This window comes from Amborella trichopoda, chromosome 12, assembly GCF_054954075.1.
Source record: "Amborella trichopoda isolate Santa Cruz 75 chromosome 12, AtrichopodaSantaCruz75HAP2 v2.0, whole genome shotgun sequence".
NCBI lineage: Eukaryota > Viridiplantae > Streptophyta > Magnoliopsida > Amborellales > Amborellaceae > Amborella > Amborella trichopoda.
In genome coordinates, this window is record NC_142347.1 from 42639171 (window position 1) to 42711259 (window position 72089).

At 33.7% G+C, this 72089-nt stretch overlaps 3 protein-coding genes across 4 annotated transcripts; all 3 read right to left on the bottom strand.

Moving 5' to 3' along the window:
* Window positions 1-518: 518 nt before the first annotated feature.
* Window positions 519-1646, bottom strand: LOC18435250 (early nodulin-like protein 15). Its single transcript, XM_006845301.4, has 2 exons — window positions 1436-1646; window positions 519-1138 (listed from the first exon to the last, which is right to left on the bottom strand). Exons 1-2 carry the CDS (start codon window positions 1617-1619, stop codon window positions 756-758), a joined length of 567 nt encoding a protein of 188 aa, XP_006845364.2. The 5' UTR covers window positions 1620-1646; the 3' UTR covers window positions 519-755.
* Window positions 1647-7231: 5585 nt separating this feature from the next.
* Window positions 7232-18267, bottom strand: LOC18435252 (Tetratricopeptide repeat (TPR)-like superfamily protein). 2 transcript variants are annotated; one of them, XM_088853495.1, is made up of 2 exons: window positions 17616-18267; window positions 7232-10033 (listed from the first exon to the last, which is right to left on the bottom strand). In XM_088853495.1, exons 1-2 carry the CDS (start codon window positions 18200-18202, stop codon window positions 9835-9837), a joined length of 786 nt encoding a protein of 261 aa, XP_088709621.1. In that variant the 5' UTR covers window positions 18203-18267; the 3' UTR covers window positions 7232-9834. The 2 variants fall into 2 exon arrangements, with proteins under 2 accessions (XP_088709621.1, XP_006845366.3); XM_006845303.4 differs by lacking the exon at window positions 7232-10033 and adding an exon at window positions 15929-17195.
* A 14471-nt stretch (window positions 18268-32738) lies between these two features.
* On the bottom strand, window positions 32739-41410 carry LOC18435253 (polygalacturonase). The gene is made up of 4 exons (XM_088853496.1): window positions 40426-41410; window positions 35713-36002; window positions 34871-35099; window positions 32739-33022 (listed from the first exon to the last, which is right to left on the bottom strand). Exons 1-4 carry the CDS (start codon window positions 40864-40866, stop codon window positions 32804-32806), a joined length of 1179 nt encoding a protein of 392 aa, XP_088709622.1. The 5' UTR covers window positions 40867-41410; the 3' UTR covers window positions 32739-32803.
* Window positions 41411-72089: the final 30679 nt, after the last annotated feature.

Below are 72089 nucleotides of genomic sequence, written 5' to 3' on the forward strand. Positions count from 1 at the left end.
TAGTGCCGAAACACAGTGACTACATAGTCTTGCAATGCCAAAAAGCTGTTGGAGTGTAAGCACTTTTTTATTTTTTATTTGGTTGATGGGGGTATTTACATAAAAAATATCTTTTTGAGAAAAAAGTGAGAGAGAAAAATTAAGTTGAAGATAAATTGTATAAAAAGTGTAGTTTTGAGGTTTTTTTTAAATTCTCTTCTATTTCTCTCTCTCCAATTAAGTATGGTTTCTATTTTCCTATTGTTTTGTAAGAATGGTTTCTATTTTTCTATTTTCTTTAAGAATGGTTTCTATCTTTCTATTTTCTTAAAGAATGGTTTCTACTTTTCCATTTCGTTCAAGAATGTGGACTCCCCTCTCTCCAATTCAGTATATTTTCTATTTTTCATCTATAAGATTGTGGACTCTCTCTCTCCAATATTTTTTACTCTGAATAAGTATAGAGGCATTGGCTTGATAGTAGTGTATGTATCTTTTTTCCTTCATTCGAAGCCAAAAAAGCATATAAAGAGCTCAAATGACACCATAATAAATCCGTCCAATGGTATATATTTATCCCAAAACAAGAACACTGATCAAAATGAATGATAGGGTCAAGAAATACCCATCCAATTTTACACCACTAATCCCTCCCCAATTTCCATATCAACCCAAATGAATGTGTGTATACCTCAAAAAACCCAAAGACTTTGAAAAAAAAAAAAATAGTAACTGTATAAAGAAGAAAAACATAAGATATCTATCCGAGCCCCTGTCTAGAACAAAACCATCATTAAACCAGCCAAAACCAGAGCAAAGCTAGCATTGAAAACCACCATTAGAGCTTGAGGAGGAGCTGAGCTAGATGGGGGAACAGCAGGGCTAGAAGGAGAGAGAGCAGGGCCATCTCCAGAAGGAGAGAGAGCAGGACCATCTCCAGCAATGGGTGCCCTCGGAGATAAAACCACCACAATCACTTTCTCTCCCTTTTCACAGGCATCTTTCTCTCCGCTAATGAAGTAGTGGGGGCCTGATTTCTCCAGCTTAACCACCGAGTTTCCGTCGTTGTAAGAGGCGATGGGAGATGAGGTTATGCAGGTATTGTAGTCGTTCTCTGTGACTTGGAGAACTGAGTCGTTGTCCTTGTTGTATTTAAACACTGCGAAGACCAAAATAGAGATTAGAGAAATTGTAAAACAGACGTGTAGAAAGATTAGACAGAGAGATAAAATACAAACACAGTATTGACTTTCTAAAGATAAAAAAAAAATTACATAAAACAATTGGAAGAAAGAAATAAATCACTTTCAAGGGCTTCCAAAGCTAGGGTTTTTCTCAATCAAACCACAAAAGCCTATGAGCAAAGAGGTTCTCTACCAAGCAAAAAATGGAAAAATCAAGAACAAATGAACTAAAACGAAAGAAAAAAAAGCCAGAGTTAGGGTTTTTCTCTCACCAAGATGATCACCAATTTGGAAGCGAGAGCTCTCGGCCCACTGTTTCAAAATACCAGAAGAAGAATTAGAAGGAACCGTCCATGCCCCATCTTTTCCACCTCCAACTGTATACTCTCTACCCTCTGAAACTCTCAAAGCAACAAGAAATAAAGCCAAAACAGAGAGCCAGGTTCTCGACGCCATTATGGAGCAAATCTGAGCTTCAAAAACGGCGAATAAATAAAGCAAAACAACGAAGAAATACGAGAGAAATAGCTCTTCGTTCGATGAACGGTGAAGAAGAACGCGCGATCCATTTTATAGAGAGAGGGAGGTCCAGAGTAGCCGTTAGGTTTGGCTCCGGAGTTAGGTTCGGGTATCAAGCATGCTTCGGTGCCTCGCGCCACGTGGCCGTAGCAGGCTTTTTTGCCATTTTTTGATTTGGAATCCAAAGCGCTTTCTCGAAAAATAGCCGTTGCTATTAGGGTAAATATGGTAAGTGGCATGGAGGCGAAAAGATTTCGCCGAAATTTCGCCAATTGGCTAGGCTTTAAATAGGTTGGTCGACTGTTACATGCCGGTGGCTTTAATATTTCGGTCCGAAAGTTTTGGACACCCTCCGAAATTTCGTTAACTATGACGCGTATTAATAAATTTTTGGGCTTAAACCTTAGTGCATGACAGGCAAGTTTTTTAAGAGGAGATAATAGCGTCATTAAATACTACATTTGCATTAAGTAATTTGCTAATTTTGTAAACATAGTAAATTTCCTGAAACTTCCCCAAATTGCTGAGTTTCAAAAAAGAGTATTAAGTTAATGGGTCTAACAATAGTGCCAGACGGTACGAAAGACGATAATATCGTCATTATTTTGGAAATTATTTAAATAATATTTATTTTCTAAAGATGACAGGTGGAATGGTCACAGTACTTCCAAAATCAATGAATGTGGTTCAATAAATAATTTTACCAGAAAATCAATCACTACCTAAAAATCTTATGGTTTGGGTAAACTCTCATATATTTTTAGGAAGTTTCTCAAACTATGTCATTTTTTATAGAATTTAAATACGATGAAATGGTGAGATGTTAAATAGTTCAACTTTTGGGTGCTTTTTGATAAAGTTTGCAAAATTTTAAATTTGTAAAAACTTATCATAAATACTCAAATTACCTGTTTCGGGTTCTATGGCCCTTACCGATGTAGGTGTTTTGATAATTTGAACCGCTTTTAAGGAACTTGATCCAAATGATCTATATACCTTTTAGTTGATACAAGTTCTAGCATGAGAATAAGCACAACCAATTTGGCATTTTTCCCCCACTCAAGTCATCCATGCCAAAAGATGTAAATATGGTTGCACGTTCTAGGTTCAAAGAATTTCCAATAGGAAAATGATATTTTATTCAGGATTGTATACAATGAGATCATTACTTAAAACCTTTGGATGTGAAATTTGATAACTTGGGTGTGTTACAAAGTTCAAATTTTTTTTTGTTAAAGTTTAAGTTCGGTCATTGGAATAAATGTAACCACCCAATTTCACATCTGATGCTCATGATTAATTGTGACCGCCTTGTACGAAAGGTAAATGATCACATTCGTTCCTATTCCAAATTTGAAACTAGATGGATATTTAGGATATTGGGGTCAAGTAAATTAAATAGCCATATTACCAAAGACCTTGAATAAAAATCGAAAGGACAATTTAAGTATGGGTACAATTGGCATACGAATGCATCCGCAGCTGTAGAGGTAAGGTGTGCCTTCAAATTTTATCATGGTATATAATTTTGATGTAAAATGTTATTAGGATTATCTCAAAATCTATTTTTATATTTAATTATAAAATTTTAAATTTCAAAAATGGTTAAAATCAAGTAGATCTATAAACATATGAAAATCTTCAAAATGGACGGTGTAGATAATATGTTGTAAAATGTACTATTTTTGAGACTTAAAATCTTTTTATTTTTCATGGGCATACATCTCATGTCGAGATGATCAATCAAAGGTGTTTTCAACATTAAAACAACCTCTTCCAATGGATTCTTGAGGTGCATCCATAGTTCTACATTAGAAGGTTGCATCCTTATATATACTTTTTTCTTTAAGTATTTACTAACAAACAACTTAAAATTTACTAATGTGAAATAATTATTAAGACTAATCACTTTATCGAAAATTCATTTCAACCGCATTGAATTTTTTTTGGTGGTTTATCTATAGTTTCCCTAAGAAATGTTCTGCTCTAAAAATTAAAAGAAAAGGCATAAAAGTAAAATCAATTGGTCCCTTGCTTTCCATCACGATCCATGACCATGGATTACCTATGGTCATGAATTCTCTCTATGTACATTATCTAGTACTTTCTTTATTTTGCCTCAGCACATAGTTGAAAAAACAGTCCATAAATGTATCGGGAGAATGGCTTGGGGCCTTGGTGGTAGTATTGCTGAGTCCCATAGTGAAACCTATAACTTCATTCTCACTAAAAGGTAAGAACCCAAATCCTCACTGAACCAATTTTTTTGATGGCTTCCCCATTACAAAAATTTACTCACCCAAAAAAAAGGAAATTGAAAATATGTCCCGAAAACATATCATGGTCAAAACTCTTAAATAAAGTGGAATCATGAAACTTTTCCCATAAATAGAACGGGGCAAAACAAATAAATGCTGGAAACCAACTCATCCACTTGGGCAAAAGGGATAAAGGAAAGTAATATTATCTTTTTAAAATAGGATATGTTAGTTAAAATGATGCATTTCTTATTGATCAAATTGAATTTAGTCAAGGGTGAGGTTTGTACGAGGTGTTATACCTTTGAAATAAGGTGTACTCAAACCGTGCCGAAAATACAAAAAATACAGTTCTAATGCCTCAAATCCTTGCAATGATATGAAAATCTATTGTTTTCCTAATTTATTAAATTTAAAATTTTAGAAGTTGTGACAATCGAACAAATTTATAAATACTTAAAAATCTTAAAAATGGACGATAGATGAACTATTTTTGAGACTAGAAATCCCTGTTTTTTCTTTTCATGTGTATGAATCTCAAGGTCGAGATAACTAATTTGAGGAACAACCTTCCCTAATGGGCTTTTTAAGTGCACCTTATTTGCACAGTATAAGGTTGATACCTTATATAAACTTTTTCTTTTATTCAATGTAGAATTATCCAACACATAAATTAATTACAATGAGAAAATCTAAGGTTTTAAAAAACAGAGATAGCGTATCCTGATTTTTGTTTTGGTTAAGCAAATGAACAATCTGGATCGGCAATCCAGTCAACTGAACCACTCATTAAAATCTAAAAAATAATAAATTAAAAACAATAAAAAAAAGTAGGTTCAATTCTGACCAGTTTTCTAATAGAACCGGCCATAACTGACCTTATCATGGAGGGAACCAACCGGTTCCCGATATTTCGCAAGAACCAGATCAACCCCTTGACTTCCTCTTATTTTATTTTATTTTTTTTCTTGTTTTTCAAGCATATATAATGTGTTTTTTAAGTCCCCTTGATTCCCCACCCCACAAACCACTATTTTATTTTATTTATTTTTTACTTTTTAATATTTTTGGATAATTGATTTGGATGATCCAAACCCAGTCCAGATCATTAATCCAACAATCGAAAATGGATCTATAGGTGAACAAACCGCCCCATTTTGAAACACTGACTATGACCAAGACCTTGTGAGTTACTAATCAAACGACTCTTCTCATGGGAACAAAGAGAAGCAAATCTATTCTCTACTTGATAAGTATCAATACGCAATGGGGAAATTGGTCCCATTGGAAGCTAATGCATGTTTATTTGTTCATCATTCCAACGATTCATCTGAAAGATCCATTAAGGATATTCTTCATTCCGGATTCGTCTATGAACCTTCCAATTTATGAATAATATACGATAAACGACAATATCATGAAGACAATAAACCCACTCGTACATTTCCGCATCAAAGTGAAATTATAGTGCTTAACTCCTTTTTCCTTCATGCCTTTTGGTATTCCAAAAGTGCCTTTCCATAATCCTAAAAAAGAAGACGCAACTTGGGTTACATATAGTGCGACTTGTCCGACATATTGGATAATATGGAATTCCCCCATCTACTACAGGTTTAGCTAACTCATCTACCTCAGTTAATATCTTTGTTCGATTATGAAAGGTATCAATGAGTAAATAGGTCCGACACCCTTCGCATCACTGCCCAACCAATTTTTAGGGGGTGATGACCACCAGGACTGTATAATTCACATGGCCTTGAAGATTATACCACACTGCCCCATATTTTCCCGAAACAATATACATTTTATGGAGAGTTATCAAGGTACGCGTTTAGGAATATCGTATATGGAGAGCATACAATTTGGCGTATATGTATTATGTATATGAGAAGCATACGATAGGGCTTTCTCTACCATGGAAAAAAAAACAGCTCATCCTATAGCACCCTGTGTATGATAAGGCTTTATAGGGAACGGGGCCAGTTCCATCAAAGAATCGGCCGGTTTAAGCACAAACTGCATGGTTACCAATGCGATTCTGATCGAGCTAGGTGATTTTTTTAACATTGATATACACTACAGAAAACCACATGAGTATTTACTGATTGTTTGGATCAAGAATTAAAAATTTGTACACAAAACATATCCTTCTAACCCTTTCCCTAGAATAAAGTAAGGAATGAAATTTGCTCCAAAAAGTGTGGTTGCTGGCACAAATAATAAGGATTGTCTACAAAGAGACCAATTATCTTTTACGAAATGATCATATAAGACTCTTTTTTACCCATGTGTGTAAAACCCCAAAAAATCACCATTAAATTTGATACAAATCTACAGAAAAATCAAGTCTCACACCCGTATGATAACTTTTGTAAAGATCTGTACCAACTTTAATGGTGATCCTTTGAAGTCCTACACATGGATGGAAGAGGGTTCTATAGAATCATTACTCTTATCGAAAAATTGGACAGCTTGAGGTGAGCTACGAAGTCAGAGATTTTTTTTTTTTTTTTTGAAACTTTGTGTCTATTCAACGACACTCTCACCACCATCTATATTGAAATTTAAAACACAATAATGATTGTGCCTACGAAAGTTGTAGGCAACCCTAAATAACCAAGGTTAATTATTCATTCGGGTTGAGTTTTTTTTAATTAGCATTATGTTATTATTGTCTTAGGCCTTGGGACTTGGAACTCTGGAGTACCCCTTGTCTCTCCAGTCCCTCATTCCACAATCCAAGAGATCATCTGTCGTCCTCGTCTTAGAAGGCGTGTGATGGTGCCCATAGTACTTCAGAATTCCCTTTAGATTTCCGATAATGTTTTTTAATGGACTTCCATCCATCGAAGTTGTGGTGGTCACGGTCTCTTACAGCGTGCCAGGCATCTTGGAACTTGGTTCAATGGTTCCATGCACTTGTTGGATTGATTCAAACTAGGTGAGACAAATGTTTAGACTGCAAATATAAAAATATTTTTACAGTAGTAATGGGAAAAAATGTGTAGACGGTAAATATTACTGTAACTTTTAAGGCCTGATTGATAACTGGAAGCAAGTTCATGAACCGTAAATTGGAAGTTCCTGAAGATTTGTAAATTAAAAGTTACTTAAGAAGTTTCTGATTTCTGTGTTTGATAACCTTTAAGAAATTTCTGATTTTTTGATAACGTCCTGGGAAGTTAAGAAGTTATTAGTTTGGTCCCAACCAATTATATTCATGAACCCATAAGCATTATTCATTAAAAATAGAAAGTTAAGAAGTTACTGGTTTGGTCGCAACCAATTATATTCATGAACCCATAAGCATTATTTATTAAAACTAGAAAGGTAATAAAAAGAGCATGATAACTACAACAAGTAGAATTGGAGCTAAGTAAAACTAAACAAACCAAAAAAAAAATTTAACAAAAAGGTAAGTAAGATTATTCTCAATTCCTGTAAAATTCAGCATTTTATTCATAAACCCATATCATAGATGTGTATCATAGAAAATATATATCTGATTTCATGAACCCACATCACAGCTATATATCAAAGCAATTTCAAAAAAAAATATAGCAAAGCAATTTCAATAAATATTTGGAACAAATGAAACCATTGAGTAAAAGAACAAATTCATGAATGAAAACAAGCAAGGTAGTCAGCAATAGCAACTAAACTTCACAGATTTTCAGAAAATCATGAATTGTGAATACTGAGAATCAAAAGAGAACGATGGGAGAGAATCGATAATTGTTAATAAAGTACCACAATGAATTTTAGTAATCATTGGAAGCTCAAAGTACAATCCAGTAACCAAGTTCTACAACAACGAGAATGCATAAATGTTTAGCATTTCACCACAATTCAAAGATCAGAATAAGAATGCATTGACCACAATTCAACATGCTGAATTGTCTAGCATTTAGCACACAAAAGGTTTCCAAGGATGCAAACAAAGACAATGTTGGAAATGTACATGCTCAACTAGAAATATAACCACCCTGTATTATTGAACCACAAATAAAGCATAACAAAAGAGAGCATAATATTCTCAATAACTCACCAATAATTTTCTGAAGGACATTGAAAAGGTTAATGGATAAATTGAATTGTCATCCAAACGACATCCAAGCAATTTCTCAAATAAGGATGTGACATGGATTAGTTAAACAAAAATACAGAAAAAACGACAAACAACATTTTAATTAGCCATGAAAGTAAAGTTAATCACTTCCGTATCAGTGTTCAATAAGAGCACTGAAACCAAATCCTCATTTATTATGAACCTGAAACCACCTTCCAATTTCCAAATTTGACTATGACTATTCTCAAAAACTAAAGTTTCTTGATAGAAGTCCTACAAAACTGAAACCAATAACACTCATTTGATGCGAATAGTCTCTGAAAAATAGCATATGGGTGTCAAATTTCTTCTCTCTTGGTGCCATGGCATGGACAATAGTCCCTATGCTTGGTATCACAGAACTCAAAGAAGTTGGGGATGGTGGTCTGATAGTCTGATAGGTTTGGGAGTGAAGGATCAGAGTGGTGGTGTTCAAAGTCCATAAAGGGTCCAGATTGGTGAAGAGTAAGGAGATCCAGCCTTACCCCATTACCAAAACAATCTGCAGTTGAATTGAAGAATGAAAATAGGAGAAGAGTATATGGTTTTTTGTGGAGATTTGAACCAAGCAAGTAGGAGAAGAGGTAGAGGAGAGAGATACAGGACAATATTAATTACCCAAGCTAATCAAAACTACTTTTTTGACGGATTACCCTAGCTAATCTGAAAATCTGAACCAAGTCAGTCTTTTTTTTTTCTAATCCTCTTTTTCAAATAAACTATTTTTGGAGTGGCTTCTCTAAATAATATTTGATTTGAAGTTCCAAAAGATGTCCAAAATTGAGTTTGAGGGTTGAGCATTCTTGGAGCTCTAATTCAATTTTTTCAGTTTTTGATGGGATTGTTTCCATAATAAAAACAATATAACAAATTTTAAGGTTTGCATGAACTAGGGTGATGCTAATGTAGCAATCTCACAGTGAATCAAGCTAATCAAAATTACAGCAGTCTAGAATGAAGTATACTGATTCCAACAAGAACCCAAACTATCAAATGATTGTGCATCCATATTCTTATCATGCAGACAACCAACAAGCTCTCTAATATCTTATCATGCAGACAACCAACAAGCACTCTAATACGGATAGATTGTCAGGGAACTTGATGTCAAGCACTCAAAACAAGTGAAGAAAGAAATGACATATAGAAGCATGACTAGTACAGGTATTATATCACCAAACATGAAGAAATTCTAGTTAACAAATGCAAAAGTTCCATTTCTGGTGATTGCAGGTGGGTGGTAAATCATTCCAGCTCATCTCTCTCTCTTTCTCTCTCTCTCTCTCTCATACACACACACATACACACACACACACACAGTATCCACACATACATCACACACAATAATCAGTAAGCAGTCTAGGTATCTTGTTTTAGTCAGCCCATGCATAAAAGGGTGCCTATTTCAATGTGGCATCACATGTTAGATGATTTAAATAAGCTCAGATAGATAAGTAGATATATATTTATATATAATCAAAACTGCCACGGAATTTGTTAGCTTTCCCAGACAATGAATCTCGCCTTATTTTCTACTGATTTTCATTGGGGAAACAGAGATTCAATTCCAGAGTCCTCTGTACTAGTTACTGTCATTATGTTTCCTTTTTAGATGAGTTTGGGACATCCATCCATATCCAGTTTCTAAAACTCCAGCCTCTTGAAAACAGTAGGGCTATTACATTGAAGTTCCTTAAATTGAGCCAGCTTTCAACTCCCTTCCCCCAATATGCTCATCTAACCAAATTGGCAAGGAAGAATTTCCAAACTTCTCAAATTGAACATTTTACCAATAAGAGGGAAGAATTTTGGCACCCAAAGCTAACAGTTCCATAGCAATTCTAGGTGAACTTTGCATTGAACTCATCTTCCCCTCGCTCTCGTTCCTGCTAAAGATCCCAAAAACAGTAGGAGTCCTAATAATAAGATCCAATTTGAATATGCCCAAAACTACATGGGTTAGGCTACAAATGATCCATTTACACCTGACAGTCAAAAAAGGCATTGCAAAATAGTCATGGAACAGATGATCATGGTGTCATCCAAAATACTTGAAAATCAAGCTCATGATTCATAGAATTACTTGAACCACATAAAGGGAGCCTATTATGTATTGAACTAAAGATACAGATTCAAAACTTCAAAAGAATCCAGGACACAGAAACAAAAAATTCAAATCAAATATTTTAGAATTGGGCAAGGTTTGTACAAGGTTGCAACTTTATTTGTAGAAATAAGGTTGTGATACTCTACAACGTCTATTTTACTCGGATGGTGCAGATTTGACACATCTTTTGAAACAGTGTACTAGTGTCCAATTTATACTGTCCAAATAAAGTAGACGGTATAGATTATTGTAAATTTATTTCTATAAATGCGGGTGCAACCTTATATAAACGTTTTCCTTTAGAATTATTATTTGATGTTGTTGTCTTTTGAAAATTCACAGCTATTTTTTATTAAAAGAATCCCCAATTCCATATGAAACTATGAATTTTACATATGATAAAATTATATAAGTTTCTATTTCCTTAAACATAATAAAAAAACAATATGGTCATTACTAAAGGCTAGGGTTTACGTGTCCCCAGATACACTTATTCTAGTGTGTCCACCCTTCCAGAATCTATCTTGGAGATGGACAAAGGATTCAAAACTTTCAGGTCTATTATCTCAACCACCACAATTATGAATATTAAAAACATAAAATAATACAATAAAATAAAAAATTATGGCTTAAAAATCGCCCATCAGTAATTTAAATATAGATGATCAAGCTCTTGGTCAGAGTGAAAAGAAAGAAAGGAGAGCAGAGACATACTTAAGAGTGATTACATGAATGATCAAACAAAACAGGATGAAAGATTTGTGAGAGAGAATATGTATACTATGTTGATTTGGCGGAAGAGCATGCCAAGGATGGCGACGGTGTAGAGGAGGACAACGAAGACATCGAAATAAGAGCGATGATGCTCGAGTTCCGCTGGGTGTAGTGAATACTAAATTAGGGTTCCACACATTAGTATCACCCCTGGTTTTCCTTATGTCAAATCTGCACTCCATCTTTCTCTAAAAGAGCTTGGGTCGTGGGAAGGAAAAAGCCCCAACAAGAAGCGATGGTCATAATGAATAATACAAAACACCTTTTTGAAGAGATAGTCTTGCATGGAAATACAACAACAAATTCATTGAAATAAATTTAGGAAGCCACTACCAAAAGATAAATACATCTTAATGAAGAATATTTTTCTTACGACAGAAATTTATTAGTGATAAAGGATGCATCCAAACAGGCCCTAACATTATATTTGGATACATACTATAAGCATGTAAAATTTAACAACCAGGCTTAGTTGTAAATCATCTTCTAGACATGACAAAAAAAAAGAAGAAAAAAACAATAACACAATTACATTTCTCATCTCTTTCCATACCTTAGGTGTATTTTCTTAAAACTTATTAAATTGTATTTATTTTGTTTTCATGCAACGGATCACATAGTAATTGGTTCCCAGCACTAACATGATCTCATAAATGGACAGAAGAACATCACTTAACCTTGGTAACATGATCTCATAATAATATGACCAGGGCAGGCAGTTTTCTAATGAATGTCATTGTTTTTCCTCAAAGGTGTCTACCTCTAAACATGGGATTCACATGTCATCTGGATGGCAATACAGAAAATTCATGTTGGCAATACTACATCCTTCTCATATAAGCAAGATTTTTTTTTATATTTATCTCCATTTACTTCTCATAGCAGTAAATTCGGTATTTGAAGCCCCTACAACAGCTGAGTTCAAAAGTTCTAGTACAACTCTCCCCATAAATCATTCATACATTGCTACTGTAACTACATAAGATACTTTTTTTCCATAACAATTTTGTAGTAGTTCTAATATAACTCTGCCCATAAATCATTCATACATTGCTACTCTAACTACATACGATACTTTTTTCCATAAAAATTTTGTAGTAATCAGAAAAAATACAACTAGAATGAATAATCTAAATTTGAACCTTTCATAGATGCCAAGTTTAGACATAACAGATAAGATATAATCTGTATAGAGGAACTTTGAATAATATACCCAAGTCATATAAGGCATCTACACTCTATACCCTAGCAAAAAAAGTCATGAAACTCAAAATATAACCCAAGCACCTGGACTTATCAAAAAGAAAATAAAAAGACAGGGGAACTACAAATCATGATGAATGGAATCAGCTCATTATACAGAATTATCCTATAGGGCTTTAAACCCGTTATTTAAGTGTGATTACCCCATCCACAAAATTCAGACCCATCACATATATTTACGAACAGTTTGAATTGCATACATTGGTTTTCTAACTAAAAAGTTGGATCACAGAACTAGCCCCCTTCCTCATAATGTTTTCCTATAAGCTATTAAAGAACATTTCACAATAAACACGATACTCAAATTCATATAAAGTTATAAACACTTGTCTATAAAAATTATTCCATGAACATGTTGCCTAATAGAGCAACTGCCTTAATGATTAAAGAAAGAGAAATAGTCAATTTTAGGGGAGATCCCTGCCCTTCTGCCCAACAAGTTAAAATTGAAACTTTAAGTGCACATATAGGAAGACAAGTACTAGTCCAAGTTTGATGTCCATTCCAATGCCCCTCTAACATGTCAACTCTGTCTCGAAATCACAGTAATCACAAAGTGTGTTCCTTTACCAGTTTTAAGTGAACCTGAAGGAAAAAATTATGTCCTCCCAACTCCTGATAAAAGATGACTGTACCGCCGGTCAGGAAATTAATGTGACTTGTGAGGTACAACAATTATTAGGAAATAATCGAGTTAGAATGGTAGCTATGAGTGCTACAGATGGTCTGATGAGAGGAATGGAAGTGATGGACAAGGGAGCTCCTCTAAGTATTCCGGTTGGCAAAGCTACTCTTGGACGAATTTTCAACGTTGTTGGAGAATCAGTTGATAATTTAGGTCCTGTAGATACTCGCACATCTCCTATTCATAGATCTGTGCCTGCCTTTATACAGTTAGATACCAAATTATCAATCTTTGAAACAGGTATTAAAGTGGTGGATCTTTTAGCTCCTTGTCGTCGTGGAGGAAAAATCAGGCTATTCGGGGGAGCCAGAGTGGGTAAAACAATACTCATCATGGAATTGATCAATAACATTGCCAAAGCTCACAGAGGTGTATCTGTATTTGGCGGAGCAAGAGAATGTACCCATGAAGGAAATGATATTTACATGGAAATGAAAGAATCCAGAGTGATTAATGAACAAAATATTGCAGAATCAAAAGTCGCTCTAGTCTATGGTCGGATGAATGAACTGCCGGGAGCCCGGATGAGAGTTGGTTTAACTGCCCTAATAATGGCAGAATATTTTCGTGATGTTAATGAGCAAGACATACTTCTATTTATTGACAATATCTCTCGCTTCGTTCAAGCAGGAGATAGTGATTGTTTGATAATGAGCAAGGAATATTCGTTTTTCGGCTAAACATGATATATTGAACTCAGAATTCATTAGATACTTTTTATGAATGTCAACTAAGTATCGTAAGTAAATTGATCCCGGTTGTCCAATCATTTGATAACCAGAGTCTTCTTTGAGAAAGGATCACTATGAGTCAGACTCCATAGAATTTGATCAATCCTTTTTTTTGTCGTTAAGGTGGAGAACTATAAAAGAAAAACCTTTGCTTTCATGTACAAAGGCCTGAACAAATTAAACTTCTTCTTACTGTCTCCATTCTCTCAATCTATGTATTTGCAACTCATTCATCCCCAGACCTAGAAAGATCATGTGCATGGGTTCTCGACTATTTTTAGCTTTGACATTATTGAGCTGCCAAAGAATTTAAAGGTGTGGAGATTCTTTTCTTTTCTTTTAAGAAATTAATATGGGGAACAGCTCTACCTGGTCATTCTATTCTTTTACCTTTCCAATAAGCCTTCATTAAGTAACTTCTCTTAAGTCAAAACTATCAAAGCTCAGCACACAAGGTCTCATTGGCATTTTCTCATTAGTTGCAAAAAAGTACTTAACAAATGACAGATCAAAGACACCACAAAGAGACATGCCAACCAAAAGACCCAAGTCACTTAAGGATGACTAATATATCAATAGAATGCAACAAGATCATCCAGACCAAATTACTGCTAATTGGTACAGTGCATAACAAAAAAAAAAGTGCCGCTAGAATTACACCCAGTCTATCTAAGCCAATGTTTTAAGGCTTGGAATCACTACGGTCCCAAGCCAAAGTTAGTTGCCTGATTTGGCCAAATCACCATGAGAATATCACGGTAGGATATACGACCCTGTAAGATTCAAGCAGGTCCTCAGGTTTTTGAACCACACTCGGCAAGGTACAAGGTCTGAGGGACTTGAGCAAGTCTGAGCCTGAGTCACCAAGTTTTAAAACACTAAATCTAAGCTGAAGTTAAACTTAGCAATACTACTTGATTCACATTAGTGCACATATGGTTTCATACAAAAACGATGCCCCCCTACTTGGGGAAATGCCATATGTACAAATATAGTATACGAAACTATTAACTACCAATCATCATCATCAAAGCCTTAGCATTTGCGATTGGCTACATGAGTCATGTGCCATCATTTTGCTTTCTCAAGGGCTATACCCTCAATAAGATCGTAAGTTCCCATATCTTTTCTCACTACTTCCATCCATGCGCTTTGGGCCTTCCCCTTGCCCTTTTAGAGCCTTCCACTTGAACCAAATCGCACCTCCTAACCGGTGTTGCATTGGATTTGCATGCAGATGGCCCAACCCACCTATGTCTAATTTCCCTCATCTTGTCACCTATTGGAGCTACCCCTAAGTTCCCTCGAATGTATTCATTTCGAATCCTATCCTTTCTAGTCTTGCCACTCATCCATCTCAACATTCCCATCTCTATTATATTCATCCTATTGGTATCGTTGTTTCTTGACTGCCCAACATATTGTCCCATAAAGCAAAGATGGTTTCACAGTTGTCCTATAGAACTTCCCCTTCAGCTTCATTGGTATATGGTAAACACATAAAGCTCCGGTTGCATATCTCCACTCCACCCCCCCAGCTCTAATTCTATGTGTGACATCTTCTTCTATCATTGATCCAAGATATACAAAATACTCTCTTTTAGGTATTTCTTATCCATCAATCTTAACTTCTTCCTCATTTATACTCCTATTAGTACTAAACTTGCAATCTATATATTTTGTTTTAGTCTGGCTAATTTTAAAACCTTTAGATTCTAAAGCATCCCTCTAAAGTTCTAATTTTGCATTAACACCACGTCAAGTCTCATTGATCAAATCTATGTCATCCGCGAACAACATACACCACGCCACCAAAATTGTTAATTCTCAATGTGGACTCCTTTACATGAACTACCTAAAATATTTTCAAGCACTTAATACCAATAATCTTAGAAAGGAGAAATTGAAACAGCAATATAAAACTTGACATGAGATAATGTAAAAAAAAAACCATTTTTGTAAACAAGGACTCAAGCTCGGATCTGCAAGGTCTCCAACCTGAGTAAGCCACTGAATAGGCCAAGGTGGAAATCCAATCCAACCAATTCTCTAGGTATATAACAAAGGGGCACTTGAGGCTCAGGAGACTCAAGTGATCTGGGCATTTACCTCCAGAATCACCAGGCACCTGATCCAGGCCAAATCAGGTGAGAAAGCCCCTAGATGGCCTGGTGATTTTGCTTAATCACTGAATAAAAAAAACTCACTTCAGAGGAAAAATAAATCACTACATCTGAAGAACACATGCAAATAACAGACTCAAATAAATCAAGAAATACTAGATTGTGAAGAAATTCAAGAGGAAAGGAGGGCTCTGGCCTTTGGAAACTTGAAGCATTTCACATCATTTCATATGAATTTGCAATGCATATATTTATCTTCCCAACTAAAAAATATTAAAAAAAATAGGCAATAAAAATCAATTTAACAGATCACACTCCCTGTTGCCATGAATAGATGTTTTCTGCTGCTCCCTGCTATTCCCAATCTTTTTATGGCCTGCTCGATTTATCTCTTTTCTGGTAAACAAATCAGAGTTTACCTTTGCGTTCTTTTTCTTGGTTCTATCACCTGATACATGAGAATTTTTGCATAACAAATGGCCATGAGTTTTTTTATAACCTCCTTTCCTATCTCTCTGGTTCTTCGCTGTAGATTCTTTCAACATCTTCACAATTTTGGGATCACCCAACAACCCCTTAGATTTCATTTCGTTGAGAAAAAACCTGGCATTGTTATGCCATGAATGAGATAACAACCCATGAATTAAAACATTATAATGTGAAGCATCAGGAATCACCCCATACTTTCCCATCTCTTTCCACATTTTTAAAACAATTCCAGGTTCACCCAATCCAAACAATTTCCTAAAAATCAAAAGAAAAGTGTCCGGATTTGGACCACACTCCACTTCTTTCATGCTCCCAATCAATTTCAAGATCCCATCCATATTCTCGACCTCCATGAATGCATGATAAGTTCCAATAGTTGGAATCAGTCCCGTCTCCCTCATGCCGTTTAATGCATGGTAAGCCTCTTCAAGCCTGTGTGCTTCACACAAGGGATATATAAGAGAGTTGTAAGAGGCCACACTTGGCTCCAACTTTGCTTCTCTGATTTTATCGAAAATATTGATAGCTTCTTTCACACAATTTTCTCTCACTAAGACATATATGAGAGAGTTGTAAACAACAAGGCCAGGAACCCAACCCCTCTTCTTCATTTCATCATAAAGTCTCAAAGAATCAAAGAGATTGCCAGCCTTTGAGAAGCATGAGATCATGTGGGTATAAGAAGTAGCATCAGGGGTGACGCATGATTTCGACATCTCTCTCCACACTCTCTTTGCTTCCATTAGATCTCCAATGATATTGCACCACCCATTTAAAACTATATTGAAGCCCTCTGTTTCCAATGGGAAAAATGACTTGTTGAGGTGAATTAACTCTTCTGCTTCCTCCACATTCCTATGCTTGCAAAGAGCACTAAGGAGAGTATGAAACATGGTTGAGTCTGCGCTGATTTTGAAGTTCTCCATTGCATGGAAGGTTTTTATCGCCTTCTGGACATCATTTGCAGCAGCATACCTTTACCGAATTCAAAACTACTCAGAGAAGAATACAAAAAAGAAGCAGCAAAACCAAAGGAAAAGCTCATATGAATTATGGATCCTAAAAGCGCAAGGAAGGAAGCCTCTTACAGTCTTTTTTTTTTTTTCTCCTTTGATAAGTAACAAGATGTTGTTAATAAAATCATAGAAACTTACATTACAAGCTCAAGTTCTTATAAATATTAAGTAAAATTTTAGGTGGGGACTGAAGCAACAAAGCAAAAATTCATAAAGGCTATGGTTAACAAATTCAAGAAAGGAACTTTTTGCTACCTTAAAATCACTCAAAACATAAATTTTGGTGGAAATCTCATGTAGAACAAACTAACTAAAAATAAAACATTTTCCCTTGACCCAATTGTTTGAGAGAGAGAGAGAGAGAGAGAGAGAGAGGTACCTCTTGATCATAATGAGCAAGGTCTCAGCCTTAACCATAGAGGATTGATGCATGTTTTTTATCAGAGCCCAAGCTATATCAAACCTCTTATGTTTACCCAGTATCCATATCATCAAATTGTAAACTCCACCACTATGTCTATACTCTGGTTTCAAACCCACCCATCTAAACACCAAGAACGCCAATTTCCATTCATTCTTAACCTCTAGAAGCAAACTATAAACCAGACTATCATTGGGTGTAACCCCAGATTCATCAAGAGCATACATGGCTGCATCTTCAGAAGGGAAGTTCTTAACTTCGACCAAAATCCTCAATACACACTCAACTGTATCATGCAAAAGCTCAATTGGGGCATCTCTATCTTCTTCAAAATCACTGGTTTCATAGACAAAAGGGTCAGGGATGGCCTGATAATGGGCTTTTGAGATTGGGTGTAGCCATGGATAGAGAAATGTGCTGGAATAGGAAGACTGTGAATAGGGTTTCGGTGGTAACGTTGGGGAAAAGCTGTGAGAGAAAGGGAATAGATTTTTGAGAATCGGAAAAAGTTGGGCTGTTCTCTTTCTTGCTAAATTTAGTGCCATCCCCCATTCCAACCAGCCTAGAAAGAGAAAAAGAAAGAGAGAGTCAGTTAGTTTCCATTAGAGCTGCATACCAGCAAAAGAGACCAAAGTTTTGAGTCTTTTGACTTTTGAGTTGGGAAAGAAATATGCATCTAAAAGGGAAAGACAAAATTTACTCCTTTATTCACAATTACCTTTATCCAACAGATTTTAAATCCGATGGATGTGAGTGTATTATTGACTGGATTTCAAGTTCAAACTAAAAAAAATTATCAAATTTTATGTAACATCCAATTTGATATTTAATAGCTAATACCAATTATGACATCCTCGTGACAAAAAAAAGAAAAGAAAGAAACACTCCCCAACTAAAAATGTGGTCCCTTGCTATATAATCTCCCCAATTTAAACTTCTTAGAATCGTTCCCCCCAACACTTTTTTTATCCCATCCTAAACTCCAACCAAAATTTTTTTTTGCATTTACCTCATTCAAGTAGTCAACTAGAATTAAAACACATATCTGCCTTTTTTTTCTTGTTGGGTTTATGTGCCCTTTGAAGGCCTTATGTGTGTATTGAAGTGCTTTTGTTATAGTGAAACATAAAAGGCCTTATGTGTGTATTGAAGTGCTTTTATTATAGTGAAACATAAATTCAGTAGGAATATGGTCCCTCGAAGATCATACTAAGTGAATGATGTTTTTTTATACCGGATTGTACTTATCGATCTAGGCCAGTCGGTTGGAAAACCCAAGGTACATGGGCGTAAAGAATTAACCGATGAGGGTTTTGGGTTAGCCCTTGATGCGGTCAGAGCTTATGCCTAAATGAATGAGCCGAGGGACTGTGTGACCCTTGTATGTGATGGTAGGTCTACTGAGACATGGGCCAAAACCTCATCCATGTTCCATCACACAGCATGCATATCGATAGATCGTTCGGGAAAGCCAAATATCCACTTTTGGGTGAAGCGTATGCATGTGCGAGAGATACCCTTATGCGTTATGAGTTGTGGTCGCATCAGGTCGTGGTAACCTTGACTCATCTCTAGGAGAGGACCTGTAATCCACAGACAGGGATTGCGACCCCTTGATTCATCGACCTGACTTTGGTGACCCGTTAATGAGCCCCTGCTTGGACTGTGGGTCATGAAAAACACTAGGTCAGTTCGATAAAGCTAGTGTGGTCTGTAGTCTAAAGTTGAAAGTAGAGTACCCCATTATTACAGATTGAATTCCTAAAACCATATGAATCATTTTTCTATCATATTAATTTAATTGTGTTCATTTTATTATTGAAATGATTTTAGTTTTATTATTTGAATTTTTATGAATCTCTCAATATTTTATTTATGATTTTTGGACTTATAAAAATACAGTTATTGATTTTACAAAGTTGTAAAAATCCAAATATATATTAATTAATTTTATTTAATTTTAAAACTTTTTATAAAATTTCATGGGGGCCTAAAGTGCACATGGGCCCACCAGGTGGCATGTAGGTGGGGGCCCACATGTGCCACAAAGGGTAGCACGCCCCACCCTTTGGATTCCTTTGGTAGCTTTGTGTTCAAGTTATTTAAATATGGAAAGTGTATTTTATGGCATATGGTCAATTTGTAATATAGTAAATATTGACCATATCTTATCTATTTAAGATAGTAAATATTAACTTGATATTTCTTGATATATTCTTATGGAATATATGAGATGGAGAATGCAATTTTATGGAATGCATGATATCTTTAATGGATTTAATTTATATTAATATATTGATGGGAAAATAGTTTAAGGAAAGGGGGATAATGGTTCATGCACCTTCCCTAATGTTGATGGCTCATCTATAGAATGGATGGCTCAGATCTCTCACCCCACAAGTCACTTTGATCAACGATCCATATTCAATCTCAAGAAAGAAGCAGACTATGGGAAATCCTAAAGAAACCCTAGACCTAAAATTCACTATAAATAGGGGTGCTCTCTTCTTATCTCCACACACTTCTCTATCCCATAACCTCTCTCTCCTCCCTAGGGCCACGCCCCTCTCTCTCCTCTCAAGTTTTTATCTCTCTCTTAACTTAAAGATTTAAGGGTTGGAAAAATTAGGGTTTAAGCCTAATTATTTTGGAGTTAGGGTTTTATAGAGATTTAAAGGTGGTTACCTAGTTTGGCCGAACTTAGCTTTCCCAATTCGAGATTGAAGCTAGACCGCTGATCCCGTGCCATTGGATGTGGTGACTCGGTGTGAGGTCTAATAAGCTCGATTGAGGTAATCTCCGACATCTTCTCTTTTACTTTCTTACTCCTTTATTTTATATTGTCAAGCATAGTATTAAGTTGAATAAATGGCATCAAGTGGTTGAGTTTTATTTTATTGCTGTGCTGTTTTATTTTGAAATATTTATTGATTGTAATAAGACCATCTGTAAGTGATCTTTTTGCCAAAATAAAAAAGGGTGATTATTATCATTAAAATAAAATAAAAAATTGTATTCCCTGGCAAAATATCATATAGGTCTTTCTTTCATTGGTATCAGAGCTAGTTTTACTTGATTGCCATTAGGAGTTTTTTCTTATTTTTGCTTGAGAATAGAAATATATGGCTACTCGTATCTTCATCTCAGATATCCTGAAAATCGAAAGGTTTGATGGGACCAACTGTGTTTCATGGAAAAGAAAAATCAAATTTGTGTTTTATGAGGAAAACTTACATGAGGTACTCTTTGAAGACCAACCTCGTCGTCCAATTGATGAATCTCAAGTCATTAAAGATGAGTACGCCAATTGGAAGAGGAGGAATCTGAAATGCAAACACATTCTTTTATTTGTCATGACTGACTCATATGCTTCTGAGTATGAGTCAATCTATACTGCAAGTGAGATTTATGATAAACTTGAGAGAGAGTATGTTGAACCCTCTCTTATGAAGCAAAACATAACTATGACGAGGTATAATGAATTAAAGATGGTAGAAGGTATCAAGTTTGCAGATCATGTGCACGTGTTTCGTTTGTTAGTCAGAGAGCTAGAAGACACATACATAAAACCTAATGAACCTCTGCAAGTGATTTATCTTGTGAATTCACTTCCTAGTGCATGGGAGACATTCATACCTTTCATCTCAGCTAGATGGAAAGCACCAAAACTGCAGGAGCTCATCACTACAATCAAAGCAGAAAAGGAGAAAAAAAAATTCAAAGCAACTACTGACAACAACTTCAAGGGAAGCCGTGCATATAGTAAAATATTCACCTTCCTTTAAATTTAAAAAGGGAAAGGGAAGAAATATTTTTGGAAAGAAACTAGATTTCAAAATGAAAGATTTTGGAAATAAGGGAGCAAAGAGAGAGACTCAAACTTGCTTTATTTGTAAGAAAGTGGGTCACATAGCCAATAGTTATTGATTCAACAAATCTGAAGGGACCAACAAGGAATTGGCATATGTGGTTTTTAAGTTTATGCTGGCTGACCACAAGGGAGCCTCTTGGTGTCTTGACTCAAGTGGTACGGCCTATGTCACGAACACCAAGGATTGTTTTCGTTCTTTCACTCCCATGAGGTCAAGACAACAACATATTTACATGGGACGAAATCAAAAGACTGACGTACTTGGAGCTGAAGATTTCGAGCGGAAACTGAAGAGTGGGAGCACATTGATCCTAAAGCAAATACTTTATGCTCCTGATACGAGGAAGTGCTTGGTTTCGGTTCTTAATATGTCTATTGCTAGATTCATAACTACTTTCATTGAGGATAAAGTGGTGGTCAAGAAGGGAAAAGATGTGATCATGACTAGACGAATTGTAGACGGGCTATTTACTATTGAAATAAAAGATAACGTTGCTTATGTCTCATCTTCTAATGAATTAGATGCTACCCTATGACATATGAAGTTACGACATATTAATATCAAACGAATGGAACGATTAAAAAGGAACGGGATTCTTCAAAATTATGAGAGAGATTTATCGAAAGTGTGCGAGTATAGTGTGCAATAAAAATTAATAAGAAAAAATACCACCAGGGCAAAAAGAACTACTAGCATATTGAAAATCATTCATAGTGACATATGTGGACCTATGAATGTGACCACAAAAACTGGAAAAATATATTTTATCTCTTTTATAGATGATCACTCGCAATATGATCATGTGTACCTTATTCATGCAAATCAAAAGCCCTAGAAATATTCAACGAATTTAAGGCCCAAGTAAAGAATCAAACCAATATGAAAATTAAAGTTCTTAGAACCGATAGAGGGGGGGAATACTCATCTGACATTTTCAAAGAACTGTGTATTGAAAATGAGATCATCCATCAGTACACCATGCCTTATACTCCTGAACAAAATGATGTTGTTAAGAGAAGGAATAGGACCTTAGTGGAAATGATAAGGAGTATGATAGAGCATGCAAATCTCTCATTGGAGTTTTGGAGAGAAGCCGTATTAACGGCAGGTTATATCCTTAACCGAATTCCTACAAAAGCTGCCCCACTTACTCCTCACGAAATTTTCACGGATCGTACTTCATCCCTTGAACACCTGAGAGTTTGGGGTTGCTCAGCCCATATCCTTATCCTACATCAAAATAAAACCAAATTATAACAAAAAACTGTTAAATCTATTTTCATTGGTTACCTAGATCATAACAAGGGGTATCGATTCTACAACCTTGAAATATGTGCGGTTATTGAAAGCCGCGATGCTCACTTCTTCGAGGAAGCGTTCCTTGAAGCAAGGGTGAGTAGAAAACAAGCCAACTTTTATGAGAATGTCCAAAACAAGGATGTAGTTCGAAACCCCGAACCTGAAACTTCCAAACCAACCCAACTTGATCATGAACTACCTATAGAAAATGAACCTTTACCTAAACCGAGATGAAATAATTGAGTCAGTAGACCTCCTCTTTATCTAAAACAATTCGTCTACCATGGAGAACATTTTCATAAGGTTGGGGAAGATCCAGATTCAAAACCTAGAACTCATCGTGAAGCCTTGACCTATCCTGAAAGTGAATACTAGGTAGAAGCCATAAAAGATGAGTATGCTTCCATTCACCAAAATCATGTATGGGAATTAGTACATCTACCTCATAAACGTAAAGCCATTGGTTGTAAGTGGATTTTTAAGAAAAAATTGAACTCTGAAGGAAACATAGAAAAATACAAAGCCAGATTGGTTGCAAAGGGTTTCACCCATAAAGAAGGGATAGATTATGAGGAAACTTTTTCCCCTTTTGCTAAATTTCCATCCATCTGAATCCTTATAGCTATAGCAACCCTTTTTGACTTTGAGGTTCATCAAATGGATGTCAAAACAGCCTTTCTAAATGAGGATTTAAAAGAAGAAATTTACATGACCCAACCTGAGGGATTTGAGGAGAAAGAGAAAGTGAACCTAGTATGCAAATTAAATAAATCCCTCTATGGCCTAAAACAAGCATCGCGACAGTGGTATATAAAATTCCAGGAGACCCTTGCTCTTGTAGGGTTCTCCATAAATAATGAGGATTATTATATATATCAAAAGCTCAGTGGGAGTAATGTGGTCTTTATATCGTTATATGTGGATGATATGTTAATTGTTAGTAGCTCAATTGCCCTAGTAGTAGAGACAAAAAATTTCCTTGCACAACACTTCGATATGAATGATCTAGGAGAAACTTCATATGTATTGAGCATCAAGATAATAAGAAACAGGAGAGAGAAGACTATCCAACTTTCCCAGGCAACCTACTTTAAAAGGATATTGGAAAAATTTGATATGAGTATGTCTAAGCCCATATCTACCCCAATTGACGAAAAGACGAAGCTTAGTAATAAAATATATCCTACCGAAGACATGCATATAAGAGCCATGGAAAGAGTGTCATACAAAGGCACAATTGGGTCCCTTATATATGTCATGACGGGAACAAGGCCTGACTTGTTCTTCATCATGAGTTTGGTGAGTCGTTTCCAAAGTAATTTAGGAGACGGGCATTGAAAAGCTGTAAAAAGAATTCTCAGATATTTAAAGGGGACTGTGAACTATGCGCTCACATATAAGGGGGGGACTGAAATGACTATAAAAGGATAATCAGATGCAAGCTATCTCACGGATCCAGATGATACGAAGTCTACATCTGGGTATGTGTTTATGCTTGGAGGGGGTGCGGCTTCTTGGAAGTAAAAAAAACAAGATATTGTGGCCTTGTCTATCATGGAATTCGAGTATGTGGCATGCTATCTAGCAGCCAAGGAGGCCGTATGGATTAAGAAGTTTATTAATCAATTTAATTTTCATTATGTACCTTGTGAGGCAATGTGAATTTTCTGCGACAACACTGCGGCTATTTGTGTTTCTAAAGAGCCTCGGTTTCATAAGAACTCTAAGCATATTAAGCCTTATTTTTATCACCTGAGAAATGAGATGAGATTGAATGAGATAGAGATCAGCTACATATCTACAGATTTGATGATTGCAGACCCTCTGACTAAGGGAGTTGTCCCTAATGTTTTTGTAAGACATGTGAGAGAAATGGGGATGAGAAAAAGTGAGGAAGAGAGAATGTAAGGCCTTTAAAGGTCAAGTGGGAGATGTTGGGTTTATATGGCCTTTAAAAGCCTTATGAGTGTGTATTGAAATACTTTTATTGTAGTGAAACATAAACTTAGTGGGAGTGTGGTCTCTCGAGGACCATACTAAGCAAATGATGTTTTCTTATACCGAACTGTACTTATCGATCTAGGCCAGTCGGTTGGAAAACCCAAGGTACTTGAGCATAAAGAATTAACTGAGGGTTTTGGGTTAGCCATTGATGAGGTCGGAGCTTATGCCTAGATGAGTGAGCCGAGGGACTGTGTGACCCTTGTGTGTGATGGTATGCCTACTAAGACGGGGGCCAAAACCTCATCCATGTTCCATCACACGGCATGCATATCGATAGATCATTCGAAAAAACTAGAAATCCACCTTTGAGTGAAGCGTGTGCATGTGCGAGAGATACTCCTATGCGCTATAGAGCTATGGTCGCATTAGGTCGTGGTGACCTTGACTGGTCTCTAGGGGAGGACCTGTAATCTACAGACTGAGATTGCAACCCCTTGATTCATCGACCTGACTGTGGTGAACCGCTAATGAGCCCCTGCTTGGCCTGTGGGTCATGGGAAACATTGGGTCAGTTCGATAAAGCTAGTGTGGTCTGAAGTCGACAGTTGAAGATGGAGTACCTCATTATTACGGATTGAATTCCTAAAACTATATAGGTCTTTTTTCCATCATATTAATTTAATTGTGTTCATTTTATTATTAAAATGATTTTAGTTTTATTATTTGAATTTTTATGAATCTCTCAATATTTTATTTATGATTTTTGGACTTATAAAAATACAGTTATTAATTTTACAAAGTTGTAAAAATTCAAATATATATTAATTCGTTTTATTTAATTTTAAAACTTTTTATAAAATTTCATGGGGGCTCAAAGTGCCCATGGCCCCACAATGTGGTATGTGGGTGGGGGCCCACATGTGCCACAAAGGGTAGCATGCCCCACCCTTTGGATTCCTTTGGTAGCTTTGTGTTCCAGTTATTTAAATATGGAAAGTGTATCTTATGTCATATGGTCAATTTGTAATATAGTAAATATTGACCATATCTTATCTATTTAAGATAGTAAATATTAACTTGATATTTCTTGATATATTCTTATGGAATATATGAGATGGGGAATGCAATTTTATGGAATGCATGATATCTTTAATGGATTTAGTTTATTTTAATATATTGATGGGAAAATAGTTTAAGGAAAGGGGGATAATGGTTCAATTACCTTTCTTAATGTTGATGGCCTATCTATGGAATGGATGGCTCAGATCTCTCACCCCACAAGTCAACTTGATCAACGGTCCATATTCAATCTCAAGAAAGAGGCAAACTATATGAAACCCTAAAAAAACCCTAGACTTAAAATTCATTATAAATAAGGGTGCTCTCCCTCCATCTCCACACACCTCTCCCATACACACACTCTCTCTTCTCCTTAGGGATCATGCCCCTCTCTCTCCTCTCAATGTTTTATCACTCTCTTGACTTCAAGATTTAAGGGTTGGAAAAATTAGGGTTTGAGCCTCATTATTTTGGAGTCAGGGTTTTGTAGAGATTTAAGGGTGGTTATCTAGTTTGGTCGAAATTAACTTTCTCAGTTCGAAATTGAAGTTAAACAGCTGATCCCACGCTATTGGATGTGGTGACTCGGTGTGAGGTGTAATAAGGCCGGTTGAGGTAATCTCCGGCATCTTCTCTTTTACTTTCTTGCTCTTTTATTTTATATTCTCAAGCATAATATTAGGTTGAATAAATGGCATCAAGTGGTTGAGTTTTATTTTATTGTTGTCCTGTTTTATTTTGAAAATTTTATTGATTGTAATAAGACCGTATGTATGTGATCTTTTTGCCAAATAAAAAGGGGTGATTATTATCATTAAAAAAAAAAATTTGTATTCCCTGACAAAATATCACATAGGGCTTTCTTTCATCTCTCTCTTGCCCTTTCCAAAAAAAAATGTCCCTCTCTCTTTAAAAAATAAAATAACGTGCTTCTCACACTCTCTCTTACTCTTTCTCTCTCTCTTTCTCTCTACCTCTCTCTTCAACCATTCTCTCACTTTCTCTCTCTACCTGTCCTCTCTATTTATCTCTCATTCTCTCTCTACCCGCCAAAAGATTCCAATAGAGAGGGAGAGATTCCAGCATGGAGGAGAGATTTCGAGCAGAGAGGGAGAAATTCCGACATAGAGGGAGAGATAGGGAGAGCTTTCGGCAGAGAGGGAGAGATTTTGACAGAGAGATTTCTGGCAGAGAGGTAGAGATTATGGCATTGAGGTGAGATAGGGAGAGATTCCTGCACAGAGGGAGAAATTTTCGACAAAGTGGGAGAGATTTCGACATAGAAGAGAGATAGGGAGAGATTTCGGTAGAGAGAGATTTTCGACAGAGGGAGAGATTCTGGCATAGAGGGAGAGAGGGAGAGAGGGAGGAACTTTAGGCCATAGAGAGAGAAATTTTGGGAGAGAGAGAGAAAGTCCAGGTGGAGAGAGGTAGAGAGAGTGTGAGAGATAGAGAGAAAGAGTAAGAGAGAAAGAGTAAGAGAGAAAGTGAGGCACATGTTTTTTTTTAAAAGGGGAAGGGAGAGAAAAGAACACTATTGTCCCATATCTAATTGACCATTTGACTAGGGGTATATACAAAAGGGCAAGCTTTCTATGCTTCCCCTCCAGCATAAAACCTATATACTTCCCCTTATCCAACCGTCCATTCTGAATGGAGGGCTAAGATTGCTCCAATCACAATGTCATGTCTGTGCACTGTTTTATTTTTAATTTTTTTTTTATAAACTATTTTGACACTAAAATTTTGGAAGTCCAATCCTCTATGAAACTCTCACTAGCAAAAAAATATTTAAAAAATACTTTCAATAAAATAAAATGATGAAAATACCCCTGAAATTTTTAAGGGGTATTTTGGTCATTATATTTTATAGAAAAATTATTTTTAATCTTTTTTATAGGTGCGCCCCAATGAGAATATGGCACATACCAAATTTTATATTCATACAATTTGTATAAAAAAAAACTAAAAATAAAATACTTTGAGACATCGGATCTAAGATCAAACAATGAGTGGCTCTCTTGATCAAAATTGAACGGTTGGATGGTAGGGGAAGCATAGATCTTCTATGCTATAGGAGAAGTATATAAATCTTTCCCAACATAAAAGTAATTGGGTTGGGGTTTAGGATGTCAGACAAAAAAATGTTGGGGGCAATGATGTCTACGGAGTTGAAATTGTATCCCCATGAGGAATAAATCACCCAATTCATGGATGGATGTAAAAAGTGTTTCCTTCATTTTAGTTTACATAGATTATATATGAAAAAAAATTATATTAGTGTGAAGCCCTAAACGATCAAATTAGAGCGTGCCTCAAAAATTTCACAAGAAGAAATTGTTTTGATGCTAAAAAATCTTCAACTTAATCATCTCAATCTCAAGATTCATGGACATGAGAAAAAATGGATTTCGAGTTTCGGAAATAGTGCATCTTGTAATGAACTTTTTGACGATCAATTTTCAAGATTACCAAGTGTTCATAGATCTACTCGATCTACATTATTTTTTACACTTTAACTTTTAGGGTGCAATTTGTATAGAGCCGAGGGTCTAAACAATCAAATTAGAGCCGACCTTCAAATAGTGTCGAGAAATGTGGTTTCAATACTGGAAATCTTTGGCTAGCCTTAAAATATACTTTCATCTTTAATTATAAAATTTAAAGCTTCAAAAATAGTGTAGATCGAGCAAATATATGAAAACTTGACTAACTTAAAAATTGACTGTTCAAAAATGCGTTACAAGATGCATTATTTTCAAAACTTGAAATCCATTTTTTTCTCAAGTCTATGCATGTTGTTGTCAAGATGATCAATTTGAGGATATTGGGCATCAAGACAACCTCTTCTAGTAAAATTTTTGAGGTAGGCTCTAATTTGATTGTTTAAAGCCTAGGCTCTATACAAACTTTTTCCTAAATTTTATAATTAGATATAAAAATAAATTTCCAAGCTATCACAAAGATTTTCATTATTGAAACAACATCGTTTGACACTATTTAAAGGCGTGCCTTGCTTCGATTGTTTAAGGCCTCAGCCTTATACAAACCACACCCATTATATATTCTTAAAATTTTGGGGCCAAAATCCATTTCAAAAATAGATTGTTAAGAGGGGGTACATTTCTACATACGAGCCCAGGACCTAGAGAAACCGTGTCCAAGCTTTAATCCCATATGTTTTGGGACAAAAGCTTTCAAATAACGCTTTCGCGTCTAAATTACAAATACCAACCATAAATTCCAAAGAAGAAATGAGCCAAAAGATTTTATAATTTTTTAGAGTATACTGTCCATTTACTCCTTTGGATAAAATTCAATCTAAGAGTACGTTTAGGATTCCAAATTTTTCAATACAGCCTCTTCGATTAACTTCAATAAAAAAAAATTCCAAATTCATTCCCTAAGGGCTGAAAATAATTAATTAATTAATTAATTAATGTCTCAAGATTGAATAGGGATTATCCAATTTTTAGATGGTAGGATCTAAAGGTTAACGACTCAAAATCCAATTTTAAAATTTGGAATAATCATCTAGTAATTATAAGGTGTTCCCGAAATTTTAGAACAAAATAAAAATAAAAATACCCCCAAGTACATCATCTATCCGAGGGAGAAGGTCTACGGTCCAACAGGAGCATAGTATATATATACTCGAGAAATAATAAGTGAAAAAAATGTATAGCCCCTTATCACAATTTAGTCCCATAAAAAAACCCCAATATCTACAAAAGCATGTTTGGCACACGTGAAAATACTTCTTACGTGAAAAAAAACTCCCTCATATAATTAAGTGTGGACATACTTTCACCACCAATTTGTCCGAGTACATTTTTTTTCACACGACTCAATATTTGACATTCCCACACCTAATCACATGAAATTTTTACGCATACCAAAACATACCAACTCTAAAATGCAAACGTCCAACCCTCGTTATTTTTAAACCTCTCCTAATTGCACGTGTACCCTATATATGTAGACACTGTATCATCCCCATTCTCAATTCACCATAAGCCAAAAGCACAAAATTCAAAACCATATCTCCATGAATTCTCTCCCCCATGGCGACCTTGCCGAAAACCCCAATAGAAATAAATGTCCACGTCCTTCAGTGTTTTCAACCAAAAATAGTAACTCAATGAAAAATCATCTTTCTTCAGTGTTTTTCAACAAAAGCTCCATGATCTTGCTGGTATTTTTGGCTTTTTTTGTAATACAACTTTTTAGAAGAACATGTTTTTTCTAGGATATTTTGATAAAACATTTTATCAAAATATCATTTACCCAAATTCAAGTGAATTAGAGTAAATGATAGAAACTCATCGGTAGATATTCAACAAATTTGTGGACAAGCTTTCCTCAAATTCAAGAGAATTCTTGGTAGAAACATTTGTTCACTTTTGGTTCCACAATATTTGGGAATTTGAATAGGCAAAGTTCTATTGATAGCTCTCTTTTGAGAAATACAATTATGCAAAACCTATATAAGTTTTGATAAAAGCTTGCTGAGAGTTTTAGCTAGCAAACCACTTTTATTGTACTTTCAATCAATTGCTACTACAAATGCCATTAAAAATAGAACCACCCCTAGAATAAATTACGGAGTAGTTTTTGAAAATATAAAGAGGGAAAGGGGGGAAGCGGTCGGGTTTGTATTGGTGGGCAGGTAATTAAGAATCAAATTATCATAATCATATCTTTTTTCAATTAAATAGAACCGGTTACATGAATCGTGGTCTGCTATTCTGCTCTAATAAAGGACACACCCTCGGTGAGGTCATAAGTGTTGGGTTTATGTGGCTTTTAAAGGCTTATGAGTGCTTGTAAAATGAAATGATATAATGGAACATGAACTCAGTGGGAGTGTGGTCCCTCGTGGACTATACTAAGCAAACGATGGTTTGTTGATACCAATCTGTACTTAATGATCTAGGCCAATTAGTTGGGAAAAACCCATGTTATCTGGGCATGAAGAACAAACCGACAAAGGTTTATGTGTTAGCCCTTGATAAGATCGGAGAACATGCTCGGATGAATGAGCCGATGGACTGTGTGACCTCGTGTGTGATGGTGGCCTATAGAGACAAGGGCCAAAACCTCATCCATGTACCATCACACAGCATGCATATCGATTGGTCGTTCGGAAAAGCCAGAAATTCACCTTTTAGGGTGAAGCGTATGCATGTGCAAGAGATACCCTTATGCACCATAGAGTTGTGGTCGCATAAGGTCTTAGTGACCTTGACTTGTCTCTAGGGGAGGACCTGTAATCCACAGAGTGAGATTGCTGGCTAATTTGCCAGACTTTGGTGACCCGCTAATGAGCCCCTGCTTGGACTGTGGGTTATGGGAAATACTAGGTCAGTTCGATAAGGCAAGTGTGGTCTGTAATCCACAGTTGAAGGTGGAGTGCCCCATGATTGCAGATTAAATTCCTTAGCCATATGGATCCATTTCCCATCAAGTTAATTTAATTATGTGTTTTATGATAGAAATTATTTTAGAATTATTATTTGAATTTTTATGAGTCATTTGATATTTTATTTATAATTTTTTTTGGACTTATAAAAATGAGGATATTAATTTTACAAAATTATAAAATTCAAATAATATTTGGTAATTTTTTTGATAATTTAAAATTATATAAAATATCATGGAGGGGTCCATAGTGCATATGGGCCCACCATGTGTCAAGTGGGTGGGGCCCACATGTACCACACATGGGTGGCACGCCCCACCCATTGGATTTTTTCTTGGAGTTTAAGTTATTTCATTTTTGGTAATATTATGTTATTGCATGTGGTCAAATAAGATATGGAATATTTTGACCATATATTAACCAAATATTGAAAGTGTATATTGACTTGATATATCTTTGAAATATTTTGTGAAAGATTATGGAATGCATAATATTTTAATTAGATTTAATTTATCTAATTTCTATTGATGGGAAAATAGTTACAAAAATGGGGATAATGGTCCATGCACCTTTCATAATATTGATGGTCCATCTATGGAATGGATGGCTCAGATCTCTCACCCCACAAGTCACCATTGATCGACGGTCTATGATCAATCTCACAAGAAGAGGCAAACCAAAGAAAACCCTAAAAAACCCTAATCTTGTTCAAGCCTATAAAAAAAAGATTGTCTCTACCCAAAATCTTTATACCTTATCTTTATATCTCTTTGTCTCAAGAAAGTTTCTCTCTCTCATGTTTGATCTCTCTCTCTCCCACATTGTAAAAGGACCTAACGGTTTAGGTTATGGAGTTCTTCTATCTCTTATCTTTCAAATATGGGTTTATGGCTAAGGGTTTTAGGGTTTAGCAAAAAGAAAATCCATCTCTCTCAAACTAAATTGCTAAGAGAATTCACCTAGGGTTTGAGTTTGTGATCAAAGCGGTTCATGTTCCATTGGTGTGGCTTAGCCGAAATTTGCTTTACCGGTTCGATATTGAAGCTAGACCGCTGATCTCGCGCCATTGGATGGTGGTGATTCGGTGTGGGGTGTAATAAGCCCGATTGAGGTAATCTCCGGCACGTTTCTTTTTGTTTCTTGCAATCTTATCTTTTATTCTCAAGCATAGTGCATATTTGTTTCTATGGCATCAAGTTGTTAAGATCTTGGTTTTATTATTATGTTGATTTTATTTTGAAATTTATCTTATTATAATAAAGACCACCTATAAGTGATCTTTTGCCAAAAGAAAGGGGTGAATAAAATATATATATATTCCCCGGTAAAAGATCACATAGGTATTTCTTTCAATAAATCTCCATATCTTTTTTTTAACTACTTCCGATCATGTCTTTTTGGACCTACCCTTCTCTGTTTTGAGAATTAAATAATCAATTAAAAAGAATAGATAGTATTGCTTGAACGAGAGAGAGAGATTGGATGAAAGGGAGAACTGAATTTTCCAATAAAATGGATAGATACCTTTACATCAACAGATAATTATATTTTTATAAGCAACTTTGTGGGTAAACCACACCACTTGAGCTCCCCTCTGCATGGGAGCATGAGGCTTGGGCCAACTGGTTCATGTAAGTAAGCTCAACATTCTCCATCCTTATGTCTTGGCATGGAGCATTAGGGCTACAATTAAATGTCACGGCTACTTTTGAAGCTGATGTTCCTCTAATGTTCCTATATTTCACCCCACTTATCTTTACACCAGAACCCTGTACCAACCAATCAAATCAGGTAACAACTTCTATAATCAACAAGTTTGTAACTGCAAATATAAACTAATCTCCATAACATATAGCTCGAGGGAATTTTTTGGCTGAAAGTTTGCATAATATCTTTGATTTAATAAATAAATTATCGTAAAAAATTTATTTGATTTGTAGGAATTTAAAAATACTCATTTTCCAATTACTTAGATGAGATCCACATGTGCACAAGATTTTGGGATCAACAAACTCCCACTTTTCAAAGTAGCTTATGCTACAAACCATCGCCACAATTAGTAATTTAAAAAATAGATCGGTGTTTGGATCGAGCACCTCAAAAACTGATCTGGTTTGGTGAATCAGCGATCTAAATCTGTGAATCAGCTGTCCGGATCGTCATTTTACTGTGCATAAAAAACTGTGAACCCGTGAAAAAATACTGAAAAAAATAATGACGCTGCAAAAATCTGGTCCGGATCAGTGTATCAGCGGTCCGAATCATCATTTTACTGTGTCGAACCGCCGGTTCCCTTCTAGACTTGGCTATTTTCCTATACATGTAGAACTAGAACGGGGTGATTGATTCCTAAATCTGACCCGACAATTCTATGCCGACCTGGCATTTTTTAAATCACTGGCTGCCATCATCATCATTGACATTAAGTCACAAGGACTCAGCATTTCATTTACAAGCTAAATACACAATAAATTGTGTGAATCCCCTCATAATTGGTTTCTTCAAATCCTAATAACCGTTCATAATGCTTGTTTGATGGTTAAGATGAGAAAAATAACCAAAAAAACAGAAGGATCTATGTGAGGCTTTCACTTGACGTATAATATATAGTTCCTCATGATTTTTTGGATTGACTCATCTCCTTTCTAGTAGAGCATGTGTATTTGTCAATGTTAAATTCCAAGGGTAGTTTCACCCATTGATTACAATTAATATGAGTAGATTCAGCCACTCGAAAAAGTTTATATAAGGCTGCAACCTTATAGTCTTGAAGTAAGGTGCACTGCAAAAATTCGGGAGAGAAAAGAGCTCCGCATTTCACAAACCTTTCAATTGATCATCACGACTCGGAGATATATGGATCTAAAGAGAAAAATAAGCTTAAGTTCTATAAAAATAGTGTGTAACAAGTTAATTGGGTCATATATTTTCAAGATTTTCAAGTGTTTATATATATATACTCAATTTGTATAGTTTTTGGAATTTATATTTCATAATTAGGGTTGAGATTTCAAGGCATCCTAAAGTTTCCAACACCACAACTACATCTTCTGGCAAAATTTAGATGTGCGACTCTTACTTAAATAGTATAAGGTGGTTACCCTATACAACCCTCACTCGTTTTTTAATTATCTAGTCATGCAGTTTGATAAATTGACTATAAATTGGTTTGACCACCAACAATATTGGACAAAATATTAGAAGGAAATATATACAATGAGACCATTTATTTTTTATATAAGGAGGTCACAATCATTTCTGACCGTTAGATTTGAAATCGGGTGATTGAAAATCTGTTATTGTTTAGGCACAAAATCTAAAATAAAATTTTTCGAATGTTATGACATATTTTAATCTATTGGATTTCACATCCAATGGACAAAAGTAATTATGACCGCCTTGGAACAAACATAAATGGTCTCATAATCCCTTATTAAAAAACTGAGTGACCAAATGTGTTGCCATATATTATTTGTTGTCATATATTATTTCTACTAGCAAAGATATTTGGGCCTATCTTACTTTTAAATTCAATCTTTATTTGAAGCTGAAAAATATAGACAGAAATTTTTTTAATCCAAGCTAAAAAACCCACCAAAGAAAAATAAATTGATTACCTGATTAGGGCAATTCAAGTTATGAGGGCAGTAATCCTGGTCTATGATGATGGGATTGTTCACATTGATCATCAATGCCTCCTCAAATAAAACTCCCCTCACATATCCATTGCTCTCCCTAGCCCAAGTCTTTATCCTTACTCCATTTTGTGTGCCACTCAATACCACATCCTTAACTGTCACATTCTCCACCCCAGGCTCTTCCAAATCCTTTCCAAGGCTTCCAATGCTGCCCATGTACATACAAAACATCCCATGGTTAACACATGTAACCTCCTCAACTAGCAACCAACTTAAAAAAAAAAAAAAAAAAACACTATATATGTATTAGAAAATATAACGTCCTAAAATTAAATAGATATCTTCCAGTTTCAAATAGATAAATCTAAGCATTTAGAAACTCAAAATCCAATTCTTGTTTAAGAGAAAATACCTATAAAGAAATTTCAATTCGAGGAAATTGCGTTAAATATGGCTTTTATTTAGCTAAGGGAATAAGCAGATAGTTTGCTCCTGTGAGAGTATGATATATCCACTCAAATTAGAATATAACAATTAGAAGAGAAGTCAAGGTAACAAAGAGGGAATGCACCAAGATCATGGTAACACTAAATATAATCATTTACCACCATGGCCATAATGTCATTGCCCGTCCCTCCAATAGGTTGGATGGTGATGGTGGAAGAGTCGGTCCACCTGATAAACTATTCATTATATGACCGACACTACTCATCACCGTACAAACCCATTGATTGGAAGGTAATGAGCTAATGAGGCTTATGACCATGTTGCTACCATGATCATCTGGATCATACCATGCATTGTAGCAGAAAACTAGATACCTGATACCATGTCCGGGACCACAAGCCATATGCTCAATCCACAAATTCTGGGTCCCCGGCCCGATTGAAATACAGTCATCTCCCGTCCTTATGCTAGTGTTGATGATCACGATATTAACTGACTGTTGTACATGGATCCCATCGGTGTTCGGACTGTCGCCCGATGCTCGAACCGTTACACCATTTACAGTTATGTCCTCACACCCATTAAAGGCTATGTGCCCAAGCTGGCTGTTCATGGATATGAGGTTGTTTACAGTAACCCTCTTTGCATTGTGAAAGAGAAGCGACTGCACCAGAGAGCTTCGCCTCGTGAGTAATGACTACCAGGATGTAATTATAAAAAATGTATTTTTATAATTTTATAACAAAAAATAATGAAAATATCAACTATAGTTTCATTGATTGCAGCTATGTTAATTATATTATATTACTTAAAGCTCAATTAAATATTATCAATCTATAGTAATACTCTAATGATAATTATATAAGTTCATTTATAATTATTTTATTATATAATATAACTCATCACTAACAATAAGATAATAATTATTACTATTCATATTTTTAATGCTGTTAACAATAATAACAATATAATTATAACATACACATTGCAATGATGATTATAAAATTTTTATGTATTACTTGAAAATACCATATAAAGAATTTACTGAGCCCATTAAACAAATGTTTAACATTCATTCACACAGCATAAAGAAAGACATATTCAATATTTCTTATTCCTATTCCTATATTATTTTTCCAAGTATTTTATCAATATCACATTATAGGTGCGGTTTCTATAAGGTTGCAACTTTAAACAATCCAATTAAGGCGCACTTTCAAATTTTATCCTAACATATAATTTTATTGTAAAAAATTCTTAGGATTATCTTAAAATCTATTTTCATATCTAATTAGAAAATTTTGAACTCCAAAGTGGTTAAAATCAAGAAGAACTATAAACATATGAAAATCTTGAAAATAGACGGTCTAGATTATATGTTGCAAGATGAACTATTTTTGGGACTTAAAAACTGTTTTTTAAAATATTTGTACATCTCGATGTCGACATGATCAATTAGAGGGTTGTTCTATATTAAAACAACCTTTTTGCTAGATTTTTTAAGAGTATTTGTCATTCTACATTTGAAGGTTGCAACCTTATATAAAATTTTCCCTCATATATACAACATTTTGAGACATGCAAAACAGGGGTATTTTACTAGTTCATCTTAAGTCTTAATTGAGATAATGAAGAGAAAGAAAACAATTTTTTCTACTAAATGACAAATAACCAAAGTGAGTGCTTTGATGAATAAGAACTACAATCCCATACTCGTTAATTGACTATTTACTTGAACATTAATATATCTAAAAAAATAAGGATATCAGAAAAGCGTTATGAACTAATGTACCAAACATTATGGGAATTTTCATTTTGACCCCTTCAATTTCATAACTTTTAGACGTCCCACCCCCTCCTCACTTCCCTCCCTTTACTTTTTTTATCTGTACCCCAATGGCTGCCTCAAACAAAACTTGCAAGTGAGTCCCAAATTTTCTATCTCACTTGTCCCTAGAAAAAGGGAGAGATGAGAGAGAGGTAAAATTAATTGTTTGGGGCAGTCAATGAGGTTAAAGGAAAGAAGGAAGACAGGAAATTAATTTTTTGGGGACAATTAGTGAGGTAGAAATAAATAGGAAGAAAAATGATGGAGGGGTTATTATAAAGAGATCGTATACTACCCTATCATTTATCTTTGATACAAGGAAGTCACAATTGCTATAATTCATTATATGTCAAATTGGATGGCTTAAAATGTGCCACAAACTTCAAGAAATGTTTTTTTGAAATTTGAGTCTAGTCAATAACACATTCACAGCTACTCAATTTAAAATCTGACGGATAAAAATGATTGTTAAGAGTGGCAACAAGTAGGGTTGGACCCGAACCAAGTTTAGAGTCATTGGACCTAGACCTGGATCTGAAAATTACTATAGGATCCGGACCCAAACCCGGACCCGAGAGACTGAAAGAGCGTGCCCATTGCAAGTGCATGTTGGGCACGTGGTCCTTGGCAAATGGGGAAATGAGTGTGTGCTAATTAAATGGATTTTTTACTGGGTAAATAGAGGCTTTGGATTCCTTTAAATAATTGTGTCCCTTTAGTCTTTGTGAGCCACATGGGCTCTAACGATGAGTTTCGTTCTTTTATTTTTATTTTTACGCTTTTCTTACCATCATTGGGTATCATTCGGCATTGGTTTAAAGTTTAAACAATAAATGGAGAGAGAGGAAAAAGGAAAGAGGAGATAGCAAGTTGCAACCGAAATGGGTGCAAGGTGAAATATTTATTGCTTTTGAAGATTAAAAAGATAAGTGAAAAGTTTATATAGTGGGGACGCTCTCAACAATCAAATTTGAGCCTACCTCAAAAAGTTTACTAGAAGAGGTTGTTTTGATATCCAAATATCTTCAAATTGATCATCTCGACATCAAGAAGCATGGATATGAGAAAAAAATGGATTTCAAGTTTTTAAAATAGTGTATTTTGTAACACATTTTTGGACTATCAATTTTCAAGATTTTTAAGTTTTCATAGATATATCGATCTACACTATTTTTTAAACTTTAAACTTTATAAATAAATATAAAAATATATTTTAAGGCTATCACAAAGATTTCCAATATTGAAACTGCATTTCTCGATACTATTTGAAGGTAGGCTCTAATTTGAATGTTTAGAGCCTAAGCTCTATACAAATTGCACCCAAAAGAGAAAGCTTGTTCGGGTGAAATTTTAAATAATACTATAATATATTTATATTATTTGGGTCGGGTTTGACCAGACCTAATAGTACTCTGTCCAGATTTTGCACCCAAACCCGATCTTTTAGTCCAATATTTAGACCCATACCCCGACCTGAGGTTGGGTCTACTCCCATCACCGTCCAAAGTTCATCGCACAGTCACGATTGTCCGATAGTGTTTCATTTTTTTACAAATCGAAATAACCTGATATTTGGAGCGTGTATTCATAAAAAATAGGAGAATATTTAAAAATTATAAAAACTATATTTTATATGAAAAAAAATTGACCAAAAAACCCCTAAAAATTTTCGAGGGCATTTTGATCAATTTATTTTTCACATATAATTTTTTTATATTTTATTAGATGCGCCTCAATAAGATGTACATACTCTCCAAATTTTAGGTCATTTCGATTTGTAGAAAAAAAATGAAAAATAAAATACTACTGAACAATCGTGACCGTGCGATGAATTTTAAACGATGATAAAAATAAACAAAATCACTATCCACTCGTTGGAAAGACTTTTCCATTTCTATTATAACATTAAATAATTTTTGTCAGATCCGTACAGAATTTTCACTTACCATAACGAGTGGATGACTTCCCAAAATAATGAACGGACTGCAAGCATACAACAAAAGAATTTTCCAATTATTTTGTCAAGTAGAATATGATGGAACGGCCTCAATTGCAATACATGTCATAAACTATCTTGCATTATATTTTCCTACTAAATCCACAGCAGAGTGAAATGGGAAACTTTCACACGAGCGTGTTCGTTTGAGAAATAGAAAGAGAGAGATGCAAACGTTCAAGAAATCCACAGCAGAGTGAAATGGGAAATTTCACACGAGCGTGCTCGTTTGAGAAATAGAAACAGAGAGATGCAAATCGTTCAAGAAATCCACAGCAGAGTGAAATGGGAAACTTTCACACGAGCGTGTTCGTTTGAGAAATAGAAACAGAGAGATGCAAATCGTTCAAGAAATCCACAGCAGAGTGAAATGGGAAACTTTCACACGATCGTGTTCGTTTGAGAAATAGAAAGAGAGAGATGCAAACGTTCAAGAAATCCACAGCAGAGTGAAATGGGAAACTTTCACACGAGAGTGTTCGTTTGAGAAATAGAAACAGAGATGCAAATCGTTCAAGAAATCCACAGCAGAGTGAAATGGGAAACTTTCACACGAGCGTGTTCGTTTGAGAAATAGAAACAGAGAGATGCAAATCGTTCAAGAAATCCACAGCAGAGTGAAATGGGAAACTTTCACACGATCGTGTTCGTTTGAGAAATAGAAAGGGAGAGATGCAAAGTCAAGAAAACTACAGCAGAGTGAAATGGGAAACTTTCACACGAGCGTGTTCGTTTGAGAAATAGAAAGAGTGAGATGCAAACGTTCAAGAAAATGAACGGGCGAGATCATCACACCCACAGAGTAGAGAGAGAAAGCTAGAGAGAGAAGAGAGGAAAAAAGCTAAAGTCGGGGTGGCAATGGTCCCGACCAGACCCGACACGGGTCTGGGTATGAGTTCAAAATCTTTTTTTCTTTTCCGATATTCATACATCTCGACATCGAGATGATCAATGAGAGATTTTTCAACATTAAAACAACTTCTTCCGATGGATTTTTGAGGTGCATACGTGATTCTACATTTAAAGGTTACGACTTTATACAAACTTTTTCTATATTTATATATATATATATATGACTTCGGACGGGTCCAATTGGGTCTGGATCTAGGTCTAATCCCACGTTTTATTTTCATATCTGGGTCTGAGACATATGACTTCGGGTCTGGATCCGGATCCCATAATACCTTTTTTTAGATCCGGACCCACCCCGACCCGTCGCCACCACTAAGCTAGAGAGAGGGAGCATGCACAAATTTCACTTACAGTGGCACCACTTGGGCAATTCCCGCTGCTGGCCTTGCACGCCCACAGCACCGCCCCCCTCGCTTCCAACAAACCTCCATCAATTGTCACTCCATTGACTCCCTCAAATTTCACCCAGAAACCGGCATCAGCATACACCGTGTAACGCCCGGACGCTACCAGTCTCCCGTCTATCTTAAATCTGATATCCGAATTTTTGCAGGGCCCCTGAAACGTAGTCGGGAAAAGGAGATAATTTCCAGGCGGCACATAAACAGTCGCCGGAACGAAAGACCCACAAGCCGAAGCCCAAGCGTCAAGGAACGCTTGGCTATCGTCGGATATCCCATCAGCCTGAGCTCCAAACCGGGTCACAACGTAACTCCCATGAGCCATCCCAGAGAAGAGGAAAGAGAAAGAGAAAGAAAGAATGAGGAAGAGGTGGTCTCTCGCCTTCTCCATGTAGATCTTTAAGGACTACGCTTCTTCTCTTCTCTTGTGAGGTGTGGTCGAAGGAGACGTGGAGTATATACATATATATATAGCAGTGGCGTGGAGTTGGGTAGGGTAGGGCGGCGGCACATTGAAGCAGGATGCTCCGAAGCGTCTAACGTGAGTTAGTGAGGAGTGGTTCGTTGTACGGCCGTTATCTTCGGATGAGAGAGCGCGGTGAAGGAAGAAGCATTATTTCTCAAGCCTTTTGACTGCTGGGCTCTGGCTCCGGCTCCGGCTCCAGCTCCAGTTCTGGCTCTGGCTCTCGCTCCGGCTCTCTCTTTGGCGCTCCGGCTTCTTCTAGAGAGAGAGAGGAAGGAGATGTTTCTAGAGAGAGAGGGAGGCTGTGTTCACCTTACAAGAGAGAGGGAGTGAAGTAGGTTTGAAACTCTCTGCTTTGTGGAGGAAGGGAGGGATAAGTCAAATGGGTATGAAACTTTGCACAAGTGCTTTGTAGCCAAACGATATGTAAGATCTCATTTAACTAAAATAAGAGAGAGAGACTATCACTAGTGCTATATTGCCACTCATTAATATGGGACCTTCTTTAATCTAATCATTGGGTCATTATGGAAAATATAAAACTATATAGTAAGGACCCGGTTTTTATGCGGCTATACGTAGAAATGTGGATCTCTTAATAAAAAAATTTATTTTTGAGATGGATTTTAAAGCTTACTTTTTAAAGGTTTATAATTTCTAACATAGAGATTATGAATATGAATAAATAAATCAATTTTAAATAACTAAAAATAATAACTCTAGTTAGAAAATATTTGGCCCGTTAGTTTCTATTGTTTTTAGATGGAACACCTACTTGCATCCAGATGGATGCTTTATACTTCTGGACTGTATATATAGAAATGCAGTCCAACCCTCATGAAACAATTTTTCGTATAGTAGTAGGAGAACAAAAGGAACAAAAAGAAATGAAAAAAAAAGAAAAAGCCGAGCCACGGGCCGTTTAACTGGGAAAGTCGAGCCAAAGGGAAAGATAAGTCAAGCCAAAGGGAAAGCTGTCCGGCTGGAAGCCAAGAAGCTACAACAATGCTAAGAGACGCTTTGTATTCCTTCTTCCTCTCAATTAATATCATTTAATTTTGATATTGAATCCAAACCAATGGTTTAAAAATCGGATCGGTGACCCGGATCGGGCTTTTCAAAAACCGATCCGGATCGGCGAATCGGCGATCCGGATCGGCGAATCGGCGATCCGGATCTGAATCGGGTGAATCGGTCAAAATAAAGCTTCAAAAAAATCCGAAAAAATTATTAAAATTCATTATAAATATTGGTTTTTAGGAATTCAATAAAAAATGAGGGTACTCCATTAAGAATTTTCATGTTTTTGAATGAATATGCGAATATTGATATGTTCTTTCCCTGCATGAACCGCCATTCAGCATTTAATTTACAGTATTTCGTGCTCATCCCTACACTGTTGTTGTTGGGACTCGATATGTGAATAATATGGCTGGGATAGGGTGGCCTCAGAATCATCATCTCTCTCGTTTTCTCTTTGAATAATATGGATTAAAAAAAAAAAAAAACAAATTTTCAAAAAAATCTATCATGGATTAAAAAAAAAATCACAAATTTTCAAAAAATTCTATCATGGATTACAAAAAAAAATTCGATCATGGATTAAACAAAAAAAATCACAAATTTTCAAAAAATTCAATCATGGATTACATAAAATTCGATCATGGATTACATAAAATTCGATCATGGATTACATAAAATTCGATCATGGATTACAAAAAAAAACAAACAAAAAAAACAAAAAATTCAATCGTGGATTACAAAAAAAGAAAAAAATAGTTCGATCATGGATTACAAAAAATTCAATCATGGATTACAAAAAACTCTATCATGGGTTACAAAAAAAGCAAAAAACAAAAAATTCAATCATGGATTAAAAAAAAACAAACAAACATTTCAATCATGGATTACAAAAAAAAAACAAACATTTCGATCATATATTACAAAACATTCGATCATGGATTACAAAAAATTCTATCAGGGGTTACAAAAAAAAAAAAAAAAACAAAAAAATCGATCATGGATTACAAGAAAAGAAAACAAACATTTCGATCATGGATTACAAAAAATTCTATTATGGGTTACAAAAAACCAAAAAATTCGATCATGGATTACAAAAAAAATCTATCATGGATTACCAAAAAAAAAAAAAAAAAAAAAAAAAAAAAAAAAAAAAAAAAAAAAAAAAAAAAAAAAAAAAAAAAAAAAAAAATTCCGTACGGAATCGCCGATTCACTGTTCGGACTCGCCGATTCCGTACAGTGAATCGGCGATTCACTGTACAGAATCGTCCGGTTCTCTCTAGAACCGGACGATTTCCAATTTTTGGGCGATCCGGTTCCTTTTTCACTATTTCCGAGTCGAACCGGGCGAGTCCGGTTCGACTCGGCGTTTTTTAAAACGCTGATCCAAACTATGAATAGTTGATACTAGTGTTTTCAAAATTGATTGAGACATTGGTGGGGGTGGATCATCCACTCACCAATCCTAGATGAACCTGTTTGGCAATCCGATATTAAAAATAAATAAATAAATTTTACTTTTGATAATAAAAAATTACAATCATCTCAAACTAACTGTTAACTGCACTCGTAGTTTTGAAAACTTTCCTTTCACTTGGTGCGGGGAAATGAGACACTATAAAAGGAAACGGTCTAACACAATGAAACAATTATTTAAAAAACGAGTGGGCGACACAGAATTAGTCGATCCAACTTAAGAATCAGTCATCCCATGTCGGTTCTGTCAATATATATGAAATCGTTCGGGTTTAAAAGAGAATCGGCAATTTGCTACACTAAAATGATGTTTTTCTATAGTAAAAATGCCGATTCACTGACCCAGACCGTTTTTTGGCCAATTCAGCATTTTTACATGTATTTTTTCACCGGTTCACTATTTTTTCCGCATTGTAAAACAGTGATTCATACCAGTAATTCATCGATCTAGATCGGTTTTTGTGATGCCCGATCTTGGTCACCAATCCGTTTTTTAAATCACTGCAATTAAATTATAAATAATCCAATTTTAAAAAGAGTATCTTCTTCTTCTTCTTTCTTTCGCTTTTTTTTTTTTTTTTTTTTTTTTTTTTTTTTTTTTTTTTTTTTTTTTTTTGGGGATGGGGGAGGGGGGAGGGGGGGGGTTGGTTTGGAATGTTTACGCAGTCGCTTTCTTTGTTAGTGGTCTAATAATTAAGTCCGAAAGGTTGAAATCGCACCACCAACCTTAAGAAAAGGAGTTGCATTAGCAACGGTTTGTCACAAGGAAACATGAAAGGAGTAGAAATGATGTCAATTTGTACCTTCCTAAAATCAAAAATTTCCACCAACTACGTACCTCATTTTCTGGGTTAGTTGGTGATTTCGTTATTCAAGTTTTTTATAACATTTCTTTCACGATCAGTGATATTTCATTGGCCAACGTGCTCCTGTAGGAGTACATTATATTTATAGACTTGCACCCTCTCAAGTTGGAAAGGGCGTATTTTTAGGACTCGAAAGGTTTTTTGAGATATAGCTTTTTCATGTAGCTACCGAGCTTAATAATAATAATAATAACAATAACAATAATATAGCCTTCCTTACGCACTTCCAAAAAATATCATTTAAATTAAAAAGGATTGTATACAATGAGACTCTTTACTTTTAGTATATAGCGGTCACAATTACTTACAACTATCCGTTATGAAATCTGATAGCTTGAGTGTGTCACAAAGTTCAAGAAAATTTCTTTTAAACTTTGAGTTTGGTCAATGAAATAAATACAGCCACCCAATTTCACATCCAATAGTAAAAATTGATTGTGACCACCTTGTACAAAAGGTAGATGGTCTCATCATATGCTTTCCCAAATTAAAATAGATCACCGGATATTTTTGGACAGTTAGATCTAAGTCTGTGCAATAGATAAATCATTGCATACTTCATATTATAAGGTTAAAACCTTAAATCATAGAATTATGGTGTACCTTAAAAATCCATCAAAAAAGGTTGTTTTGACGTTGAAAAACCAAGTAATTGATCATCTTGACATCAAGATATATGGATATAAAAAACAAAACTTTTGTATAAAAAATTAAACATTAAAAAACATTATCTAGACCATCTATTTTCAATATTTTTATGTATTTATATATATATGTTTGATTTGAATTTTTTTTGGAGTCTTCCAAAATAATACATCTTGCAACACATTATTTGGATTGTCTATTTTCAATATTTTTATGTATTTGTGTATTTGTTTGATTTGAATAATTTTTTATTTAAAATTTTATAATTAGAGATGAAAACATATTATCTAGCCAACCTAAAAAGTTTCTACACTAAAATTGTATTTTATAAATAGTTTGGAGGTACACCTTACTTTAATTCCTCATGATTGCAACCTTATCCAAACCTGACCCTAAACTATTATTAAAAAAATGTGATCCGGATGGAATACGCTGCATGCACCGGACCTTTTTGACTTATTAACGACCTTTTAAGTCTGGTTTGCGTAGAGCCTAGGCTCTAAACCATCAAATTAGAGCTTACTTTCAAATGGTGCCGAAAAAATGGTTTCAACACTAAAAATTTTTGTGATAGTCTTAAAATATATTTTTATTTTTATTTATAAAGTTTAAAGCTTCGAAAATAGTGTAGATCAATAGATCTATGAAAACTTAAAAATCTTGAAAATTAAAAGTCCAAATATGTATTACAAATACCCTATTTTCAATACTTGAAATCTATTTTTTTTCATACCTATGTATTTTGATATCGAGATGATCAATTTGAGGATATTTGGGCACAAAAACCATCTCTTTTAGTGATATTTTTTAGGTGGGTTCAAAATTGATTGTTTAGAGCCTTGGCTCTATATAAACTTTCCCCTTTAAGTTTTAACGGCCCCCCCGATAATTACGACGAAACGGGCGAGGCACATGCGCACTCAAAGAAAGAGGGCGGTGGGGTTTTGTGCATTATAATAAGCCCTAAAGTGTATTGCACTCTCTTACTCTATGCTTAGAGAGAGAGATGATACAATTCAAAGAGAGAGAAAATGATTCACCAAAAGCTGGTGTACATATAGCGTAAAAAGGATGAGAGCGTATAGCGTAATCATGTGGGAGCTCACACGTTTGTACACAAGAAAATACACAAAAAAACTCCCTTATATGATTAGGTGTTAAGTTTTTTTTTTTTTTTCTCGAAAAGGTTTCTATATTTCCCCAACAGCATAAAAGTTATACCCTCCTCCTAATATCTGGCTGTCCAATTCTGTTCAAGAGAGCCACTCACCGTTTGATCTTAGATTTGACGTCTCAAAGTATTTTATTTTCAATTTTTATTATATAAAAATTGTATGAATATGAAGTTTGTTACGTGCCATCTTCTCATTGGGGTGCACCTATAAAAAAAATATATTAAAAATAATTTTTCAATAAAATATAATGACTAAAATACCCCTTGAATCTTTTAGGGGTATTTTGGTCATTTTATTTTGTTGAAAAATTATTTTTATATTTTTCGCTAGTGCAAGTTTAATAGAAGAATGGACGTCCAAAATTTGGTGTCAAAATAGTTTATAGAAAAAAATTAAAAATAAAATAAAGTAGAAATATGACATGGTGATTGGAGCAATCTTAGCCCTCCATTCAGAATGGGGGTTGGATAAAGGGGAAGATAGAACTTCTATGCTGTAGGAGAATCATAGAAAGGTTACCATTTTTTTTCTATACTAATTGGTTGTCAATAGATGTGAAAAACTCTGATACCTAATCATATAAGGGAGTCTTTTCACGTGAAAATACTTTCACAATAGTATTTTCATGTGAAAACACATTTACTCTTTTTCAGGCAAAAGAGCTACTTGAGATTTTCTCTTGGAAATACTTGGGATTTTCTCTAGGAAATTTTGGCTAGATGAGTCTTTCAAACGCTTAGATCTAAGAGTTCAAAAATTGAACGGTGTAGGTATAATCTCAAGATACACTTTTGGGCACATATAGAGCTTGTATGAAATTTTTTATCTTATTTTCAGGAAATTTACGAAAATACTCGCGAGAGCTTTTCAATGTTTACCCTTTTGGAACCATTTCAATTCAGGACTATACGTTCTTCTATGGCTATTTTGAAATGAAATCAAAAGATATAGGTAAAGCATTAAATCGTTCATCTTTCATAAATAATTTGATAAATTTTTCTTTAATTTATTCCATTTTATTTTGAGGTTGGTCCATATGTTGGAGGTTACATCCCCTTTAAGGGTCTAAAAGGGCAATCTAACAAATGGAGCGAGTGGAAAATATGCTCCCATGAAATAGTACAATATTTCAACAAAGGCATTCTAACCAATGGAGTGAGTGGAAAATATGCTCCCATGAAATAATACAATCTTTCAACAAATGAATATGAAGTATCAAACAATTTGTGTGGCTATGATGAAAGAAAGTTGACCAAATAAAAGAATTTATGCTCCCCCTAGAAGTGAATGTTCATTTGCTCAAAACCCTAAGAGGTTTTTGAGGACCCCAAAGTTTAGCGATGTAACCTATGCAACCAATCTAAAAGAAATCGAAAAGGCATTATGAAAGTAATCACATCACATGATTTATTTTTATTTTTTCAGTAATTCAGTAGAGAAGACAAGCCCTTACCTGTTTTTTCTAGTAGATTAGGAGTTAGATTTTTTGAAAGTATTAATTGGATGGTGTTAGCGGTAGGAATGGAAATCGCATGATAAGATTGATTAGAGTTTGTTCAATTTTTTTTTTATGATTAAAGACTAAAAATTTCTTTTATGAATAGAGATTGGCCAATTCTTACATAGCTTCCCTTGTTTAACAAGATAAGTGACAAATATTCTTCCCATTATATTAACTAATAATATGCACATACATTTTGCGTGATATTTAATATTAATCACTTAAATATATTTATCATTAAAAAATATTTTGAATAAAATATGGTTTTAGATATTATTGAATTTATCCTCATAATTGAATAATTTTAGTACATAATTATATGTTTTTTAAATAATTAGAATAAATAAATAGGTGACAATTTGTGATAAAATAAGATTATAGAGAGATTAAAATTTTTTTAAATTGAATATTTTATCAAATAACTATAAATTTGATACATTATTTTGAAAATATTTCATTAAGACATATCCACTTGGCACAAATTAAAACAAAAATGACTAAAAATAATTCAAATTGCATAAATAAAAGTGATAGAGAATTTAAGTTATATAATAAAAATGAGAGAAAATTCAATATAGGGTCTTTCTAATGCCGGTATCAAATGTAATAGTTCTTTAAGATATAAGGTCTTGCTACTACCTATAAAATGTAATAGGCTATTAAGGCATACTTCAAACGCATTGGCTATTATCGAATTTCAAAGAGAAAATTATTTATCCCTTATACTTATGGTATTAATAATCTTTAACTAATTATGTTGCGAAATATAATTCTAATTAAATATTAAATAGAACAATTTGTTTGTTAATTATTATATATATCGTATTATATTGCCTATTAAATAATTATTGTTAAATATTATATTTCTTATTGATAAATTCTATTTATGTTATCAAATATAATTCCTATTCAATAGTATTAACTATGTACTTAAGAAAATGTCAATTTGAAATTCAAAAAATGAAAGAAATAAGAAAAAATAAAAATAGTATTGTGGTGTCTGCAACTCTTTTTTTTCCAATTTCGTTGTGGATGTTAGAAGTTGTAAAAGAAATAGAAAATACAAAACAAAATGAAAATAAAATTATTGTATTATTTTTAAAATATATTTTTCTTACAAAAAAGAAGATATTTACCCTTATGTAATATGTATTATAGAATTAACAATAGATAAAAATATATATGTAATAATACAGATATTACCCAAAAATCAGTTTTCACATTAGATCCATGAATCATGTCAATGGAATCAGTATTCGAAAATAAAAATCCTAATCTCAAAGTCACACATGTAAATGTTATACGAAATAATGTAAATACTTTATATATATAGTACTAACTCAGGAATATATATTTCAATAAGTACCGAAAATCATAACTTATTCGAATAGTTTGAAAAATCCCTAATCAATGAAAAATGCTTACGAAAAAATTTGCAAAAGCACCAGTATTATCCAATTAAAACAAATGTTATCCGAGTTAATGCAAATATTTAATATATAATACTAACTCGAGAATATAAATTTTTTAATTACCTAATAAATAGTAATATTATACTTTTCTTTATTTATTAGAATTCGATTCAATTATTTCTTAAAAAGATATGCCTTCACATCCAATGAAATAAGAACCAAAATGATATTTCGTAGAACCCCAATCAAGAAACACAATTACGGTTTCATGAGATAAAATATTTATCTACAAAATGAGGCACATCAAAAGAAATGACTGAGAATAGATTAAAAAAATTCAGCAATATTGCAAATATTACTCAAAAATTTATTTTTAGAGTAGATTCGTTAAGAGCATCATTGGAATTCGATTCAATTATTACTTAAAAAGAGGTGTCTTCTCATCCAATGAAATAAGAACCAAAATGATATTTTGTAGAGCTCCAACCAAGAAATACAACTACGGTTTCATGAGATAAGAGATTTATCTACAAATGAGATACATCGAAAGAAATGATTGAGAATCGATAAAAAAATCATCAATATTATAAATATTACCCAAAAATCTATTTTCACAGTAGATCCGTTGAGAACATCTCGAGCAACTTGATCTACAAAGTCTCAATCAACAAATCATGTTAGCGCTTATGTATATCACTCAAAGATCGACAAAAACAAACAAAAATAACTCAATTTAACATAATATTTTAAAAAACTAAAAATCAGTTACACATGAAAACTAAGGAGAACATGATGGAAATGACCAAAATATAGGCAAAACCAATGAAAAAATGTAGAGAAAATAGAAAGTTATTTACCTTGTAAATCGTTGAAAGACCAATAAAAACAAACAAAAATAACTCAGTTGGACAACATAATAATAATAATAATAATAACAACAACAAAAATAAAAATAAAAATAAAAAAATAAAATAGAATAATAATAATAATAAAACACCACAACTCCACTTTGAAACTAAGAAGAACATGATGGAAATGATCGAAAATGTAGGCAAAAGTAATGAAGAAAGAACAAAAAATGTAGGCAAAAATAATGAATAAATGTATAGAAACGTAGAGAAAACAAAAGATTACTTACTTTGAAAACCCAAAATTATGTTTTCACAATAGATCTGTTGAGAACATCTCGAAACAACTTGATCTACATAGCCTCAATCAATAAATTATTTTTTTTGAAAACATCTCGAAACAACTTCATCTACAGAGCCTCAATCAACAAATCATTTTAGGGCTTCTATAGAACACTCAAAGATCTATAAAAACAAACAAAATAACTCAATTTCACTTCATATTCTAAAAAAATAAAAAGCAATTCCACATAGAAATTAAAGAGAACATGATGGAAATGACCAAAATGTAGGCCAAAACAATAAAAAATGCATAGAATACAGGGAAAACGAAAAGTTATTTACCTTGTAGATCACTGAAAGATCTAAAAAAAAAAACAAAAAGAACTCAATTCCACATAATCTAAAAAAAACTCAACTCTACATGGAAACTAAAGAGAACATGATGGGAAAGACTAAAAATGAAAGAAAAAACAATAAAGAAATGCATAAAAAAAGAAGAATACTTGCACTGAAAATACTATTATAATGAATAACTAACGTTACAGAGAATAGAAGAGGAGGAGAGAGACTGTGTTTTGTGATAGAGGGGATGGTGTGAGAAACACGGGATAAAAAAAGAGGGGAAGAAGAAAAGAAGAAGAGAAAGAAATATAATGTTATCAAAAGAGATGAAGATATAGAAATATGCGATAGAAAAAGAGCGTGTGGAGAGAGAGAATAGACTCCATTATGGAATGAGAGGGAGGGAGAATCAGAGCGTTATAGAAAGAGATGAAGATATAGGAATATGGGATAGAGAGAAAGAGTGTGGACAGAGATAAAGAGAGAAAGAAAGAGAAATATAAAATATAATCTTCACCTTCCCAAGAGGGAAAGAGATGGAGAGAGAGAATGAGAGATAAATAAATACAGGTGGAGAGATTAAAAGAAAGAGGTAGTTATAATTAAAACTATTTTTAATTATAAATACATATTATAACAAAATTAGATAATATGAAAATACAAAAATATGTCACATGATACATATAATAAATTCATAATAAAAATATTCAGCACCGGAGAAGAGCACGGAAGAAGAGAAAGCATGCATGTACTTACTTGTTCCTCTTGAAGGTTTTTGGAACCAATCTATATAAAAAAATACTCAATATAAAGTAAATTGACCTAAACCAAACAAAAATCCTAGTTCAAGTTAATATGAAGCAATATATGCCTAATATATTTAATCAGATCATCTATTAAGCAGATAAAAGGAACTCAACCCATAACGAAAATCCCAGTTCAAGTTAAACAGTACATGCCCGATATATTTGATCAGATCGTCTAGTAAGCAAATGAAAAGAACCCAGCCCATATATTATCAAAAACTGAAAGCCAAATGAACAATTCATCACAAAAAAGCCAAATATTTCCACATAAGATCTAAGAATATTCAACTCTAACGACACATAAACTCCACCATATCTGTACATATATAGAAAAAATAGAGAGTAAACATGCACTAATATATTTAAACTTAAAATAATCAGCATTAAAGAACAAAATAAAAAAACAAAAATAACCAAAAAGAACTAACATCTTCTAATACTTCAAAGTCATGTATAGAGAGGAGATAGATATTATGATGATGATACAAGTAAGAGGTATTGAGAGGAGATAAATTATGATAATGATATAAATAAGAGGGAGAGAGTGGGTGCAACAGTTTTAGGAAGTAAAGAGATTTTAGGAAAGAGGGAGAAAGATATAGAGAGTTTATTGGAGAGAGATTTTTTTTTAAATTTTGTTAGAGATTTAAGGAAAGAGATGATAGAGAGAGGCATGAGAGAGATAGTGTGGAGTCAGGGACTTGAGAGAAATAAAGAGTAAGAGATAAATAGAGATAGTGACAAAAAATAAAACTTCCTATCTCCCTCTCTAACATACATCTCTCGATCTCTTTTTCTCTCTTTATGAGTAATGAATAGATAAAGAGAGAATTCTTCAAAAATCCCTCTAGATGATAAGCCATCTAATATTTTCTATATAGTCTTTTAGAAAAATAGTATGTGATAGAGAGAGAAGACATGAGAGAGAGTGTGGAGAAAGGGACATGAGTGAGATACTTAAAGAAAGAGAGAGAAAGTGATATATAAATTATAATATTCACCTTTTATATTTATCAAGAGGGAAAAAGAAAAAGAAGGGGAGATATATATATATATATATAAGGGAAATATGGATAGAGAGATATAGAAAGAGTTTGTTAGAGGAAAATACTTCCAATTTTTTTTAGATATTTAAGGAAAGAGTGGATAAAGAGAGAGCTAGCGTGGAGAGAGGGACGTGGGAGATAAAGAGATAGAGATAATGAAAGATAGTGTGGAGAGAGATAGTGAGATAAACCGTCTAATGTTTTTTATAGTTTGGGAGAGATTTGGGAGAGAGATTTAAAGAAAGAAGAGATGGAGAGAGAAATATGGCGCTGGAAAGAGGGAGAGAGAATGGAGAGAGAAGGTAATTATTGAATAAAAAAATACACGTGGCATAAAAATAGCGAGGGTGTTCCTCTCGCTTAATGTATAATAGATAATAGATTTGGGTGGCGTTTTTATAACGTTGAGGCTCTAAACAATCAAAGTAAAGCGAACTTTAAAATATAGTTAGTAAATATGGTTTCAATATTGGAAATCTTTGTGATAGCTTTAAAATATATTTTCAAATCTAATTATAAAATTTAAAATTTTAAAAATAGTGTAGATCGAACAGATCTATAAAAACTTGAAAATCTTGAAAATTGAATGCCCAAAAATGCATTACAAGATGCACTATGTCCAAAACTGGAAATCCATTTTTTCTCTGATGTCCATGCATCTTGAGATCGAGATGATCAATTTGAAGATATTTGGGCATCAAAACAACCCCTTCTAGTCAAATTTTTGAGGTGCGTCCTAATGTGATTGTTTAGTGCCTGGCACTTATATAAATACTAAGATAAGAAAATCTATATTTTACTAGAATTTTATTTTAAAGGGAAGTTTAGGCTAATATCTCCTTTAACTAGAATAATTAAAAAATATTTTTGAGGCTAATATCTCCTTTAACTAGAATAATTAAAAAATATTTTTGATAATATATATATATATATATATATATATATATATTTATTTATTTATTTATAAAATGCTCGTGATTCGGAGCTAGCAATTCCAAAATAAGTGTCTTCATCACAGAGTCAGAACTTCTGATGTTTTCTTGTACAAAATAGGCTCAAAACTAGCGGTTCCAAACTAATGTCTTTATAGTTCTAAACCGGAGGTATTTTGGGGGAGAAAAAAAAAGAAGAGAGAATTATATAAAATATTCAAAAAAAAATTAATTTTAAATTTTATTGGGAATATTAGAGTAAAGTTTCCTACTTGATAAGGCTATAAACAGCCTCTACAGAATAACCCCAAAGCTATTGAGATATGAAGCATCGTATGCTTTAGTAAACATAAATGAGCCTCAGCCAATTGATCACATTTCCCCTCCATAAGCAATAGAATCCATGTACTTCAGCGCCTCAAGAGATTCATTACTTTGCCCAAATATTTGGTATTTTATTGTTTATCAGGATTTTAGTAATTGTTATCTAAATTGAGTACATGTTATATTTATTTTATCATGATAAGTTTTTCTTTTATCGTGATAAGTTTTAATCATGATTTAACTCTAATAACCTCCTAGTAAAATTAGTTTATCACCGACATTTTAACTCTTCTCCTTATTATCAAAATTAACATATATAAATAAAAACAAAAAAAACAAAAACAAAAACAAACGATAATAGCGTGTATGTAATCGAAAGTAATATGAGCTAATTGAATTTTAATTGAAACATGTCCCTCATGTATAAATGGCTCAAAAATATGAATAAGGCAAATGAGGAACGATATGATCTAAGATCATGAAATATTTAACGTTTTTTGGGTTAAACTTTAAAATAGTCACCAAATCATACACGATCTTGAGTTGGAATAGTTGAATAAAAAGTAAAATGTTAAATAGTTGACAAATGAGATACATTATGATAAATTTTCCTAATTAATATATTAAAATTCCAACAATTTCCATTATATTCCAAATAAAATAAACGTAAACTCCTTCGAAATAAGATTCCACTTGAAATGTTTTATAACAAGGTACCATACGCTTGAGGCCATAAACCACAAATAGAAATCCTCTTCTATTAGCACGTGGTTATTAATTTTGAGACCATTAACCTTTCAACCTAAACCATTAATGACTAGGGCATTGATTATCCAATGGGATGAAAAAGATCACAAGCATCCTTATCGGTTAGATGTGAAATCCGATGGCTAAGGGTGTACACGAGGTTGGAAAAAATTTGGACTTTGATCATGGTCAATCACCTTGTTTCACATGTAATGGCTATGCGTTAGTTTAGGCTACTTGTACCAAAAGTACATAATCGTTTTTAATACTTTTTCTTATAAAATGGGTATACTCACAATATAATTAGAAATATCACATGCGAAACCATTAACCACTTAACCTGAACCATTAATAAGTAGGGACTTCATTGAGATCAATAATTTCACAAGCACCCTTAGTCGTCACACTGTAAATCCGATGGTTAAGGAGTCGTTTGGATACCTAGAAATATATTAGCAGTGAAATATATTACTGGTGTAATACATTACTGTGTAATACATTACCTGTAAATTGATTGTTACTGTTTGGAACTTTGGATAGTATTTAGATGTAACCTGGAGAATACATTGCTACGGTTTGGCTATATCTGGAAGAAATATGGGAAATGTATTACCAACATTTTACCAGCACTTGCTTATAAACTATCATTTGTTTCTTTTTTGTCACAAAATTCTGCTTAAATATGAAATTAAAGTCATCATCATACCATTCCAAAATGGGTGGTTGTACTAGTTTGAGTAAATACAAAATTTAAAAAAAAAAAATTCACTTCATGACTCACTTCAAGCCATTCAATTTGACATCTATTATTTGAGAATGATTGTGACCTCCATTAACAAAAGATAAATGGTCTATTTGTAGACATTCCTATTTAATATTGGAATGCATATGTATAGATAGCATGACTATACCGTGTTTGTTATGCCTCAAAGAATAATAACTTAATAGTGTAAATTAATATTGATCATAAACATTGAGTGAACTATTTTAGTCACAGTCTTTAAATAACATTAATTTGTAGTTTAAATAGTAAATAGTGATGTATTTTAAAAAAAATTATTGTAAAATGATAAAAAAATTTTAAAATTATATTGAGATATTGGAGGACGCCAATGTGAAAAAAAAAAATACATTTAAAAAAATGCAGCTAATATATTGTAAGTAATTTATCACTTATTTATCTGTATCTAAACTATAATCCTAAAAAATCTTTTTTTTTTTCAAAAAGAATAATCATTATAATTTAAATAAAATATAATTTATCACTTTTTTTTGCCTCAATCTAAACCCTAATCCCAAAAAAAAAAATTTTTTTTTTTAAAGATTTAGTAATCATTATAATTTATCAAATATATTTTTCAAAAAATCATTATAAAATATAATTTATCAAACAATTATATTTTTATCAAAAGATTTACCTTGAGATGAAGGCTACAACCCAAATTGGGGATGGAGGGATGTAAAAATGGATATGTGCAGGCGAATGTAGAAATAGATATGTGCAGGAGAGAAGGAGAATAGGTTTAGAAATGGATGTGGGAGGAGAGAAGGAGAATGGCAGTAAAATGAATGTCCACAGGAGAGAGAAAAAATAGCTGAAGATAGAGGATTTTTTTTGGCAAGAGACGTATGTAGTTAGATTGCTATGTGATGGATTTTACCACTATCCTATGCTTAATAGATTTCATTAACTGTGTAATAGATTTCACTGCTATGCGTAATAGATTTTATTAACTGTGTAATAGATTTCACTGCTATCATGTGCATAATAGATTTCAAGTATTTTGGATAAATCTTGTGTAATTTATTTTTATTTTCTTACTGTTGAAGTATACCCAAACAAAGTAAATTTCATATTTTCTTGTAATATGTTTGTCAGTAATAGATTTTCAGGTATCCAAACGTCCCCTAAAGGTGTACTAAAAGCTCAAAGATTAGGTTGATCTTTGAGCATAGCAAATAGCACATGCCTATCCATCTGATTTCAGATATAATAACTAAAGACAATTGTGACCTTGTACTAAAAGTAAATAGCCTTATTGTATACCTTTTTCTTGTAAAATATGTATCTTTCAATATATGTAAAAACACCACATAACTTACCATAAGTATTTATTCATTGGAAAGCATTGCATGCATGGGATGCGTCTTATACCATCCATTCTTAGTGGTGGATAGCGGAAATGAATTATAGATGAGCCCCTTGGTAAGGTATATTTTCTCCTGTTATTCTACTTATGGTGTAGGAAGTACTCAAGAAAAAATATAATGAAAATGGTCAAACCACATCATAAAATCCAAGTAATTAAATCAACTATTTTGCCAATAAATTAGTTACTTTAAAATTCATTTAATCTAGGTACCGTCTCAAGAACTTTGTCAAAAAGTGTCCAAATTCCCCTCATTCAAAATTTGCAACCGTGGACAAGCAAGTGCACATTGGTTATTTGATCCACATAAGTTACTTCAGCCAAATGACTTGATTATTCTCGATTGTTTAGGGTTTCAAATATGGAGCATTTTTTTCAGTAAAGAACTTAATTTGTGTTTGGAATAAGGAATTGGTATGGGCTTTTTGGTAATTTGGTCTCACTTTAATCACTCCAAGAAAAAGACTAAAAAACCCCTACTTTTTTGGGTTCCTAACCCGAAACAAGATTTTTAGTGAAAAATAATATTTCGAGTTTTGATACAGGACATGGCTTATTTTAGTTAATTTGGCTTGAACTGTAAGCAGCCAACTTCTTCGAATGCCTTCACTTGTTCAAGGTTCCAAACATGATACAACAGCTGTTTAAAAGTTTTATAAACAAAATAATCGAATAAACTATCCAAATGAAATGATTTAAGAAAGTAACAACTTTATTGGTAAATTAGTTGATTCAATCATCCCCATTTGAATTTTAGAGGTAATTTGACCAATTTAGTGATATTTTCCCATTTCTCAATTTCAAGTTAAATAGGCACATGTCACATTGAATATTTTCTCATGGCCTTGCTTCCTTTTCTTGGGAAAAATAATGTAGATCAGTTTTAAGGATTTTTGGGACAAACATCCAGGGTTTGAACCTTTCATCTCCCTCACTCAAACATGAAATGCCTATCATTAAGCTGAACATCAAGGGTTTGAACCAATGGTTTAAAAACCGGATCGGTGACCCGGATCGGGCTTTTCAAAAACCGATCCGGATCGGCGAATCGGCGATCCGGATCGGCGAATCGGCGATCCGGATCGGAATCGGGTGAATCGGTCAGAATAAAGCTTCAAAAAAATCCGAAAAAATTATTAAAATTCATTATAAATATTTTTTTTTAGGAATTCAATAAAAAATGAGGGTACTCCATTAAGAATTTTCATGTTTTTGAATGAATATGCGAATATTGATATGTTCTTCCCCTGCATGAACCGCCATTCAACATTTAATTTACATCACACAAAAGGACAAACATAGAATTATCATGGAATAAGTATATCAGCATACATGGACTACAATAAAGCATAAAATTAGTAATATACGATCTAAATTAAGATGTAAAAAGTTTAAATTAACTTGACAGTTCAAAAAGAAAAATAATCACCATATGTAATGATAATATGTTGCGGTAGTTCATGTAGTCATATTCGTTGTTATTTGTTATTGCAAAAGGACAATAATATTTTCGTACATATCAATTACAAACATTTAGAATAATACAAAATGCAAGCTCCAAACATGGCTACAACTCAATTATCAAGAACATACATTTTTTGCATTAAAAAATTAGTAATAAAAACAATTCTTCAAAGAGCCGGCTAACATCAGTCATTCCAACAATAAAATCCATGAACAACAGATAAAAAAAATACAGTTTTGTATTGAAAATATAATAACATGCATTTTTTTGCATAAATAATCCATCAACATACAATTTTTTCAACAAAAACTTTAACAATAAAAATTTAAAATATGGTTTAATACCTCATGATAATTAAAACCTTGTCACGATTTTCACATCTTTTCGGAAAATCATCATTTTTCAAAAAATTCGATCATGGAAAAAAAAAAAAAAAATTTACAGCAAACTCAAACAATAAAAATTAAAAATTGGGTTTAAATGTTTAATACATCATGATAATCAAAACTTTATCACGATTTTCACATCTTTTCGAAAAATCATCATTTTTCAAAAAATTCGATCATGGATAAAAAGAAATTAAAAAAAAAAGTACAGCAAATTTTCAAAAAATTCGATCATAGATTAAAAAAAAAAATTAACAAATTTTCAAAAAGTTCGATCATGGATTAAAAAAAAAAAATCATAAACTTTCAAAAAGTTCGATCATGGATTACAAAAAATTCGATCATGGATTACAAAAAATTCGCTCATGGATTACATAAAATTCGATCATGGATTACATAAAATTCGATCATGGATTACAAAAAAAAAAAAACATAAAAAAACAAAAAATTCGATCGTGGATTACAAGAACAGAAAAAAACAATTCGATCATATTACAAAAAATTCAATCATGGGTTACAAAAAAAAAAAAAAACACAAAAAATTCGATCATGGATTACAAGTAAAAAAAACAAACATTTCGATCATGGATTACAAAAAAGTCGATCATGGATTACAGAAAATTCTATCATGGATTACAAAAAATTCGATCATGGATTACATAAAATTCGATCATGGATTACAGAAAATTCTATCATGGATTACAAAAAATTCGTTCATGGATTACATAAAATTCGATCATGCATTACAAAAACAAAAAAACAAAAAATTCGATCGTGGATTACAAAAAAAGAAAAAAACAATTACATCATGGATAACAAAAAATTCAATCATTGATTACAAAAAACTCTATCATGGGTTACATAAAAAACAAAAAACAAAAAATTCGATCATGGATTACAAAAAAAATCAAACATTTCGATCATGGATTACAAAACATTCGATCATGGATTACAAAAAATTCTATCATGGGTTACAAAAATAAAAAATAAAAAATAAAATTCGATCATGGATTACAAGAAAAAAAAACAAACATTTTGATCATGGATTACAAAAAATTCGATCATAGATTACAAAAAATTCTATCATGGGCTACACAAAAAAAAAAAAAAAAAAAAAAAAAAAAAAAAAAAAAAATTGTTCTTCACAGAGTCATTTTACATAAGCGATTTTAACTCAAAAATTCACCTCCAAGTGAATAAATTACATCCAATTGACTATATTTTCTGATAAACAACAATATAAGGAATCAAAAACCTAAATTTTTAACACATTATTTCAAATATATCATGAAAACAAAATCAAAAGGCGGAAAAAAAAAAAAAAAAAACAGCGGAATTTGGTTCCGCAGGCATCTCACTGTTCATATCAAATTTCTTGCTGTAATTGATCAGATTACGTAAAATTGAAAATTTTAAATCATACTAGACACAATAAAGATTAAAAACCCTAATTATTGAACTCATTTTGTTCAAAATATGCCGTGAAATAAATCAAATGGCGGAAAAAAAAAAAAAAACCCAAAGTTCTTACCTGTTTTTGTGAACCGAAGCCTTCAATCTCCAAAAAACTCTGTTTTTCTCAATGATTATCACAAATTAGTAGCAAAATCTTTTGATTCACAGCTGTAAGATCAATATGCCTACAAATTTTGAAAGATTCATGCCCTATTTGGCATGAAATTTCAGAAATGGCGGAAACCCTAAACCCCGAATTTCTTGATCCAAAAACAACCAATTTTTCCACCATTTAATCCTTGAAAAATCTGAATAAAGCTGTTTACAGCCTGAAAAACAGATCACATGCCGAAAAAAACAAAAAAAATGATCAAAAAATGACAAATTTGAAAAAATCCGTGAAGAACACTGTGCAACCCGTGTTCTTCACGGACTCGCCGATTCCGCACAGTGAATCGGCGAGTCATTGTGCGGAATCGTCCGGTTCTCTCTAGAACCGGACGATTCCCTGTTTTTGAACCGATCCGGTACCTTTTTCGTGAATTCCGAGTCGAACCGGGCGAGTCCGGTTCGACTCGGCGATTTTTTAAACGCTGGTTTGAACCTTGCTCTTCTTCTTGAATATTACATATATATCTATATGGAAGGAAATAATGCACTGGATTATATCAGGCAAACTTTGCTTCAGATTGGATAATTGGGATTCATAAAGAAAAAGGTTCATGAAATTGTATATTTTGTTGTGAACCATAACTTCCATAAGTTCTACTGCGAACCGTGTTTTCCTTTAGTATTGGGGCCTTCTTGTTCTTAAGGTTCCAATTGGAGTAGAAGCCCCATGTTAGAGAGCATATTGGGAAACAGACAACAACACGTGTCATTCAATTTCAGTGGGGAAGACAGATCTCTACTTCTTCCTCTTTTTTTTTTTTTTTAAGTAAATTAGGCCCTGTTTTAAGGGGTTGTCAAATAGAAGATATTGAAAACTAACAAGTAGAATTTTTTTTTTTTTTTTTGTATCTATATATTCAAGCCCACACCTATGATGTGGGCATCGTGAAATTCAAAAATCTAAAATTTTTAATTAGGGATTTAAGTTTTTTTTTTTTTTTTGGTGACAAAAATTCCACAGTTGTATTAAACTAGAACAAAATTACAGAATCAGAAACAATAGTTTCAGAAAGGGAGGAACTTCCTTTAGCAAGAGAATCTGCCAACACATTGGTCTCCCTATAAAAACAGACAAAAGAAAAAAAAAGGAAGATAAAAGATCCAAAATCTGAAACAACAAATATTTGAGCTCCTAATGCAGCTTCAGTTCCCCTTTACACCACTTAATGACATTAAGATAATTCCCTTTAAAGATATAAGAACACCCCCATACTCTTTTTCACAAATATACATAGACCATAGAAAAGAGCAAACCATTCTGCAAAAGTAGCTATACACATCCCAAGTGGACCGACGTACATAACGATCACGTTCCCCATCCAAAATTTAAGTATTTCTTTAGTTCTAAAAGTTTTTATGAGTAGTTATTAGTCGTATACATATTTTTTAATTCCTTGAAAATTATGTTGACTTTTCCACAAATGTTGTTAATATGTAATCTTACTTTTATTTTCTGAAAAATTGCAATAACTCCGCATTTTTCTATGATTTCTAATGATCTAAAACTGTATGACTATTTTTTTCATTTTTCAAATATTTTAAATAATAATGCTAACAAATATTGGCGCTAGCTAGTGTCCATCCATTTTTATTTAAGGGTTATGTTAGGGTGCTCATATTATAGAACATTTTTTTATTTTTCAAAAACCAAAAAATAAACATTTTAGTTTTTTATTATCGAGAAACTTTAGCGCTAAAACCGCGGAATAACACTATCCTACGAGCATTCCACTTTTTTTTAGGGTTCCCACAATGTTTGTCTCTCTCCTACTCTACCACTCACCCTCTCACAATCTCTCTCTATCCGGCTAACTTGAACATATTTGCTCTCTATCGCGTCTGGATTGGTACACTTCTTACTCTTGCTCTATTTTAACTATTGATTAACTTTGACTGAATTAATGTAATATTTTGTGTTTGTATTGATAGTTGTTATTTATCGTTGAAGTGGATATTTTTTTGGGTAAATATTGGATTGAATAATTGCTTTATTTTTAATATAAATAAAGTATAAATATTTATATAAAAATATATTATGCCATGGGAAGATTTTGGGGTTTTTTTATTTAAATCCAATATAAATAAAGCATAAGTTTATATATAAAGAAATATTAAAATAAAAAATAAAAAAAAATGAAACTATCAAAAATTTTAAAAAATAAAGAAAAAAAGACATTCAATTATTTAATCACCCACCCTTTCATATAGTGAAGAGGCTAATTTTTTTTGAAAGTCAAGGACAGTTGTGAAATTTTATTAAAAGAAAAAACATGGGCAAGGTGGTACCTGTTGATGAGGGATGGGCCTCGGAAGTATGTAACACGCCCTTCAAATTAGTTGGATTGGAGGCTCAGTGCTCTCTCTCTTAGCGCAGAGTGTTACTACGCCGCAATTTCATTTTGAATCAATGGCCAAATGTAGTGCGAAAATACGGTACATGTTCGCTTCGCTTGGGTTATTAGGTAAAACCAATGGTTTAAAAACCGGATCGGTGACCTTGATCGGGCTTTCAAAAAACCGATTTGGATAGGCGAATAGGCGATCCGGATCGGGAATTGGGTGAATCGGTCAGAATAAAGCTTCAAAAAAATCCGAAAAAATTATTAAAATTCATTATAAATATTTTTTTTTAGGAATTCAATAAGAAATGAGGGTACTCCATTAAGAATTTTCATGTTTTTGAATGAATATGCAAATATTGATATGTTCTTTCCCTGCATGAACCGCCATTCAACATTTAATTTACATCACACAAAAGGATAAACATAGAATTATCATGGAATAAGTATATCAACATACATGGACTACAATAAAGCATAAAATTAGTAACATACGATCTAAAAATAAAATGATAGACGACGTTGTTGTTCTTCTTGGTCACGCTGGTGCCATTGATTGAATTCGTTTGACAATTCATTGATTCGATCTAAAAACGAATCATCGATATTAGCTAGCGTCTGACTATTCCCAAATCCCTGAGTGTTAGTGTTTTGTTGTGTTCCCAATCCAAAATCCCCGAAGCTTGTCCATCCTTCATGCTCACCTGCACTGTCGTGCTCATCCCTACACTGTTGCTGTTGGGACTCGATATGTGAATAATATGGCTGGGATAGGGTGGCCTCAGAATCATCATCTCTCTCATTTTCTCTTAGACCCCCTTCCCACTCTCCCTCATTAGGTGCAATATCACCGACATATTGTGGATACATTGGTTGGCTGCTTCTTCTTTCATGCTGCTCATCACTTTCTTCAATATCTTCGTCACCGATAGCCTCAAGGAACGCTCTCTTGTGCAACACTGGCTCATCCTCTTCTACTACCCATTGGTCTGCTGTGTCTGTGACAAATATTGTGTCTAAGTCTATCGGCCCATAGTCTTCAAGCTTCCTTCTTATTTGTCGCTCTCTGAGGTTTAAATTATAATGAACGTAGACTAGTTTATGAACCTTCTCAGAAGCGAGTCGATTCCTCCTAGTAGTGTGCAACCATTGGAACGTACTCCAGTTGCGCTCACAGCCAGTAGCAGAACATGTCTGGGAGAGCACCTTAATTGCTATCCTCTTTAGGTGAGGTGCATCAGTACCATATATCTCCCACCATTCAGCTGGATTAAAATGTAAAAAGCATTGTAAGGGCAAGAACAATTCATAAGATTAAATATATGAATAAACAAAATATTAGCGAGGGGATAACCTGGATCCATCATAGTTCGAGAATTTCTGGCAAGTCTAGTTCTGAAGGATCCTATAGTATCCCTATACATAGCAAGCTAAAACAAATATATTACGTTTTAGTGCATTATTCCTCACAAATATAACAACTCAATGAAGTTCTTACCCAAACATTAAATAATACCTCTTGTATTGCTGCTACTTGGTTTCGATGGCTTTTCTCCAACCTTGCAATAATGTATCTGACCCCTTCCATAATCTTGTGGGGTTGTTCAAGTGTCAAATAGAAAAATTTTGGGTTGAAGTAGTAACCTAAAAAATATATAGGTAGAAAAATGCCATTTACAATTTCATAAAAAAATGATTTAAACTGAAACATTGTAATGATATAAATATATATTTACCAGCATAATGAATTGGACGTCCAAATTTGGTGTTCCACCTCTTTTCTATAATCTCGATCACTTTGCTAGCAAAATTACACTTCTCCCCAATAGCTGATTTTGCCCTCTCAATACCTTCATAAAGGATACCCATGGTAGCTTTCTTATCAGCATCCACCATTCTTAACACCGTGACCAAAGGGGCAGTGGCCTCTACAACACTGGAACATCGAGACCAGAACAGCCTATTTGAGATTATGTTATCCACTTTTATACCGGTACTAGACTTCGAGAGGCGGTCATTTAACCACTCTTTACAAGTAAACAATCTCTTTAATGCACCTTCAGATTGTCGAATGGAGTCCACAATTAAGTAATCGGTCGCAAAGCGGGTTATGGCAGGCCTGATTATCTCTTTTTTCTTAGAGTGTTCTCTAAACAGAAATAATATTTTAGAGTGGTTGTATATAAATCTCGACACCAACCTTGCTTCATCTAGAGTCTCCTTCACAATTTTGATCTCACCGATTTCCTCTAACATAAGATCGATGCTGTGTGCAGCACACGGGGTCCATACTAGATGCTTCCTCTTATCCATCAACTTGCTGCCCGCAGAAACACATGCACGCGCATTGTCCGTAATAAACTGGACTACATGCTTATCTCTCACCTCCTCCACTATCTGATCATATAGTCGTACGTAGAAGTTTGCATCCTTCTTCATCCCTGATACGTCTTTGCTAGACAAAAAAGCTGTACCTTTTGGGGAATAGGCCAACAAGTTTAAAAACTCCTTTTTGCTAACTTTATTCAACCAACCATCACTCATGAGAGTAATTCCTGTCCTTGGCCAACTCTGTTTATATTCTTCAATCCACTTTTTAACTTCCTTTACCTCTTCATCTAATATTGGCCCACTGAGCTCATATGCCATCGGGGGTTTTACCCCGAGTCCGACTCTCTGGATTGCACTAATCATAGGTGGAAAATATGGGCTATTGGCTGCATCAAAAGGAATCCCTTTATCGTAGAACCATTTACCAACATATCTCCCTAACATGTTTCTTGTACCTTTAACCATGCCTTTTAGGGTCATCTGTTGTGACTTAGGCTTTGAGAGAAATGGGTCTTTACGACCATGACCTGCAATACTGGCACTCCTAGGTAACTTAGAAACAATTTCTTCAACAACTGATTCTCCTTGATACATATTGCCACCAACCCCTCCATACATATTTGAGCTGGGCCCGCCATACATGCTCGAGCTGGACTCGCCATGCATATCTGAACTAGGCCCACGATGCATATCGGAGCTAGGCCCACCATGCATGTCTGAGCTAGACCCACCAGGCATTCTAAACCCACATTCCCTCTGATATTGTTCATGTAAACTCAAGCTTGTGGCATGTCCAGCTCATTATTATATTGCTCTTCTAGGTCATAATTATATTGCTCTTCTGTATCATTCCTGCTTGATGGTGTATATAAACTAGCTATCTCCTCATTCATTCTATGTTTGGCAATTTTTTTACCTTTGCTAGCATTAAGAATTGCCACCATCTGTTTTTTTACATTACTAAGGACACTAGTGCATGCAGAAACTTCTCCCTTAAACCCTGCCAAGTGTTGCTTGAACCTATGTACCCCACTACTTATCACTCTTTGACAGCAATTACAAATAATTTTGTCTTTCTTGTTGGGATCAAGTCTGACCCCATGTTGCCATGCAGGGTCTTCTGTAGATCTTGACATGATTCAACTGTTTTAAGACGTAAAAAGTTTAAATTAACCTGACAGTTCAAAAAGAAAAATAATTACCATATGTAGTGATAATATGTTGCGGTAGTTCGTGTAGTCATATTCGTTGTTATTTGTTATTGCAAAATACCTTTTTTGACAATAATATTTTCATACATATCAATTACAAACATTTAGAATAATTCCAAGCATGGCTACAACTCAATTATCAAGAACATACATTTTTTGCATTAAAAATTAATAATAAAAACAATTCTTCAAAGAGCCGGCTAACATCAGTCATTCCAACTAAAAAATCCATGAACAACAGATAAAAAAAAAACAGTTTTGTATTAAAAATATGATAACATGCATTTTTTTGCATAAATAATCCATCAACATACAATTTTTCAACAAAAACTTTAACAATAAAAATTTAAAATATGGTTTAATACCTCATGATAATTAAAACCTTGTCACGATTTTCACATCTTTTCGGAAAATCATCATTTTTCAAAAAATTCGATCATGGAAAAAAAAGAAAAAAAATTACAGCAAACTCAAACAATAAAAATTAAAAATTGGGTTTAATACATCATGATAATCAAAACTTTATCACGATTTTCACATCTTTTCGAAAAATCATCATTTTTCAAAAAATTCGATCATGGATAAAAAGAAATAAAAAAAAAAAAAGTACAGCAAATTTTCAAAAAATTCGATCATGGATTTAAAAAAAAAATTAACAAATTTTCAAAAAGTTCGATCATGGATTAAAAAAAAAAAATCACAAATTTTCAAAAAATTCGATCATGGATTACAAAAAATTCGATCATGGATTACAAAAAATTCGATCATGGATTACAAAAAATTCGATCATGGATTACAAAAAATTCGATCATGGATTACATAAAATTCGATCATGGATTACATAAAATTCGATCATGGATTACAAAAAAAAAAAAAACATAAAAAAACAAAAAATTCGATCGTGGATTACAAGAACAGAAAAAACAATTCGATCATGGATTACAAAAAATTCAATCATGGGTTACAAAAAAAAAAAAAATTCGATCATGGATTACAAAAAATTCGATCATGGATTACAAAAAATTCGATCATGGATTACATAAAATTCGATCATGGATTACATAAAATTCGATCATGGATTACATAAAACTCGATCATGGATTACAAAAAAAAAAAAAAAACATAAAAAAACAAAAAATTCGATCGTGGATTACAAGAACAGAAAAAAACAATTCGATCATGGATTACAAAAAATTCAATCATGGGTTACAAAAAAAACAAAAAAACAAAAAATTCGATCATGGATTACAAGTAAAAAAAACAAACATTTCGATCATGGATTACAAAAAAGTCGATCATGGATTACAGAAAATTCTATCATGGATTACAAAAAATTCGATCATGGATTACATAAAATTCGATCATGGATTACAAAAACAAAAAAACAAAAAATTCGATCGTGGATTACAAAAAAAGAAAAAAACAATTACATCATGGATAACAAAAAATTCAATCATGGATTACAAAAAACTCTATCATGGGTTACATAAAAAACAAAAAACAAAAAATTCGATCATGGATTACAAAAAAAAACAAACATTTCGATCATGGATTACAAAACATTCGATCATGGATTACAAAAAATTCTATCATGGGTTACAAAAATAAAAAATAAAAAATAAAATTCGATCATGGATTACAAGAAAAAAAAACAAACATTTCGATCATGGATTACAAAAAATTCGATCATGGATTACAAAAAATTCTATCATGGGCTACAAAAAAAAAAAAAAAAAAATCTGTTCTTCATAGAGTCGTTTTACATATGCGATTTTAACTCAAAAATTCACCTCTAAGTGAATAAATTACATCCAATTGAGTATATTTTCTGATAAACAACAATATAAGGAATCAAAACCCTAAATTTTTAACACATTATTTCTAATATATCATGAAAACAAAATCAAAAGGCGGAAAAAAAAAAAAAAAAAGCAGCGGAATTTGGTTCCGCAGACATCTCAGTGTTCATATCAAATTTCTTGCTGTAATTGACCAGATTACGTAAAATTGAAAATTTTAAATCATACTAGACACAATAAAGATTAAAAACCCTAATTATTGAACTCATTATGTTCAAAATATGCCGTGAAATAAATCAAATGGCGGAAAAAAAAAAAAAAACCTAAAGTTCTTACCTGATTTTGTGAACCGAAGCCTTCAATCTCCAAAAAACTCTGTTTTTCTCAACGATTATCACAAATTAGTAACAAAAGGTTTTGATTCACAGCTTTAAGATCAAAATGCCTACAAATTTTGAAAGATTCATGCCCTATTTGGCATGAAATTTCAGAAAAGGCGGAAACCCTAAACACCGAATTTTTCGTGATCCAAAAACAAGAAATTTTTCCACCATTTAATCCTTGAAAAAGCTGAATAAAGCTGTTTACAGCCTGCAAATCAGATCACATGCCAAAAAAAATAAGAAAAATGATCAAAAAATGACAAATTTCAAAGAATCCGTGAAGAACACTGTGCAACCCGTGTTCTTCACGGACTCGCCGATTCCGCACAGTGAATCGGCGAGTCACTGTGCGGAATCGTCCTGTTCTCTCTAGAACCGGACGATTTCCGATTTTTTCACCGATCCGGTCCCTTTTTCACGATTTCCCAGTCGAACCGGGCGAGTCCGGTTCGACTCGGCGTTTTTTAAAACGCTGGGTAAAACCCAAAGACTTCGGGTGCTTCACCCAGAGCCAAGCGAGTATAACAACACTGATAATATAGTCGGAGCAGAGATCAATAGAACTTCGAACGGCAAAATTTGTTGGTGATGGTCCATCTACAAGGAATAGGTAAATATATGATTTACATTTTCATCTCTAATTTGTTTTAATTAAATATTCCATGTGCATAAATATTTGTGATTTGCTCAACTCAACTTATTGTACTCTATCTTTTTGTTAACAATCGGTCTAATGCACCTTTACCTGAACACTTAGAGCGCAAACAAGTGGTGCCCATCCAAATAGAAAACGAGCTTGAGCTTGTACCAAAGCGTAATATGGAGGATATTGAACAGATTGAGAGGCCATGTAAAGGAATTGGTAAAGAGGTTGTTTTGGAAATTGACCAATATTTTGAAAATGTTAATAACTGTCGACATCATCTGGTCGACTTTTGTTGTCCACAATAATTTTTTTCTGAAGTTTGTCAAATGAGAGGAGGGACGGGTTTGGACAAGTTGTAAAGCAGAGGAAAGTATGTGGTAAGTGCAATGTTTAAGAGTTACCAATAACATATACTTCATAGTAAAGTCCATGGTTAATGAGCACATAGGTAGTGGTCAAATGAGAGGGCTCGGACAAGTTGTAAAGCAGAGGAATGTATATGGTAAGTGCAATGTTTAAGAGTTAGCAATAACATATACTTCATAGTGAAGTCTATGGTTAAGGAGCACATAGGTGGGAGAGTTCATCAGCCACTGCTTGTAATAATTAGGTGACAAAAAATATTAAAGCACGCATTCATGACCAGGCTAAGATTACAACAAAAGACATTGTAAATGATGTCCAGCGTGATCATGGTGTCAGGCTTTCATACATGCAAGCTTGACGGGGCAAAGAGGTTGCTAGGAAGATGGTAGATGGGTCACATTACCAATAATACAATAACCTCTCCTTATATATGGAGAAACTCCGAAAACCAACCTCTGAACCAAAGTTCGCATCCATAAAATAATGAAGGCAGGTTCAAACATCTATTTATTGCCTTGAGTCCCTCCATTTGAGAAAATTGTGACGCTAATGAGGAAGATCAAAGCACGAGTGTACCTAATAACATCCAATGGGCCTGCATCAAGTGGCAATTTGCAAAATTTGGCCTTCAACCATGAGTGCTTGATGATGGTCAAGTTAACCCCACTGGGGACTTAACCCAATTGGTTTGCATATATTCATGATAGTCAATAATTAGTCGACAAGTAACAAGCTCGCCATCCACATCCAGACTTAGGATCTTGGAATCGTCAAAGACTATAGGTGTCATCTCACCAATTTGTACATTGAAATGTAGCGAATTGGTCTCAGATCGCCACCTCTCTGCATGGCTACGACTAAGTGATAGTCTATTTGACCTGGCCGTATAGTAGACAAAAAACCCAATCTAGACATGCTCACTAGGTGAAATTGTTCATTAGTTAGATCCCAATTGTCTAATTGATAGGTTTTCTCATCAATTCTTATGTCTAATTTCTCCTGAAGTGTAACAAATAGATTAACATGTGGATCACAATACAGATACATATATTTCCCGAATGATATATAAAAAGACTATGATTCACAAGAAAAAATGACAAACTTATGGATAGAGAAAATGAATATATTCATATACCTGACCTTGCCAAATATAATAGGACGAATGAGTCTATTATGCAACTGCAGCAAACTAGGGTCCTTAAGACCTCCTGGATAGCCTCCATCTTGGGTACGATCCATGATCATTAGAACCCCATATATACAGCAAGTTATTCATAAGATTACATATGTAAAACTTAATTATAAAAATGTAGCAAATCCAAATTCCATAACAAATTGGAAATAGTAACAAGCATCATCTTAGGCATTTCTTTTAATGGTATGTACTCAATAAGGCGAGCAACAGCAAGTGAAACACACTGTAATTACCATTTCCAGTTTCTCAACACATTATGTGCAATGCCAAAGTTACAATCAGTTATTATAAAAAATACAAATAACTAATCCTTAAACAACAGAAAATATAAGAAAAATATAGAAGAAATCATAGTAAAACAATAATTTCTTGCAAGACAGTCAAAAAAGGAGAAATTATATTAACATATAAACTTGACCACTAATATTTCTCAAACCGTCGAACCAATATAACTGTTGAATTGAGGAAAACACACCACGAGCAATGGGAAAACAGTACAATAGAAGAACAAAAATTAATAAAATAGAGGTCAAAAGAAATTACTCTAACACTGGAGAACAAGACACTGTGGCAATCGTCAAAGCAATAAAGGTAAAATTACATGGATATATCAACTTGACCAATACCATTTCTCAAGCAATTACAAGTACCATATACCTTCTAGAAAGCGAGAAAAATAACTAAATAGGGTTCATGATGTCTAATCCATTAAAGAGGGAAAGTTGTCCTTAATTCTTACACTAGAAGTCCAGAAAGTGGGACAACATTTTAGTATCTGACACATGATATTGTTGGCACAGTAAAGAGCAAGAAAATACCAGTTACAAGAATTTTAGGAGTGGGATTTTATACAATTTAAAATTTTAGAATTCTAAAATCGACCCTCAACAGTGAAATCCGTCAAATAAACCCTCAATTCAACCTTAAATCAACATTTTATACGCAATTGTGAAACTCTAAATCGACATTTTATAGAACCTAGAATTCTAAAATTGACCTTCAAATCAACATTTTTCATGCACATACCTTCGATCTAGATCTAAAATCCATTAGAATCCATCAAATAAAGTCTAAGATTTGGAGTGGGATTTCTTGTGAGACAGATAAACGAGAGCGAGCACAGGGAAAAATTGCAACGGAGGAGAGAGAGGAGAGGCATATGGAAAAAATTTGCAGCGGATGAGAGAGAAGCAGAGGGAAAAGGGGTTTTAGTGAACGAGGGACGAAAGAAAATTTTGGTTTTTGAAAAACCGAATTGGGTAAATTTTTTGTCCTTCAAAAACCGAAGAAGCTTATTTTTTGGTTTTTGAATAACTGAAACTTTTAATGTTTTGGTTTTCTAAAAACCAAAAATTTTAAAGATTTTCGTTTATCATCAACCGAAGACGGTTGATCCATCCTTTTTTTTAAATAATATTACGATGTTGAAAAAACAAGTATACATGCAATAACATAAACGATGCAGTATTTCAGTAATAATGCAAAAAATAACGTATATATACGTTATTTTCTCTATTTATAGAGAGAGAAGTGATGAGTTTATTTATCCCACATTGAAGATATGGATGAGAGATAACTTACTTAAATATGACAATATCCTCTTTATTTGTACTCTAAGAACCAAAGAGAGAGAATGCCTATGTGGGTGATCGTACACATGTGTGTACGGGTACATATGCGGCTTATGGTTCGTCGTGTTATTTAACCACCAGTAGATTGTAGAGAAACATTAGCTCCAATGGAATGGAGCACTCCAGTGAACTGTGCCCCAACGAATTTAACAGTAGATTGTAGAGAAACATTAGCTCCAACGAATTTAACCACCATCAG

Bases quoted from the DNA above. Each gene is read 5' to 3' on its own strand.
- LOC18435250 (XM_006845301.4), bottom strand. From the start codon at position 1,619: ATGGCGTCGAGAACCTGGCTCTCTGTTTTGGCTTTATTTCTTGTTGCT. The intron at 1,139-1,435 runs GTGAGAGAAAAA...TGGTCTTCGCAG, and splicing joins CCAAATTGGTGATCATCTTG to TGTTTAAATACAACAAGGAC.
- LOC18435252 (XM_006845303.4), bottom strand. From the start codon at position 18,202: ATGGCACTAAATTTAGCAAGAAAGAGAACAGCCCAACTTTTTCCGATT. The intron at 17,196-17,615 runs GTACCTCTCTCT...AATTCGGTAAAG, and splicing joins TTGCTCATTATGATCAAGAG to GTATGCTGCTGCAAATGATG.
- LOC18435253 (XM_088853496.1), bottom strand. From the start codon at position 40,866: ATGGAGAAGGCGAGAGACCACCTCTTCCTCATTCTTTCTTTCTCTTTC. The intron at 36,003-40,425 runs GTAAGTGAAATT...TCTCTGGTGCAG, and splicing joins ATTGCCCAAGTGGTGCCACT to TCGCTTCTCTTTCACAATGC. The intron at 35,100-35,712 runs GTATCTAGTTTT...GTACATGGGCAG, and splicing joins GGTCCCGGACATGGTATCAG to CATTGGAAGCCTTGGAAAGG.